Here is a 71,206-nt window from a genome sequence, read left to right as displayed (position 1 = left end):
GGCAGGAGCCAGGCGCTTCTCCCAGTCTCCCATGGGGTGCAGGGCCCAAGCACTTGGGCCATCCTCCACTGCACTCCCGGGCCAAGGCCGAGAGCTGGACAGGAAGAGGAGCAACTGGGACAGAATCCAGCGCCCTGACTGGGACTAGAACCTGGTGTGCCAGCGCCGCAGGCGGAGTATTAGCCTATTGAGCCGTGGTGCCGGCCCCACAATTAACTTTTGCTCCTGTTGGAGTACACCTAGATATTAAAGTAGATTTTAGGGTCAATACATCATGATTGAGTCTGCTGTGGGTGAGATAATTCACTGTAAGAACTCCAAACATCTTACAACCATATTAAAATTTAAAACTCAGCAGCAGTTATCAAATAGTCTTCACCTGTACGATTGCTATCAGCAGTTATATTACCAGAGCATACTTTGAGATTCACTGGACATTCTTTATTACTGCTAAAGACATTGGAAGAAATATTACACTTTTATAGGAATCTTTAAATCAAGTATCTACATATGGAGGGGAAATAATGGAGAATAAAATGTTGTAAATAAAGCAAACAAAAATGAATACTTCCCTGCTTTGCCAAGGCTGTTCTTTCAGAGGGCATTGTGAAACACGCAGAGGAGAATAAAACACTGGCAGGTAACTTTGTATCTTCTCACCAGAAGGGCTAAAATAAAGAGATTGTATCAATGGCAGGAAAAAGAACCAGTGTTTAGATTGCCAAACACTTCATAGAGATTATGTCACTTAGTCACCACTAAACCACTTTATATGTGAAGAGCACTTGTCAATAGGTATGTAAAATGTATTCAGATTATCTTTCATTGACTTAAGCAAATTCACACTCATGTTGACTTGAAATGTTTCAGAGTAATTTCACAAACAGATAAATCACAATGAGAAACAAAAAAATTGAGACGGGTGGAAACAGTAGGAAGCAAAAATGATGACTCAAAACTAAGGGGCAAAACGGGCTAATACAGAGTGCTTTCCAGTTCCCAGGTTCTTTAAGATGATCAAGTATGTTGAACAAAGGGCAAGACTGATCTGTACTGATACAAAGCTCATTGCCACAAGCAGCCCTACACATTCCACTCCCACACTCTCCAAAGTTCACTGTGACCCCTGATGACAATGACAAGAGTAAGTTGTGAGGGTCAGGGACTCTAAGCCTTCAATGCTTAGTAGTAGGTTTTATATTCTTGTTTCAATGATCCCTCCTCTGTCTGCAGCCCTGCCATCCCTCCACTTTGACTTCGGCTACCATCTGCTCTATTAGCAACTACTATCTCTCTTCCACCACCACTGATTCCAGCTTGCCTCATTATAATTGTATTTCAGAAAGAGTTGTTTTGCTTTTTACATTTTTATAGCTTGAAAATCTGTCTTCAGATTATATGAAATATGGTGAGAGAGGCTGTTCAAATGATATTATTTGTTGTGATGCCATTTACACAACCTCAAAAGTCAATGATGAGATAATCTATGGATCCATCAATGAAATATGAGGGATCTTCACAAAATTCATGGGAAATATATATTATGAAAAAGCTATGCATGGATCTCAACATTTTTTCCACCAAAATTTTTTTGCCATAAAACTTATACTACCTCGTTGTAACAGAACTGAGCAGGATCTAGTTTGAGGCATTAAGAATATTAAGATACCAGTTTGTAAAGATGGTAATTTTCTGGCAGCCTTTCCTGGATGAATAAACCATTCCTGATAATCAAGGCAGGGGCTTAACTAGGCTGACATCTTATTCAAAATCTTCCTTCACTCTAATTCAGTTTGACTAGAAATAAAAGACAAGTTTCTATAGCCAGGGTACACACAACTGATAACATAGCAGAGTTGGTTGTTTCATTTCTAAAAGTTCCAGAACCCTCATGGAAATTATCTAACCTAGGGCAATCGCGATTGTTAAAAGAAAATCTTCAAGTCCTTCCTGTCAATGTCACTTGAAGACAGAGAAAAGTGCCCACTTTTTCAAACTGAATAAAATGGCTAACTTGGAATCCAAATCAGTAGGCAAGGAAGAATTCCATGACTAGCCAGAGAAACCTCCTCATTCAGCAGTATTACCACAGATAATATTCCACAAAGAAAGTTGAATAGCAGCCATCTACCTGAGTGTGGGCATTTCTGTGTCCGCTCGCAGCAGCCTTTTATGAACCTCTAGTGGAGTTGAACTTACATGTTTTTGGCAACTTGGAAATCTTGGTAAATATGGCATTTTGACACCTTCTTTGAACTCTTGTAGACCAAATGCTGTGGTGTATTCTAGTTGAAATATTATCATATTGTCTTGGTTAAATGAATGCTTTTTCTACTACATGCTAAAATGTATAATAAAACATACTACATCAGTCATCAAGAAAATTAGTGAACTATAATTCTTCTAGCATCCTTCCTAGGAGAATGCCTTCCGGTTCCTACCACAGGGACTGTAGGCAGGAGCTGACTCAGAATAAGGACAAAGCGCAGCTCCACAGATCTTCCACAGCCATCACCACCCTCTGCCTCCATTATTTAATTTAATCAGAATTGCCATGGTATTAGATGCATTCACACTGAAATAAAAATCACTTTCAAGAATTTTATCTACTATTTTGAGTCTTTCTACCATCTTATTTTTATGTAAATAGTCATGAAATATGAATACATAATCATTTGAGCTGACAACATGATACAAAAAGTTCTACTTCAGGCATTGATTTTCATTTTTTCTCCACAAAATTCCATATCAAATTAATAAATAGCAAAATTGAAGCATCAAGATTGCTTCTTCTACAGACCTCACATATCATTAGACAAAAGGATTGCTGAAATGTAATGCACACAGAGACACACACACACTCAATGTCCAGTGTTGTGACACAGCAGGTTAAACCTTGGAACCACATTTTGCATCCTGTTTGCTCCACTTCTGATCCAGCTCCATGCTAATATGCCTGGGAAAGGACCAAAAGATGGCCCAGGTGCTTGGGCCCCCGCTACCCACTTGGGAGACGTGGGTGGAGTTCCAGGCTCCTGGCTTCCACCTGGTCCAGCCCAAGCTGTTGTGGCAATTTGGGGAGTGAACCAGGGAGCAAAAGTTATCTTCCTTTCTCTGTCACTCTGCCTTTCTTTTCTTTTTAATGATTTATTTATTTATTTGAAGGACAGAGCTACAGAAAGAGAGGGAGAGAGAGACAAAGAAAGATTTTCCATCTGCTGGTTCACTCCCCAAATAGCCACAATGGCCAGGGCTGGGCCAGACAGAAGCCAGGAGCCAGAAGTTTCATCCAGGTCTCCCAAGCGGGTGGCAGGGGCCCAAGCACTTGGGCCATTTTCTGCTGTTTTTCTCAGGCCAATAGCAGGGAGCTGGATGGGAAGTTGAGGAGCCAGGACACAAAACAGGCATCCACAGTTGATGCTGGTGTCACAGGCAGAGGCTTAACCCACTACGTCACAGTGCTGGCCACAGTCACTCTGCCTTTCAAATAAATGAAACACATCTTATTCAAAATGAAAACATGAAATGGAAAATAGTAGATAAAGAGGTTAAAGGTTTGGTGGTATTTAAACTAAATATAGTTTTTTTTTTAAGCTTGCTCTACTAAGCAATCTAGCACAGCAATAAAATAGAATTTAGTAGGACTAGCATTACAGTAAATTTTCAAAATGCTATTTTGCAACAAGTGATTTTTCCTCTTTTGAAAAAAAAGAAGTCTCTCTTGATCAAAAACTATGGAGATTCTCTTTTCAACAACTAGATTTGGTGGGCAGGGCAGTGGGTAAATGAGTATCTTCTGAGTATCTGGAATGGAATGAGTAGAATTTGTCACCCCAAAACTCAAGCAGCTGTTTAAATCCATGTCTTAATGCTAAAGGTTGATTGATTAAGGGTGGAAACGTGATCTGATGCTGGTGTCTGAGAGTGGAGCCTGTGTGAAGTCTGAGTCACTGGGGCATGAGGGTGGTTCTCAGGAGAGAAAACTCAAGCTCAGCCTAGGCTCTCTCCGATGTGATGCTGCCTCCACCAAATGCCAGGCTGTGGGACTGCCTGACCCTCTAACATTCAACTCAGAGCTGAAAGAGACCTGTTCTTTCCTAAGGAACCTCCTCTTGGGCATTTTGGTTAAAGTAATGGAAACATCACTGGTACAGTAATTTTACTGAGAACCTGGTAAGAGAGTTGAAACAAATCATAAAGCAACACATTCAAAATCAGGAAGGATGACACTGTTGAGTAGTTTGAATTTTTGAAGTTCTAGAGTTATATCTTCCTCAATAAAGTTGAAGGCAGAATTCAGAATGAACAAGGAACATAATTATAAATTAAAAGGGAGAAAGCTTTTAATATATATATCAAAGGTTCTCAAATCAGTCTGTATTGAACAATCATGGGATTTAAGATACTCTCCAAGTAAGTCACACAAAAGAAAAGTTTGGGTCCAAATTAACTTAGTGGGGCCGGAGCTGCAGCACAGCAGGTTAAAGCCCTGGCCTGAAGCGCCAGCATCCCATATGGGCTCAGGTTCTAGTCCCAACTGCTCCTTTTCCAATCCAGCTCTCTGCTATGGCCTGGGAAAGCAGTAGAAGATGGCCCAAGTCCTTGGGCCCCTGAACCCGCTTGGGAGACCCAGAAGAAGCTCCTGGCTCCTGACTTTAGATTGGTTTGGCTTCGGGTGTTGCAGCCATCTAGGGAGTGAACCAGTGATGAAAGACCTCTTTCTCTGTCCTTACCTCTCTCTGTAAATCTGTCTTTCAAAATAAATTAGAAATTTAAAAATTGTTAAAAAATTAATGTTGTACACCATGGTATTAGTAAAGACTGAGTGTCTTCAAATACAAAATCACCTTGAGGTATTTAAAAGGAAACACTATGGAAAGGAGTGTGTTCCAACAGACAATACTGCACTTTACATTAAAAGATGTGGTTCTAGAAAATTTGTTTATATCATGAGTCACAGAATTATATTAATTGTAACTGACTTCCTTTTTTTTTTTTTTTTTTTTTTTTTTTTTGGACAGGCAGAGTGGACAGTGAGAGAAACAGAGAGAAAGGTCTTCCTTTTTGCCGTTGGTTCACCAATGGCCGCCACGGCTGGCGCGCTGTGGCCGGCGCACCACGCTCATCTGAAGGCAGGAGCCAGGTGCTTCTCCTGGTCTCCCATGCGGGTGCAGGGCCCAAGGACTTGGGCCATCCTCCACTGCACTCCCTGGCCACAGCAGAGAGCTGGCCTGGAAGAGGGGCAACTGGGACAGAATCCGGTGCCCCGGCCGGGACTAGAACCCGGTGTGCCGGTGCCGCAAGGCGGAGGATTAGCCTAGTGAGCCACGGTGCTGGCCTTCCATTTTTCTTTTCTATAAACTTAAAATATTATCATATATAAATGCCACAGAAGTTATTTCTTGACTGCTTTTTTAAAAAATCATGTCAATTCAAGACATTATTTCTTTGTTTCCTTTAGCAAAATAAAAATAGAAATGCAGTTACCTTTCCTTATCTTTTGTGTTTCTAAAGCTGCTTTCCTCCAACTACTCTCAAAAATAAAACAACTGTCAAGGGAACCTCTGATGACTTTAGAAGCATTGAATTTGATTTCAGGAGATAGCACGGACATTTTTTTGTCTTCTTTCAACGTTGTTGATGAAACTGAGATGCTACTCCAGGTAAAGAACATAAAATACAAAGGAAACAAGATATTGCAGAGGTGAGTATTTTTTCTAAGTTGGTCTCCATCACGTAGATTCAATATTCACAGAGATTTAAATGAAAAGTTAAAGCAAGACATATTTAGGGATAAAGCAAAAATATGTAGCTGGAATTGTCTTCTTTTAAATTTTAAATATCTTAATGAATTCTTTCAAATTCCACATTACAAATATTTGGCGGTATAAATATGTATATTCCAATAGCAACTCATCATCTACAAGATCAGAAAATACTTAAGATTATCCCCAAAATATTACTATTATAAAATACATATGCACCTAAAAAAACTCTATGCCCCAAGAATAATAGACATTTTCTCAACATAGTCATTACTTTTATTCTAAACACAGACACAGAATAACCAATCAGTTATTCCACTTATTTAATATAGTAAACATATATTCAATTCAGTCATGTATATGAAGTGCTTATTATGTGCAAGGCATTACTGAGGTCCAAACACAGTATAACCATGAGCAAGACACCGGCCCCTACCCTCATGAGTCCCAGGGGAATAGTGAAGCATGACACCCACCACTAGAGTTATAACTTACTCAGTCCATGTTGTTCCAGGCTCCTTGCTAGGAATTCTATCTCCATTTTATCCAATTTTCTCAATAAAAGGATCAGATATGGCCAGATTCAACTATGTTCATTCATTTGTACAAAATAAATAAATCACACACACACATCTACCAATGGCTGATTCTATGCCAAGACCTGCACAAGGCACTGGAGAAACATGATAAACAAAACAGTCCCTGCCCTTAAGAAGCTTATAGCTCAGTAAAGGAATTACAAAGAAATGGGCGACACGGTGCAGTAAGTATATGATGGGTATACATTGGAGGGAACCCTAACCCAGCCATGGGCACTTGGGAAGCCTTTATGAAAGCAGCTAACAAAGCAAAGGCATGGATGATTCCTATAGAAGATGGTTCCTGTCGCATGTAAAAAGACCTTGTGATGAGAGACAACACAGTTCAAGAGTATAGTTTATGCAATGAGATATCACTCCAATCCCATGAGACTGCTTATTCTCAAAAACACACAAAAGGCAGGCGCTGCGGCTCAGTAGGCTAATCCTCCGCCTATGGTGCTGGCACCCCGGGTTCTAGTCCAGGTTGGGGTGCTGGATTCTGTCCCAGTTGCTTCTCTTCCATTCTAGCTCTCTGCTGTGGCCCGGGAAGGCAGTGGAGGATGGCCCAGGTGCTTGGGCCCTGCACCCACATGGAGACCAGGAGAAACCACCTTGGCTCCTGGCTTCAGATTGGCACAGCGCGCCAGCCGGCGCAGCCATTTTGGGGGTGAAGCAACGGAAAAAGGAAGACCTTTCTCTCTGTCTCTCTCTCACTAAGTCTACCTGTCAAAACACACACACACACACACACAATAACAAATGTTGGGGCCAGTGCTGCAGCACAGTGGGTTAAGCTTGCTGCCTGCAATGCTGCTCCACTTCCAATCCAGCTTCCTGCTAGTACACCTGGAAAGCAGTGAAAGATGGCCCAAATTCTTGGACCCCTGCCCGTCACGAGACCCAGATGAAGCTACCAGACCCTGGCTTCAGCCAGACCCAGCCCCTCCCATGTAGCCATCTGGGGAGTGAACCAGCAAATGGAAGAGCTCCCTCTCTGTCTCTCCTTCTTTCTCTCTGTAACTCTTTCAAATTAATTAATTAATTTTTAATTTAAAAAAAGCATTGATGAAGATATGAAGAAAAGGGAACATTTGCACCTATTGGTGGGAATGTAAATTAGTGAGCCATTCAGAAAAACTGTATGTAAGTTCCTCATAAAACTAAGAATATGAGACCAGCATTGTGGCCTAATGGGCTAAGCTACTGCCTACAATGCCGGCAGTCCATATGGGCACCAGTTGGAGTCCCAGCTGCTCCACTTCTGATCCAGCTCTCTGCTGATGTGCCTGGGAAAGCAGCAGAAGATGGCCTTAGGGAACAGGAAGAAGTTTCTGGCTCCTGGCTTTGGCCCCAGTCAATGTGGCCATTTGGGAAGTGAGCCAGTGGATAGAAGACCTCTCTCTTCCTGTCTCTACTCTCAGTGTAACTCTGCCTTTCAAATGAACAAAATAAATTATTTTAAAAAATGTTCTGGCGTTCTGTTGCATAGAAGGAAGACTACCGATAATGTCTATGTACTATATTATCTACTTTTTTAAAAACAGCAGAGAGGATTTTGGATTTTTTCACCATAAAGAAATGCAAAATATATGAGGAGATAGATACAGTTTCTCTGATTGGACATTACACAATGTATACATGTATCAAAACATCACAGAGGGGCTGGCTTTGTGGTAGAGCAGGTAGAGCGGGTAAAGCGGCCGCTTGCAATGCTGCCATCCTATATGGGTACTGGTTTGATTCCTAACTGCTGCACTTCCAATCCAACTGCCTGCTAATGGCCTGGGAAAGCATCAGAGGATAAGCCAAGTGCTTGAATCTGCAAATGGAAGATCTCTCTCTCTCTCTCTCTCTCTCTCTCTCTGTAACTCTTTCAAATAAATAAATAAATATTTAAAAGTCATAATACAGTTTTTTCCAAGATTTATATATTTATTCATTTGAAAGTCAGAATTAGAGAGAGAGAGAGAGAGAGAGAGAGATCTTCCATCTGCTAGTTCACTCCCCAGATGCCTACAACAGCCAAGGCTGGGCTGGGCCAAAGCCAGGAGCCAAGAGCTTCAATCAGATCTCCCATGACAGTGGCAGGGACCTAAGCACTTGGGCCATCTTCTGCTGCTTTTTCCCAGGTCATTAGCAGGGAGCTGGATGGGAAGTGGAGTGGCTGAAACACAGACCAGCACCCATAGGAGATGTCAGCATCGCAGGTGACAGCTTTACTCACTACAACACAACACTGGCTCCCATACCACTTCTTTTTTAAAGAATGTTCAGTAGAACTGGAGAGAGGAGAAAACAAGAGAAGAGATAGGGAAGAAGGAGCGAAAGGGGAAAAGGAGGACAAGGGGAAGGAGGAGGGAGAGGGAAGATGAAAGGAGGGAGAGTGGTGAGGAGTCATCTCCAAGGAAAGATACTTCTGAAGACCCAGCTGCATCTAATGCTGGAGAGGTTAGTTACTGAGACAGGAGAAAATGAGCTAAAAGGGAGTTCAAACGTTCCCAACACAAAGAAATGCTAATTATTGTGATTTGATCATTACATGTTATTTATATGTATCCATGTATCACATTGTACCCCATAAATATGGGCAATTGTTATGTGTCAACTGAACGTGTTAAATAAATACATAAATGAAGAGAAGTCTGGATCTGCTGATGAGATCTTTGTTCTGCTCCACATGGAAGGGTTGGAAGTTAGAGGCGAGGGTGGAGACCAGGCGGTAATGGGCTACAGAGTGTGGGTGAAGTGCAGCAGGAAACACAGTCAGGGATGACCCCTGGGAAGGGGAGACTCCAAAATCAGCAGGGTACCAAGGACCCGTGCGGATTCTCCGCCCTGACCGGCCTCACCCTCTGGCCCTGGCCCGCGCTGCCTCGCCTGCAGCAAGTGTCAGAAGCTTATTCTCGAATGCTGCCACTGCCCTCTCTCCTCTTGGAGCTGATCTTCCTTCCCAGCAACAAAGGAAGAGAGGCTCAGCCTTTCTTTGATGTTCTTGAGGACGGGCTCTTAAGCTCTTCTGATTTCATAGAATTTGTTGCGAAAGAGTTGAGAAAACAAACAAGACAATCAAAAGGGCGACAACAATCACGAAAATGACTTCAAAACGAAGCTAAAATATGGAATAAATTATAATTTCCAGTCTTAAAGGACTCTTAGAATCATGAGCCAGACTCCATGCTAAGCACCTCTCTCTCTCTCTCTTTATTTGATGAGCAATTTTCTTTCAGCGTCCAGGCAGCTTCTCCATCTTAGAAACCCCTCTTCCGTGACAGAACAAGGGCTAACAGCAAATGCCTCCTACCCTTCCGGCGACACTTGCATTTCTGAACATTCCCAGACAGGTTTTGTAGAAAAAAAAAAAAAAATAGTCTTCTTGAGGTATTTTGTCCTGCCAGCTCAAAAGCAAGCCTTCTTAATACTGGAGGCTTTGTGTGTGTGTTGTTGTTGTTGTTGTTAGAAAGTTCACAGGAAAAAACACTTGAGGATTCAATATACTGTTATCTCTATGCTTTTATGTGTGTTTGGAGTGTTCCATAATAAAAAGGCTTTCCTTAAAAAAAAAAAAGCCCACATCTGCAAAACTGCATAACTTAAGGAATGTGCTGAAATAATGAAAAACCAAATATTTTTTATCTGATGTTTCCCGTAAACATGGTCACTACCTATTACTAAGGGAAAGAGAAAAGTTAAGGATACTTTATAGGAATAATAAAAAGACTATTAAAAAAAAACATATGTAGGAAGAGATAATAAAAAGAACAAAGTACATATTTTCTAGGGCAGGCAATAAAGAACTCAAAATACTTTCTCAAATTAACAGTAAAGAGAATCAGAGTTGAGATAAAATAATTGCTGAAAATTAATAGATGTGAAATAATTGCTACATTTTCAAGGCATCCCCAAATATAGGTGTATTTAAACATTTTTTTGTTTTGAAAATATACCAATTGTTCTTAAAGTAAGATTTTCATTTTATTACCTAGTTCAGAACTAGAAGGATATGTTAAATATTCATTGATTCATTATTCATCCATCCACCGTACATTCATTCATTTATTTTAAAGATTTATTTATTTGAAAGGCAGAGTTACAGAGAGGCAAAGGCAAAGAGAGAGAGAAAGAGAGAGAGAGAGAGAGAGAGAGAGGTCTTCCATCCGCTGGTTCACTCTCCAGATGGCCACAAAGGCCAGAGCTATGCTGATCCGAAGCCAGGAGCCAGGAGCTTCCTCTGGGTCTCCCACAAGGATGGAGGGGCCCAAGCACTTGGGCCACCTTCTACTGCTTTCCGAGGCCATAGCAGAGAGCTGGATTGGAAGTGGAGCAGCCAGGACTCAAACCGCTGCCCATATGGGATGCCAGCACCGCAGATGGCAGCTGCACCCACTATACCACAGTGCCAGCCCAAATACATTCATTCATTTAACAAAAACATTGAATGTCAATCATGTCAGGGCACTGAGGATACAATAATAAACCAAATTAGATAAGGTTCCAGGTCTTCTGACATTTACTTGAGGGACTCAGAAAATATGTAAACAAATCAATGAAAAAATCTTATTTCATATAACACACAATAAAAGTAAAGTTAATTCTTATTATTGGTGATAGTTATGGTCTATGAAGTAGTTGTGAAAACTGAACTAGTGAATACTGAACCATGATCCCTAAGGAAAATACAGGGTTAGGTTCCTATGCACCCCTGGTCACAACATTCACAACATCAATACAGAACCTTGTTTTATGTGTGTTTCTGCTTAAAGACCCCATATTTGGGGCTGGTGCTGTGGCAGGTAAAGCTGCCACAGGCAGCGCCAGCATCCCATATGGGCACAGGTTCAAGTCCCAGCTGCTCCAATCCAGCTCCCTGCTAATATGCCTGGGAAATTAGCAGAAGATGGCCCAAGTCCTTGGGTCCCTGCCCAGATGAAGCTCCTGGCTTTGGATCGGCTCAGCTCCAGCCATTGCAGCCATCTGGGAAGTAAACCAGCAGTTGGAAGACTCTTTCTCTCTCTCTCCTCTCTCCTCTGCCACTCCTTCTCTGTAATTCAAATAAAATTAATCTTTAAAAAAAAAACCACTTCCTATTTAGTAGACATTATTGATCATTGACTTTGCTTGTGATGCTGCACAATAGTTGTACATTGGTGGCCACAGATGAGATCTCAGTGGTGGTATGGACTTGACTGAGCTCTGCAACTGTGCACAGCAAGAGCCCTGGAAGAGGATAACCAGATCCCGGCGTAAGGGCGGGGGAGGCAGAGACATCAAAGCCCAGGAAGGAAGGGCTAAGAGTGTAGGATAGTTTAAAAAAAAATAAGAAGAAGAGTGTAGCTTCTTGCTCCCTCTTTTTTAGGAATTCAGGCCCCTAGCACTGTGTTGAATCTGCTCTGCTGCTGACAGACCAAAGGCTGAGGAGATAGTTGGCTGTGAGTGGCCAGTTTCTAGCAAGCTTGGTCAGACATCCTCCATCACATGAGAGTAATTATTTGACTCTCTCCCCACTATTTCTTGTTCCATTTCCCATGAGAGGTGAGAATGGCAAAGACCTTTCTCTTCTAACTCCTCTTGAGGGCTTGAGGCGCCCCCAGGAGAAGGAGGGGTGTGTGTGTGATGTCTCCTGTAACACTTTACATCCCGCAGGCAGGCAAGGACTAAGAATGAGGATTACACAAATACACTAATGGAAGAGCTCTAAACCAGGATTAACTAGCATAGCTGGGACAAGATTACCTGGAATCTGGGGCCCTGGCAGTGAACGCTGGAACTGCTGGGAGCTCACTGAGTGAGATTCAAGTTGAGGATGTAGGGGGAGGGAGATAACAGACTCCCAAAACAGGCAGCTTTCCATGAGAACTAGAGGAGGAGATGAGGACCAAGATGCCTGGCTCCCTGGAGGGAGGAGAGTGAGTTTTGGGAGGAGGCGTGAGAGCCTGAGGGAACCCAGGAACTCTGGTCAGAATTGCAGGACCCAGGTCCGCCTTCCTCTTCCTTTTCCCTCTATCGGTAGAAAGGCAAGGAGGAGGAGGCTGGAGAAGGAACGAAACCATGGGCGTAGTCTCCAAGTAACCCGGGTATGCTTTCAGGCCCAGACAATCAGGATTGAGGAATTTAGCACAGGATTGAGGAATTTAGTGCTGCATCGCCTGGAGGGGGTCTGGAGGGTCTGGGGCAGGGGGTGCAGCCGGTCCTGTACACAGACCCTGTCTACGGCGCAAAGGCCCACAGCCCTCCTCCTCTCGCTGCGGAGCTCTTGCCACAGGTCCCTCACGAGCGCCCAGCGCCCCCTGTGGTGGTGGACCACGGGGCCACTTGTCCATTTCACCTTTTCCTCCCGCTTCTGTTTCCGAGGTTTGGGGTGGGACGCGGGTTCCGGCTCGGTAGTCACGGTAACGGTCGCCTCAGCGACCCCTGCCTGCTGCACAGCGGAGACTGAGGGGAGGCAGGAGCGAGGGGACCGAGGCGTCGGTCCCTTTTGCTGTGTCTTCAGACTAAGAGTCACTGGGGGACTCAGAATGGATTCTGCCTTCTCCCTTCTCCGGGGTCTCCACTTCCCCAGCCCTGGGGATAACTTGTCCAACCGCCTGATTCATTAACATTGAACTTCCAGCCTTCACTGAATGAAGCTGATCTAACCCATGCACTGGCTTCACAAGGTCCACCGCTTAGAACACGGGACAGCCAAAGGAGCCAGAGACCGCTGGGTAGACGGCATGCTTTGAAAGACAACAGTGTATACAAAGGCCCCCAACCCAGAAGGGGGTGGGCGTGTGCTGAGGCAAAAAGATCTGTCAACAGCTGTGGCACCCAGTGTGGCAGCCACTGGCCCTATGTGGTTGCTATGCACTTGACATGTGCTAGTTAGAACGGAGATGCCGCTGTCAGTGTAAAATACCCACATTCCAGAAACTTCGTGTGGGAGAAAAAGGAATGGGAAAAAAAAAAATCTCAATTTCTATATTGTTTTCATGTTGACTTGATACAGATTCGGATCTGTTAAATTGAAATGGATTTAAAATCACTTCAAGGGCTGACGCTGGGGTGCAGCGGGTTAAGGCCCTGGCCTGAAGCGCTGGCATCCCATATGGATGCAGGTTCATGTCCTGCCTGATCCTCTTCCGATCCAGCTCTCTGCTGTGGCCTGGGAAAGCAGTAGAAGATGGCCCAAGTCCTTGGGCCTCTGCAACTGCGTGGGAGACCCAGAGGAAGCTCCTGGCTCCTGGCTTTGCAGCGCAGCTCCAGCCATTGCAGCCAACTGGGGAGTGAACAATCGGATGAAAGACCTCTTTCTCTCTGCTTCTCTTCTCTCTGTGTAATTCTGACTTTCAAATAAATAAAATAAATCTTAAAAAAAAAATACACTTCACCCTTTTCTTTTTAATTTGCTAGTGTGACTTCTAAGGAATTTAAGATTACATATGTGGCTTGTGAAAGCAAGAGAAGAGTATGAAGATAAGGTTCAGGGCCAGTGCTGTGGCATAGCGGGTAAAACCACCATCTGCATTGCCGGCATCCCATTTGGACATAGGTTCTAGTCCTGGCTGCTCCACTTCCAATCCAGCTCTCCGCAATGGCCTGTGAAAGCAGTAGAAGATGGCCCAAGTCCTTGGGCCTCTGCACCCGCATGGAGGACCTAGAAGAAGCTCCAGGCTCCTCGGCACAGCATCCAGCCAAAGGAGACAATTAGGGAGTGAACCAGCAGATGGAAGACCTCTCTCTCTCTCTCTCTCTCTCTCTCTCTCTCTCTGCGTGTAACTCTGACTTTCAAATAAATAAATAAATCTTTTTTAAAAAAAAAAAAAGAAGATAATGTTGGAAGGATAGCTAGTATCAGATATTTTGGAGCTTTATAAGCCATAATAGTTTGGATTTTATTCTAAACACATCAAAAATCCATCAGAAGGTTTTTAGTAAGAGGAAACATATTATAGTTGGTTTAAAGATAAATCACAAGTAAGAAGTTGCATAAAGGGTACTGTGGAAGAAGAAAGGTGTGGTTAATTCCCAGGAAAGACTGAATTCAAGAAGATGACATCCTTCAGCCCAACCAGCCTGCCTTTCAAAAACTTATCAGCAGGTCTCACTATTACACCAGCCTACTTCTTTATTTTTTATTTTTTATTTTTTTGACAGGCAGAGTTAGACAGTGAGAGAGAGTGACAGAGAGAAAGGTCTTCCTTCCGTTGGTTCACCCCTCAAATGGCCGCTACAGCCGAAGCTGATGCGTGCCGATCCGAAGTCAGGAGCCAGGTGCTTCCTCCTGGTCTCCCATGCGGGTGCAGGGACCCAAGCACTTGGGCCATCCTCCACTGCCTTCCCGGGACACAGCATAGAGCTAGAGTGCAAGAGGAGCAACCGGGACAGAATCCAGCGCCCCAACCGGGGCTAGAACCCAGGGTGCTGGCGCCACAGGCGGAGGATTAGCCAAGTGAGCCGCGGCGCTGGCCCAGCCTACTTCTTAAGTTCCCTCCCCCTCTCCCTCCCCTTCCCCTCCCCTCTCTCTCTCTCTTTCTGAAACACACACATACACACATTTCCTCTTGGCCCTGTCTAGAGAACTCTGATACTACAATGACCATCACTGGCAGCTCAGAACACAAAAGGAGAGGAGACATGATGTGTTGACAGAACACCTCTACTACAGAGGATTCCAGCCAAGATAAAATCAGTCCTGACTCAGATCAAGCCTTTAGATCTAACTCCTGATTTAGAGGAAATATGGGGGACAGAGCAGCACACTAAACAGTACCATGGAGATGCAATCAGCAAAATCAGGCTAGAGTTTTGACCTAGGAAAAATAACCTGGTTGTTTTAACAAATCAATTGACTCAGTCAGTCATCTCATCTTGGGGGAAGGGATCATCTTCAGATTATAAGAGATTTAAGAGACATAACAAACACTTGTGATGTATAGATTTTGGGGGAATAAATTGTAAAAAAAAAAAAAGCAGATATTTCATGAGATAATCAGGGAAATTTGAGCAATGACAACATTAGGGAATTATGATTAATGTTTTAGGATGTCATAGTGGCTTGCATTTTTAAAAGAGTCTTATCTTGGAAATATTTATAAATAAAATGACATAGTGCTTGACACACCCTTCAAGATAATGGCCCTGGGAGGAAGAGGTGTTGGTGAGAGTCCAGATAAAACAAGATCATCCATGACTTGATGATGGTTGCAACTGGGGGACTGATACACTGAATTACACAATTCTTTTAACTTTGGGATGTGTTGAGAATTTTTCCAGTTAAAAAACAAAGCAAAACTCTTGTAGTTCCAGACTACAGCAAGAAGAAAGAGAGGGGAGAGGCCCTCTCTTTCCAGTGCGGGTCACTTCCCAGCAGACAGTTCTACTCACCTTCTACTTGCTATCATTTAGCCACATGGCCACATTAAGCTGCAAAAGAAGGTGGAAAATACATGTAGTCTGTATTCAGGGCATCACCTACTCAGCTAGAAATCAATTCTTTCACTAAGAAAGATGAGGGAACAGCCACCATGAAGAAACTTTAGTAATCCTTACTACACTGGCTAGGACAAAATACCTATTAAAAACCTAGTCCGAACACTCCATCCCCTTTCTCCATGTCTGACAATACAACACAGAACATACTTCATAATGATCCTGTATAATTGGAACAAAAGGGATTAAGTCTTACAGATTTACAGTTGTTAGATCTCGATTCTCCCTAAAAATCTGGCAACAAGTATTGCTCTCCTTAAATTTTATGGCAAGAGGGAAACCTCTCAGTTAACAACTGAATAGGTCAATTACCAGTAAAAAAAAAAAAAAAAAATCGCACTGCAACAATAATCTGTGATATGCACTGATGGTAAGAAGCTGAGGCAAGTGCATTGCCTTCCACTAACTTGGGCCACTTACCCTTATAGGATCCCTGGGCTGCCAGATAATAAATCCAGCCAGCCAGCAAATCCTCAGAGCCCTTAACATGCACAAACAGGTGTAAATAATCATCTGAACAGCACTCTTGCAGACTGTAAGCTCAGATATGGCTATCAGCCTTTTCCAAAGTTACACTCACAACAACCCAACTCTTTAAGGGGATCACATGACATAATCACTTAATTCAATACCTGGAACAAAGCTTTATCTTTGAGGCAGGCACATGGCTTAGGAGTTGAGCTCCTGCTTGGGACATCTGCATTCCCTATCAAAGTATCTGGGTTTGAATCCTGACTCCGTTCGAAATTCCATCTTCCTAATGTACTCCTATGGTGATGGCTCAATGAGTTGGGTCCCTGTCACAGATGCGGGAGACCTAGATTGCATTCCAAACTCCCAACTTTAGCTTGGCCCAACTTTGCTGTCACAGGCAATTCAGGGAGGGAAAGAGTAACTGAGAGATTTTTCTGTGTCTCAAAAAAATTTAAAATAAAAACTTTTTTAAAAGATTTATTTATTGGCCGGCGCCGCGGCTCACTAGGCTAATCCACCGCCTTGCAGCGCCGGCACACCGGGTTCTAGTCCCGGTCGGGGCACCGATCCTGTCCCGGTTGCCCCTCTTCCAGGCCAGCTCTCTGCTGTGGCCAGGGAGTGCAGTGGAGGATGGCCCAAGTGCTTGGGCGCTGCACCCCATGGGAGACCAGGAGAAGCACCTGGCTCCTGCCATCAGATCAGCGCGGTGCGCCGGCTGCAGCGCGCCAGCCGCGGCAGCCATTGGAGGGTGAACCAACAGCAAAAGGAAGACCTTTCTCTCTGTCTCTCTCTCACTGTCCACACTGCCTGTCAAAAAAAAAAAAAAAAAAAGATTTATTTATTTGAAAGGCGGAGTTACAAAGAGACAGAGGCAGAGATAGAAGTCTTCCATCTGCTAGTTCACTCCCCAGATGGCTGCAATGGCTGGAGCTGAGCCAATCCAAAGCCAGAAGCCAGGAGCTTCTTCTAGGTCTCTTACATGGGTGCAGGGGCCCAAGCACGTGGGCCATCCTCTATTGTTTCCCAGGCTATAGCAGAGAGCTGTATCAAAAGTGAAGTGGCCAGGACTCAAACTGGTGCCCAGATGGGATGCCAGCACTGCAGGCAGCAGCTTTACCCACTATGCCACTAAAATAAAAAATTCTTAAAAGCCTTAATTGTTGTTTTAAAAATTAGCAGTATTTAGCTTTTGAAGCATACTGCTTTAAAAACAGAATGCTTAGTTTTCGAAATGAGTAAAAGGTGACTTCAAAATAGATATTTGGTTAGATCTATCTGTATTTCTGGAGGTATTAAGGTAAGTGGTGCCTGTTTACAAGAGATTAAATTCACTGAAGAGCCCAAGTAAGTTAATGGAAAGTTGTTTAGATTAATACAAGAATCTTCTTTAGAAACTTGTGGGAGTTATATGCTGCACCATGGTGTTACAGTCAGTCATGGATAGCAAATAGGACAGAGTCCCATAAGATTATAATGGAACTAAATATTCCTATCTCCTAGCAACATCCTAGTCATCCTAACATAGCAGAGCAATGCATTGCTCACGCATTCGTGGCAATGCTGGTATAAGCAGACCTATTGTGCTGTCAGTTGTGTCAAAGTATAGCACATGTAATCAGGCTCTGCACATCATACTTGACAATGACCACTAAAAACTGCAGTACTCATTTATGTATTTACTATACATTTTATTGCTATTTTGGAGTATTTAATTTTATTTTAAAAGCACTAGGTAGGTCCTTCAGGAAGTGTCCAGAAGACAAGATTATCATAGGAGATGACAGCTCCACACATGTTACTATCCCTGAAGACCTTACAGTAGACAATATCTGGTGATGGGAGTCAGTGATATTGATAGACCTGACCCTGTGTATGCCTAGACTGTTGTGTCTGTGTCTCAGTTTTTAACAAAAAGTATAAAAAATTCTAAAAAGTAAATTTTAAGATAGGCTATATCATATAGCTTGGGTGAGTAGTAGCCATTTAGGGAGTGAACCAGCTGATGGAAGACCTCCCTCTGTCTCTCTGTAATCCTGCCTTTCAATAATAAATAAATCTTTAAAAAATACTGCTGTCTGAATTGAAGCACTTCCTTGAGAATTAAATGAATGGCTCAAGAGAAATTGATGTAATTTTTAGACCTGTAAGAGACTTAATCCTTTAATTTTTAAATTAAACAAACTGAAGTTTGGGGGTAATTAAATGGTTTGCCTCAATGCAATAGGCAGCAAAAGAATAACTACCATTTTGATCAAACTGTGTTTTTTAAGGGGAGGGAAGATCAGCAAAGAAACAAAGAAGAAAGATTAAGATGAAGACGTGACAAAATTCACAAAAGATGCATGCAGAACATTAGGAAAAGCAATTTAAAATTGTTTTTCATTTATTTAAGATGCAGAGAGACAGAACTCTCATCTGCCGATGCATTCCTCAAAGGCCTGCAACTGCCAAGGCTTGGCTGGAGCTGAAGCTGGGAGGCAGGAATGCAATCCAGGTCTCCCACGTGGGTGGCAAGAAACCCAATCATTTGAACCATCACTGCTGTCTTGAGGATCTTCACTAGCAGGAAGCTGGAGCCAGGAGCTGGAGCTGGGGATCAAACCCAGATACTCTGGCCAGAGAGAGTTGGGTATACTAACTAGTGTCTTAACTACAAAACTAAACACCTACCATGGGAAAAAAAAAAAAAAAGTAATGTTAAAAAACATATAAGCAGGGCCGGCGCCGCGGCTCACTAGGCTAATCCTCCGCCTTGCAGCGCCGGCACACCGGGTTCTAGTCCCGGTCGGGGCACCGATCCTGTCCCGGTTGCCCCTCTTCCAGGCCAGCTCTCTGCTGTGGCCAGGGAGTGCAGTGGAGGATGGCCCAAGTCCTTGGGCCCTGCACCCCATGGGAGACCAGGAAAAGCACCTGGCTCCTGCCATCGGATCGGCGCGGTGTGCCGGCCGCAGCGCGCCTACCGCGGCGGCCATTGGAGGGTGAACCAACGGCAAAAAGGAAGACCTTTCTCTCTCTCTCTCACTGTCCACTCTGCCTGTCAAAAAATAAAAAAAAAAACAACAAAAAAAAAAACATATAAGCAGCTACTTTGTTCGAGAATCAACTAATGGCTGTGGTAAGGGAGGTAAAGCTGGACTCCTCCTCTCCTCTTTCCTTTCCTTTCAGATGAAGGTGCAAATCCTCTCTTTTTTGTCCCCCCCCCCCCTTTTTTTTTTTTTTTTTTTTTTTGACAGGCAGAGTTAGACAGTGAGAGAGAGAGACAGAGAGAAAGGTCTTCCTTCCGTTGGTTCACCCCCCAAATGGCCGCTGCGGCCGGCGCACTGAGCCAATCCGAAGCCAGGAGCCAGGCGCTTCCTCCTGGTCTCCCAAGCAGGTGCAGGGCCCAAGCACTTGGGCCATCCTCCACTGCCTTCCCGGGACACAGCAGAGAGCTGGACTGGAAGAGGAGCAACCGGGACAGAATCCGGCGCCCCAACCAGGGCTAGAACCCAGTGTGCTGGCGCCACAGGCAGAGGATTAACCTAGTGAGCCACGGCACCAGCCTGTTCTCTCCTTTTACCCGTTGATACCTCATTTGATGAAACTTCCTGAGAAAAGGGGACACAGTAATTTTTTTTCTAAGAACAGGTGTCGGCAAACTGTTTACATTTTACCTTCATACTTAATGATAACTTGAGATGGGAATAGAATCTCACATTAGAGATAATTTGTCCAAAAATTTTGAAAGGGCTGTTCTATCATCTACATTACCAGTGTCACTGTTGAGAAGTATGGCACCATTCTGATTCCAGCTTCCAAAATTTTGTTGAGATTGTCTCCTCTATCACTTTGAGGCCCCTATGAACTTATGCCATTATAATTTTCTGAATCTTTTTCCTATCATTTCCATCAGTTTTAGAAGGGAAGGAGTTAATTAATGTAGTCACTGACTTTAACCAGGTGTTATCTATCTATCTACAATCCCTCTTACTTTACTCTATGGGATATCTCAAGCCCTACTGGCATTTAGGCAAGACAATTCCTTGTTTTGTCAAACTGTCCCAAGTATTATAGGACATCTTGCCAACTCCCCAATTTTTTTTGACTCCTGTTTTCTTTCACCTTATGTTTTCCATTCCTTCATTTCTTTAATATTAAACTAGAATTTTTTGACCATGCCATTCTATTGGTTTCAGTTTGGGGGTACACATCTTCCATTTGCTACATCTGCCAAGTCTCTTTCCTTGCATTTATTCCCTTACATCATCTGTAATCTTTGTGAATTCATCCTTGGAGAAATTGTTCTCTACACGTCAGGTGTTCCTAGAGTTATGGACATTTTGCTAGAGAGAGAGGCTTTCCACCGGTCTCTCTCTGGCCCTGAATTTCAGGGGTATCAGACCAGTTAACATGACAAGTTCTTGGACTGTGGTCCCTGATCATGGAGTAATGTGCACTCTGATCTCGGATTTGAACTGCAAAAGGATATCAGCCTCTACTCTCTAGCAGCTGACTCTTCCTACTATGGCTTGGATAGATGGCAAGCATCCTTATAGTCTCTTCAGGCCAATGGTGGATATTTTTGGAGTTATCATCTCAGGGTCAAGATCCTTAGGACAGATTGTACTTTTCAAAGATGGATGCACTCATATACATCCAAACCCACATGCTCTTCCTCCAATGTGATGTCAACACTTTTCCATCAGGAGATGAGATCTGTGTCCATTCTCTGAAACTGATTTCCTCACTCAAAAAGGTACAGTGGAAGTCATACTGTGATTTCCAAGGTTAGGTCATAAGAAAGTGATATGTCTTCCATGTGACCAGCCACCATTTTGTGAGGAAACCAGAGGGCATGAGAGGCCACAAACAAAGTTTCCAGCTGACATCTACAGTTAAGGTCTCTGTCAACAGCCAGCATCAATCACCAGATATATGAGTGAATAAGCCTTCAGGTGATTTCAGCCCAGAGTCTTCAAATCTTCCATTTGAGGCCCTAGACATAATGAAACAGAGCCAAGCTATCCCTGCTGTGCCCTGTCCAAATTCCTGACCCACAGAGTCCATGAGCACAACGAATAGTTGTTTTGTACCACTACGTTTTGGAGAAACTTATTATGCAGTCATGGTAAGTGGACAGTGTTCCTTTGTGACTCCAAAATTTCAGCAGATGGCTCAACGGTGGCTTTCCATGTGGCATTCCTTCATTCCAGGCACCTGGTGACTTCTTCCTTTTGGTGCTTAGCTCAGTCACATACTCATAAATTACCTTATTGTATTTAACTCAGCTCTTCATACATATTGAAACAGAATGGAAGTTCTTCCATGTCAGCTCACTCCACCATACTTGCACAGAAGTTTCCAGAGTAACTTTTCAAATGATGACATAAGGAACTGAAGAATTTGATTTTGATGCAAAGATCATAAAATCAAAAAGAAAAAGAATCCTAAAGGGAGGGACTTTTTTCTTTAACACCAATCAAAATGTAAAATGGGATTCTAGGAAATAGGTTCTTTCACAAGGTCCCAGTGTATGCATGTATTCATATTTCCAGAGGGCAAACTTATCAACATGTATGTCTTCTTGTTAAGATTTTTATTTATTTCAAAGGCAAAGTGGCAGAGACAGAGAGAGAAAGCAATCTTCCATCCACTAGTTTACTTGCCAAACAGCCGAACACTGGGGCTGAGCCAGAAACCCTGCTCCATCTGGATCTCCCATGTGAGAGGTGAGGGCCCAAGCACTTGAGCCATCTTCTGCTACTTTCCAGGTACATTAGCAGGCAGCTGAACCAGGAGTGAGCAGCTGGAACTTGAACTAGGACTCCAATATGGAATGTTGGTGTTGCAAGTGGCAGCTTAAACCACTGAGCCACAACACTACCCCAAATATATAAGTCTTTATGATTTTATATACTTTTTTTTTTGACAGGCAGAGTTAGACAGTGAGAGAGAGACAGAGAGAAAGGTCTTTCTTTTGTTCACCCCACAAATGGCCGCTGCAGCCGGCGCGCTGCGCTGATCCAAAGCCAGGAGCCAGGTGCCTCCTCCTGGTCTCCCATGCGGGTGCAGGGCCCAAGCACTTGGGCCATCCTCCACTGCCTTCCTGGGCCACAGCAGAGAGCTGGAGTGGAATAGGAGCAACCAGGACAGAATCTGGTGCCCCAACTGGGACTAGAACCCGGGGTGCTGGCTCCGCAGGTGGAGGATTAGCCAAGTGAGCCGCAGCACCGGCCTGATTCTATATACTTTTGATCCAGAATTCTACTTCCATGAATTTATTCTAAAGAAAATATCATTAACACATATAAATACTTGAAGGATGCAAATTTCTGTATTTTATTATAATAGCAAAGAGGCTGAAAATAACCCAGCTATCAAATAGCAGATGGTCAATTCATCCTTATTTTTAACTTTGTGTGAACCAAAATAATTATCAAGTGAACAAAAAGACAAGATACAGATTCACTGAGAAAGCTATTTATTTATTCATAATGCCAGGCATTGTGGTAGGAGTTGAAATACATGAGTGATGAGGATACAAAGGCATACAGTCTATTGGGGGAATAAACCAAACAATGAGAGTTCATCATGACAAATTCTAATAAGAAAGCTAGGCTCACATCCTTCAGTACAATGGAGCCTTGGCTGACCTAATGAGAATGTGGAAGCAGGGTTTTGGCTTTGCTTTTTGAGTGATATACAAGTTGTGAACGCTGCTCATTGGAAATGGTTGCCTCTCTGTGATTGGAATATGAGGGTGTGCTAACCTTTTTGTAAGAATCTTCAACAAAGATCTGCTTCCTCCATACTTTCTCCTTTCCCTTTCATTGAATTTTTTTTGAATGTATTGTGCTTATTTAAGGTATATAACATAATGTTGTAAGACACATGTATGGAGTAAAAAGGGTGATATGTTGACTGTATTCAGATCAAAAGTGGAGCACAAGTGAATGGCAGAGCCTGCGTCCTTCTACCAAGCAGAAGAAAGCTACTGGCTGACCAGAAACATTTACCTTGGAGTTGTTATCACGTGATCAAGAAGTAATTTCTACATGTTAAATCACTGAAATGTTGTTGTTTGCTTGTCACTATAGTCAGCAATATGCTAGCTACAACATTATTTCTTTATTTCCGAGTAATACATTAGCTAACTTACTCAAATATACTTAGTAAACCTGTTCTATGTACAAATAAATGCACCATGTGACAAATACAAAGATAAATGTTCTGCCTTGATTTAATTTCCAATGCAGAATGAAAAACAGTAGCCTTATGATATAGAACATATGAAAGTAATGGAGATGTTATTTTCAGGTAGAGGTTCAGAAAGACTTGGAAACACTAGAAAATGACATTTAAATAGGATTCAAACAAACAGAAATGTGGATAGAGGCTTTCTAGGGAAAGAGATAGGAAAGATGTCATGGAAAATGAAATACAAGTGGAGAAAGAGGATTGGACCAGGGTATTTCCAAGAATTAACAAAATAAGATTGGAGATTACAGACAAATCTGAATGCTGGGCAAAGTGGTTTGTATTTTTAACTTTGTGCAATGGGTAGCCACTGAAGGTTTTTGAAGAGATGTGTGGCACATACTCATAGCTACACTTCAGGAAGATTAATCCGGTAGGGACTGGAGACAAGGAGAGGAATTAAAGGGCTAATATAATAGTCCAGGGGTTTTAAATTAGAGTAGCAGCAGTGAGAATGCAAGACTGATGATTGAATTTGGAAGGTTTGACAATGGAAAACAAGTCAAAGATAGCTGAGATTATGAACTGGGATGACTAAGGGAATTACAGAACATAAATTACAATTCAAAGAGAACAGGCTAGTCTGGGGCTGGAGGGCAAGGAGGAGCCTTGTTTTGAATAAAATGAGTAGAGGACATCAATGAGATACTTAACCTGGACCCAAGGAGCAGAAATTAAGGGCTACAAATGTGGTCTGGAGACAAAAGTGTGGGGCGTTATCTATCTACAGGGAGAATGAAGGCCGGAGGCTGCTTTCCAGACGGTAAAGAAGATCTGAGAGAGTGAAGAAAGCCAGAGATCTTACAGCAGGAAGACAGGGAAAGGGGGTGACTTGGAAGGCAGATGGTCCAGAGGAACAAGCATCATGGTAAGGTTGGACCATGTCCAGTTCCACAGGAGTCAGTAGAGAAAGGAATTAACACCTGTAATACCAAATATATGATCTCACTTAATTCCCAGACGATCCAGTGAAACACAGCTCCTGGTCAGTGACTAAGCACACAAAGAACACAGAACACCGAGCCTGCATTCTGACCTTGACTCTGCCCTTCATCCTTCAATAGCACTGCATAACCAGAGCATCCTGAAGAAAATAGTGCCTCTGACTCTCATGGGGTTTGTGGGGGTTAAATTTTAAAATGCATGTAAACTGTTCAGTATAGCACTTAGTATGTGATACTCAGGAAGAGGAAGCTATTGTTTAAATAATAATGAAGTTTTTTCTCACCATAGCCTACTGATGAAAAGGTTAATCAGGAAAAATCATCAAACTGTTTAAATTGACATACATCTAATTTAGCAATTCTCCCTCAGAACTGTACCCATGTGCAAGAACGTTCATTGTTGGGGCCAACGCTGTGGAGTAGTAGGCTAAGCCTCTGCCTGTGGCACCAGCATCCCATATGGGTGCCAGTTTGTGTTCTGGATGCTCTTTTTCTGATTCAGTTCTCTGCTATGGCCTGAGAAAGCAGTAGTGCTTGGGCCCCTGCACTCTCATGGGAGACCCAAAGAAGCTCTTGGCTCCTGATCAGCCCAGCTCCGGCCATTGTAGCCGTTTGAGGAGTGAACCAGCAGATGGAAGATCTTTCTGTCTCTCCCTTTCTCTAACGCTACTTCTCAAAAAAATCTTTAAAAAATGTTCATAGTTATAGTGTTCATAAAAACTGGAACCAATCTCAATGAAACTATTATATTTGTACAATGAAATACTCAGTGTAGACCTAAGTAAACTGATTCAAAAGTGTTTTGTATCTTAGTTTTAAGAAACAATTTCTTAAAACAATCAATGTATGATTCTATTCATGACCAAAAAAGTAAAGGAAAACAGGATGAGTACTAAACAGGGTTAAAAAGGGTTGGGGCTGGTGCTGTGGCATAGTGGGTAAAACTGCTACCTGTGACACCAGCATCCCATATGGGCATCGGTTTTTGTCCTGGCTACTCCACTTCCTACCCAGCTCCCTGCTAATGGCCTGGGAAAAGCAGCAAAAGATGGCCCAAGTATTTGAGCACTGCCACCCATGTGGGAGACTCAGATGAAGCTCCTGGCCCAGCCCTGGCTGTTGCAGCCATCTGAAGAACGAACCGGTGGATGAAAGATCTCTGTCTCTCCCTCTCTCTGACTTTTAAATAAACAAGTCAATCTTTAAAAAAAAAAAAAAAAATTTTCAGAGCTGTATATATATATATATATATATAAAATAAGAAATAAACTCAATATACTGCTGTGCTGTTTCATGAGAAGTACTAATGCATTATAATGTAATTTCAAAAAGGAATAACTTATAGGGGAATGTTAAATATTTTTGAAGAAACACCATTGTAACAGGAAATTTTAGCAACATTACATAAAAAGCCAGTAAAGATGTGGAGCAAGGATTCTTGTGCTTCCTACAATTGCCTGCAAAATTGTTTTGCATTTCTCTAGAGAAAGGCTCTAGTTTTCTAGAATCCCCATTCCATAGAACACACCATCCCACTGGCCTTATGTACATATTTTCTAGTAGTTTCAACCCCTAGTGAGAAAAGTTAACACAAAATCCAGGTGAATCAGAAATGGCACACAGCAAAACTGGTGATGAAGACAGGATTAAAACAATCCAATTAATAGGTTGGCCTCCCAGGTCCTGTCCATCCGGCTGGGCACAAATGCGGAAGAAAGGAGGAGAGTCAACACAAACACACCCCTTTCAAGGTTAAGTCTGGGGAGGGTTAGAGCGGCCGCCTGCGAGGGGGGTGTCCGTCCATCCGTCCACTTGAGGGATGGATGTGTGTGGTTGCAGGAGGCAGAACCCAAGCAGTGTGCAGAGAAAACCCACATCCGGCAGGCAGGCCTCCTCCCCTGGGGTTCAGCTGCATCACCTCCGTCACTAGACCCCGCACATGACGGCCTTGCTCTGGTCCTCATGCCAGGCCTTGGTGCCAGCTCCCCTTACCAGGTGTGTCCAGAGAATCCTTGGAGTCACCCACCTGCCTCTCCAGGCCTCCGTTTCCCCTTCTTGGGAGAAGGCCCCACCTCCCTCCCAGCCCTGCCTGGGCAAGGTCCCCAGCCTGCCCAAGCCTGTGACGACTCCGGCTGGCCAGCCGGCCACCCTCACTCACTGTCCCCGCAGTTCCAACGAGGAGAGGATGGGCTTCTTCGTGTGGCTGGCCTGCGGCAGCAAAATCCACGGCTCTGGCAGCTTTGGCAGAGGGAGCAGTGGGGGCAGCGGGCAGCGCGGGAGCCAGCGGCGACCCAGCGTCAACCCGAGCCCCTGCCCCAGCCTGGCCACGTCGCGGTGTTGGCCGCGACAGCGAGCATGCTCCGCGGCCGGCAGCCCGGCCCGGCCCCGCGGCTCCGGCCGCTGTGGCCCCGCGCGTCCGCCCGTTGCTAGGTGCCAGAGCGGGGCCAAGCCAGCGGCCACAGAGCAGTGGGGAAGGGACCCCGTTCTGGGTGCGGGCAGGGCCGGGAAGCCCTCGTCTGTACTGTGGAGTTGCTGTCGACCCATGGTGACCAGGCAAGGGGGAGCCCTAAGGTACAAAGCGCCTGTGGTAGGTACAGTGTGGGCAGTGGGGCAAAGTCGGTGTACTTGTTTTCTGTCTCGTGTGCGCATCAGCTTGTATCAAGGACTCCTTTTCAAAGCAACCAGGCTTTTCAGAGTAACAAAGTCTGGACCATTCAACACCAGGCAACACCCGACCGACACAGTTTTAGCGACAAGACCGAATTCTTGTCCCAGTTCCACGTTCTGACTCCTTTGTTTCGGTCCGTTTGTTAAGTTTGGGTGTGTCCCCTCCGCGGCTTGGATGGGATCTTAGCGCCAGCACTTAATCATCGCCATATATTTCAAAGGCAGCGCCAGAGACCCTTCCATCTGCTGGTTCAGTTCCTGAATGTCCACAAGGGGGAGGAGCTAGGAACTAGGAACTGCATCAGGGCCTTCCATAAGGGTGGCAGGGGACCAAGCACTTTAGCCATCATCACCTCCCAGAGTGCACCAGCAGCTGAATAGTGAGTTGGGGTGGGGAGCAAGAGGACTAGAACTGGCACTCATGAGATGTATGCCCAAGCAGTAGCTCAACCCACTGGCACCATTTTACTGATCCCTTAGTGACAGTTCTCATCACATTACTGTTTTTTCTTTCAAAGACATGTCTCCCATCTACTGGTTCACTCCCCAAATTCCTGCAACCTAGTTAGACCAGGCAGGAAGCTGGGAACTTAATCTGGGTCTCCTAGGTGATGGCAGTCACCATCTGTTGCCTCGAAGGGTGCACATGAGCAGGAAGCTGGAAAAGGTGGGGCAGCTGGGACTTGGGACTTCAACAGAGGCACTGACATGGGACACGTGTCCCAAGCATGGCTTAACCACTGTTAGAGGCAAACATCTGCTCCTATCATATTATGTTCTAAAATGTCACCTCTGGATGCCCATTGCAGTTGCAAGCTTAGCTCTGGTAAGATTCAGATCCCACAAAAAAAAAAAAAAATCTCAAACAGTTCAACACACTTTTCCAGATTTTCATTAAGATAATATTAACTCTTCCAAGCTGCTCTGGTTAAGAAAACCAACTCAAATTAGATCTGGTATTTAATACTGGCTCACTTTTTGTTGTGATCCTGGAGTAGGGAGAGCCAGCCTCTCATTGAATAAAAATCGGGAACAGTGAGACACAACAGGTAAAGGTTGTGCATTAAAAAAAAGAAAGGAAAAAAAAAAAAAAAAAACTTGGAAGTGTTGAGTCTAGGGCCCATGCAAAACCAATTATAAATTCAATTCTGGGGTTGCAGTCAAAATATACAACTCAATTTGAAGTCTTCCAAAATCCTATGTGTGTACCTCATACATTTACATGTCAGGCCCTATTCTTCCTCTAACCGCACCCCACTACCACAATGCAGGAGACATTACTCCCTAGTGCTACAAGAGACTGAGACTTAAGCAGAATTGCAGAACAAGTTCCAAATAGCAAAAACCGCTATTTTCTAAAAAAACGTTATGTAGAGAGGTGTCAGGGAAAACCTTTTGTCCAAAATGAAAAATCAGCATAGACCTGCAGGCTGTACATTCCACATGTAAGATTACAAGTGATCACAAGTGCGGAGACCTGCACAGAAGCTTGCCACTTTTGAATATAGCCAGAGCCAAAGGTGAAAGATCAAACGGCTTTCCCAAAGATTTGCATGCCCTGGTTTTTTCTTTAAAAAAAAAAATTGAAAGGCAGTCATAGCCAGAGGCAAAGTTCTCCCATCTGGGTTCACTCTCCAAATGCCCATTACTGAGCCAATCCGAAGTCAGGAGCTTCCTCTGGGTCTCCCATGTGGGTGCAGGAGCCCAAGGACTTGGGCCACCTTCCGCTGCTTTCCCAGACCATAACAGAGAGCTGGATTTAAGTGGAGCAGCCAGGACTAGAACCGGTGGCCATATGGGATGCTGGCACTACAGGTGCTAGCTTCACCCACTATACTACAGTACCAGCCCCTCCATGCCCTAATTCTTAAAACCTGTTAACATTACCTTAGGTAACAACTAAAGGGAATCTGTAGGTGAGTTTAAATTAACAATTTTAGAGGGAACACCCAGGTGGCCCAATATAATCTCAAGCATTCATGTTTAAAAGGCAGGAAGATTAGAGTTCAGGATGGAAGCAGAGACTGAGTTTGCAATGAAGTCTGGATTAGTGAAGCTGACTGGGTTTCTGACCTCCAGAATTGTTAAGAAAATACACTTGTCACTTGTTTGTGGTTCTCCTGTTACTGCAGCAGTAGGAAGTACACACTTGTATAAGATATTGAGTAATCCCTATATGCCACGTCCTCAGGGGTGGTTAGTAGGCTTCACCTTAAAAAGTGTATCCAACAGGAAGAACATGTTTTGCTGTTTTGACACAAAATCTGTCACAGAGCACTGGGAACAAAAAGCAGCCAATCCTGTGGATGTAGGTCCCCAAAGACACCCCAAGAGATTTTCACATTCTATACATCTCTACAGCACTCACTTGTCTTTGTGTTGTCTTGCCTACTAGACTGACATAAAAACAGGACATTTTATTGTTTGCTACTATATGCTCACAGTTTAAATTACATTTGAGCCAGGCACTGCTCTAAGCCTTTCATATGACTTTAAACACTTAATCTACATAAGAAGCTGATGTTAGATGTAATGACTTCCTCCATTTTGCTGACAAGGAAATGAAGATTAACTTATTGGCTCAAACTATTAAGTGCATCCTGGACAAGAAACAAAGCAGGTGCTGACACTGTGGTGCAGATCAATAACCCACTACCTGCAATGCACGCACCCCATGCAGCAGCACTGGCTTAGGCCCTGGCCTCTCCACTTCCAATCCCAGCTCCCTACTAATGCTGCCTGGAAAAGCAATGGAATATAGCTTGGACCCCTGCCACTATGTGGGAGACCTAGATGGAATTCTAGGGTCCTGGCTTCAAAACCACAACTCTCACCTGAGGCCAACTACAACTTAAAATTTCAAGATAGACAACACTAACATAGGGCTATTAAAAGATAGAATTTAGAAAGAGTACACATGAAGTAATTATGAGCTAATTATTTTGTAGAAAGAGAACCTATTAAGCACCCAAACTCAAAGGCTGGCTTGGACCTTCCAGTGGTCCCATGCAAGCAATGGGACCTGTGCTGTGGTGTAACAGGTAAAGCTGCTGCCTGCAGTGCCAGCATCCCAGACACCAGTTAGAGTCCCAGCAGCTCCTCTTCTGATCCCACTCTCTGCTATGGCCTGGGAAAGCACAAGATGACCCAAATCCTTGGGCCCTTGTACCTATGTGGGGACCCCAGAAGAGGTTCCTGATCGACTTGGCTCTGGCAGTTGTACCTATTTGGAGAATGAATCAGCAGATGTAAGACCTCTAACTCTGCCTTTCAAATAAAATAAATCAATCTTCAAAAAAAAAGTGGTTTTCTCTGTAAAACACGTTAACCTGCTTTACATTCCTATAGCTATTTCTAATCCGCTGACTCCTGCTCCAACTTCTCCCCAAGAAAACAGACACTATGCTGTTTTCCCCATGGATCACCGCTTCCTGAAAGTGCCTAGGTATCCTAGTTCTCCAGGCCAATCCTGGATCTGTGCACTCTCCCACATTTACTCACTCTCAAGCCCCACTTGGAAGGATTTGCAGTCAATACACTTTGTCCATTTCTTCATCCTAGACAGGCCTACAGAACTGCCTTACCCCTCACCAGCTCAAGAAGTTTTGTTACTTTTGGGTTTCAGCACAGGCTCACCAACTGAACAAATGTACCACAGCAGTGCTGCTGGGAAAGCCAGGGGTCAACAGCAGGTTACTTACACACAGAGTATGCAGGAATCCTCTGTACTCACTACTCCAGTTTGCTGTGAACCTAGAACTGCCTAAAGAAATTATTTTGCTAAATAAATACCCCCACCTGGGTAGACAGGGCCACTTCTATATTGTTTCTATCCCAGTGATATCTTTTAACATTTTATTCATCCAGCCCAACCACAGCTACATAGTTAGCATTATGCCAACTGTGTAACTATTCCACACTAGCTGTTTTTAATTCTGATCTCCCAAAGGCCACTGAAGGCACTCATCATTCCTCTGAAACATGGAAACCAGATTAATACCTCATGAGCTATAAATACCTTTCAGTACATTAAATGTGTAATGACTACTTTCTTTAAAATCTGCAAAGTAAAAAATGGGAAATTTCAAACCTTGAGCTCTTTGGCTCCACTTAAAGAGATCCATGTACTATGTATTTTCTGACCCAACAGCGCAGCCAATAAATTCCTGACAAAACACAGCACTTACAGGCATTTAACACGACTTTACAGAATTCACTGACAAAACACACTAACCCAGAAAACAGCTTCAAAGACCAGGAATAAAGAAATGTAAAGAAATTCCTAAATGTATTTGGCAATTTCCACTCTTCACAGTGCATTTGAGCCACAGCATAATCAACAAAGGATCACAAGAATTCTTTCATTGTATGAACTACCCGTTACACTCAGCACTTCAAAAATTTCAGTTCACTAGTATAGGTGAAATACATAAATAACATGCATGATTGTTACTTATTTACAATATGTAATGGAATTTCTAATAGCTCACCTAAACATGGACAAAAGATGCAAAACAAGAACAAAAATAGAGGGGGCTGGCACCCTAGGTTAATCCTGCGGCACTGGCATCCCATATGGGCGCCGGGTTGTAGTCCCGGTTGTTCCTCTTCAGTCCAGCTCTCTGCTGTGGCCTGGGGAAGCAGTGGAGGATGGCCCCAAATGGGAGACCAGGAAGAAGCACCTGGCTCCTGGCTTCAGTTTGGCACAGCTGCATAGCAGCCATTTGGGGAGTGAACAACAGAAGACCTTTCTATCTATAATTCTGTCAAATAAATTTAAAAACAAACAAAAAAAGGAACGGAAAATAACACACTTATGCAGGCGTTTACAAAGCTACTGTTTCTGTAAATGTTGACTTTTATTACCTTACCTACAAATTATGCACAAATGCCTCTAAGACAAGTTTCCAATCTGACTCACAGCCTAATTCAAAGGTGAAAAATTAAATTTTTTAAATAAGACAAAAAACTCAAGGTTTTCCACACAATACAAAGTGTACCCTGGTTTTGCATGTGAGGGGCTGCTAGTTCAATTCTACAACACACCACGATTTGCCACAATAGTTAAGGGAAGACAAAGGCAAGCTGACAAAGTCACCAATACAACAGTTTATTTCAATTTGACTGTAGTTGCCGTTTATTATCTGACCAGATTACAAAAATACCATAGGAGACACCTGAAAGGGAGAAAAAAAAACACACCTATTAACACCCTAGTAGCTAAGAACGAATACAGAATCGTTAGGCAGTAACAATCTAGCTTATGTTTTTAAATTTACCCACTTTTTTGTGTTAAAGAGATCTTCTCTCCCCCTCCAGAAATGTCCTCAAGGGGAAAAAAGAACTAAACGAACAGTAATCAAAAGATAGCTGATTTCCCCTCCCTCCAACCCCAGCATCCACACATTCCCGTTAATATATAGAATCAAATCAAGACTCCCACTTTTACCCTATTATGTAGGTCATTTCTCTCTGGATGCAGTATCTCACCTTAGTTCATCCTTCTAATAAGTCTGTTGATTTGGTCTTCCCTGTTGCCAGCATCCCCACCCTCTACAAAATGGGTGGTCTTTTTCTTCATCCCACCTCGGGGAGAAGATAACTTGAAGGGCCACAAGAAGTTATTTGCTTCCTTGAAGTGTTTCCCAACAGTATAGATCTCGTGAATCAGATCCTCCATGCAGATGATATTGTATTTACCTGAAATTTTCAAGGTACTCAAGGTTATTCAAGTTTGAAAAGATTTTAAGGCATCCAAAAAACACATTTTTAGGCTGTGAGATAAAAGCTAATCAATAATATTAAAATTAAAATATACAAAAACAGTAAATAAATACATGGCTTTACTCACAAGTCAACAAAATCCTAAATAAAATTTTCTTAGACTTAACTAAGGATTGTAGAGACAACATTTAGATTCCTAATGGTGAGAAATGTAGGTCCACAAGAAAACAGAAAATAAGCACCTTTCTTAATACCAAACTTCCCCCCCAAACACAGAACACCTACCAAGAGAGCGGGCAATCAGAGTGTTATCTGTCAAAGCAATTCGCTTCTTATTGATTTTGCCATAGCCACGTTTGTAAATTAGTTCATTTACTGACTTCAAATTTGGGTACCTGAAGCAGGAAAAGCAGACATAAATGACCCCAGAGTAAGCTCATTGTTAAATCACCTAAAATCCATCTTTCTAAACAGCCAATGGAACAAAGGAAAAGGCAGACCTACCCCCATGCAATATACGGCTCCACAATCCTCAGCATGTTAATCGAGGCCTTGTTGAGCTTAACAAAGGTGCCATTGAAGATCTGGCGAAGGCGAAGAAGCTGCAGCACTTTTCGGACTTTGGGGCTCACACCATTGATACTGCAGTGAAAAGCGCCAACAGATTCACTTGGCTTTTACCAGCAGAGAACCAGAAACCAACCATTATGATTTCAGACAAGTCCCGCCTAGACACTGGCACCTGCATTTACTCTATGAACTACTCTCCAATCTCCCACAAGTGCAGTGTCTGGACACATGCCTTTACCCCTTAGAACTGCCCCTCCCCCTGACATTTTCTGCCACCTCTTTTCTGTATGCTCATTAGAATATTTGCATCATCACACTTCTGAAATTAACGCCATAACACTGAAGCCCTCCTGTGCTCAATCAGGGCTCAGGACCAGCACCAAACCGAAGTAACACCACCCCCTCTTCTTCTAGCCACCCCAACACTTGTGAGTCCAGTGTTTCAGAATCGGCACTCCCAGAAGCAATGTAAGTTATGCTGGAATGGCATAGCCTTTCTTTTAAAACCAGAATTCAGTAAAAACCAAACTTACCCTCTGATCCTGATGACAAATGCCAACTTGGGTTCTGCAGGGACGTAGAAGTTGCCAGCTTTTCTTGCCATCCTCGCCATCCGAATTTCAGTTCTGTACATCTGCCTGTATTCCTTGTGATAGTGCTTCGCTTTCTCATAGATAAGCTTCCTCCTTGCCTTTCGAAGCTGAAAAATCAGACACGTATGACTTTTGGCTCCTAAACACAATCAGCTACACCAGCTTCCGGTGGGGGGGGGGGGGCAATTCTTGCCTTTAGATTTTATTTCTTGCTCACCAAGCAATGACATCCCAAAAAGACAGATACTACCTCCTTTTGGGAGTACCATTCATATTAGGAAGCTAAGCAACTTCTTGATACAGCCGTTAAGGAATCAAGTCTCATTAAGAAGTGGCCAACTCATTCTCAATTCCAAACACCAGGCATCTTGGATGTTGAGTGTTTTCAAAAATTGACTCACCATCTTTTGGGCAAACTTCTTCCTCAGGCGCTTGATCTTCAGCTCTGCGAAGTTCCTCCGCTTTTTCTTGAGGGTTTCTGGCACAGCAGGAACCTTCTTCTTCTCTCTGGTATCATTAGCAAACAGAGATCATCAACAGCTTAAACCCTTCCGGCTCTCCCGTTACCCCGGGACCCCCATCGTACCAAGCACTCTGCTGTGTGACAGAACAATTGTCGCTGGTCACTGCGGAGTGAGGACAGGTTAAGAGTTTGAATTGTCTGCACGCCGCTAACTTTCACTTTTAACACAGCCCACTTCGAGGGCAATTACAAACGTGGCAACGCCTCAAACCCAATTCCAGGCATCTGTCCGTGCCTTCGGAGGGTAGTTTAAAAAAAAAATTAAAAGTCCAGACAAGTAAGCAGACGCGGTGTACTGGAAAACTGCTTAAAAGACAACGACCACGAGACTCTCAGAAGCGGGCCCAGGACTCCCCAGGAATCGCTGAACCACACTTTGGCTCAAGTCTCCATCTCGAGCCCCAGACGCCGAAAGACACGCCACACGGTAGGACCGCCCGGGCCGAGCGCCAGCCAAGGACAAACTCAAAATCCGGAGGTTCTGAACACCCCTCGAAAGCGCTTCCACGGAGGGCTGGCCCTCCACGGCCGGTTCCCCCGCACATTCTGCCTTTACACCTCCTTCCCGGCACCTCCGAAACCTCCGCGCAAGGGCCGCTCGCATCCCACCCCTAGCCTGGGGTCCCCTCTGGTGTCACAGAGCGTCACAAACGGAGTCACAAATGGGCAATGGTAAGAGCTACAGTCACACAGGGGAGAAGCGAGACAAAACGCTTCTGGCTTCGGGGATGGAGAAGGATCCTGCAGAACAGAGAGATGGACTTACTCGGCACCCTCCATGGTTCCAGCCGGAAAAGAGGAAGCAAGCGCATGCGCACTGCCCACTTAAAGACTGCGGGAGTGAAGCCCCAGAATTCATAGCTGTCCTAGTATAAGCCAGAAAAGAACCCAGAACTCAGAACCCACTTTGCAGACGCTAAATTTAGAACTGCCTCAGGCAGCCTCTTTCAGTCAACTTTCGGGTAAATTTTCTATGGCAAAAATATGTGCATTGATTAGACTTTTTAACCCATCCGAGAGCAAACAGTGCTGACACCTTGACTACCGGGGTCCTAATCCCTAGCCTGCGTTGACAGGCTTAGGCTCGTGTTCCCACAATGTACTCAAATCACACGCTTCCGGGCTGCGAACTACAAACCCCAGCATGCATCACTTCATCTTCCACAGGGCGGGGGGGGCGCGCCTGCCGGGGACTGCAGGCAGCCGCCGCTCTGGTGAGTCCAGCCAGGACAAGAGCCTTTGGGGACACGTCCCAAACGGCCAGCTGCGACTCGGAATCCCGTTTGGCCGCCTCCTGGCTCCTGGCAGCCGCAGCCTCCGACAACCGCACCCCCAAGCCGCGCCGCGAGGTCCTTCTCGTCGTTCCGCCAGCCTGCGGGGCTGTCTTCCGCAGCGCCTGATTGCAGGCGGCGACGTCCGGAGTCCCCCCCCCCCAACCCCGGTTGACGAGACCGAGCAAAGCGAAAACTGGACGGCTGGAGGATGGCCGGCACTCTGCCGACCGCTGGGCCGGGGAGGCGGAGGCCAGGGCAGCCCACGGCAGGGGGCGTGAGCCGCGAAGGGAGGCGAGACTGGAGTTGGCGGCTGCGGCCACGGCCATGTGAGAGGGGCTGCCCCGCGCCACTCCGCGGACGGGGGGCTGGGCCGGGGGCGGGGTGCGCCCGGGGGCGGGGAGGGCCGAGCGGAGGGAGGGCCGATGCCGATGCCGCCGCCGGCTCTTCCCGGTCGCGGGTTATATAGCGCGGAGAGTGGATCCCGCTCAGAGGCGGCCGGGAGCGTTCCGACTTGGAGCTGCGCTGCCGAGCCCGGTGCCCGAGTGACAGCCGCGGGGAGTGGAGGGCTGGGGCACACGAGACCGCGGGGGCAGCTGCAAGCCGTTGGGCAGCGCTCGCCTACGCTGAGCGAGTCGCCCCTTCCCGGCTCTCCGCCGCCCCGCACCCCACTCTCCCACCCTCTCTCGCAACTTGCGTCAAGTTGACAACTCCTGCCGCGGCCGGCCGGCCCGTGCGGTCTCCGCCGCGCACCCCTCGCCCGGGCTGAGAGGGGTTCCCTCCGGCGGCGGCGGCGGCGGCGGCGGCGGCTTGGCCATGAGGGCAGCGCGCGTCGCCTAACTCGGCGGCTGTCACCGCCGCTGCAGCGGGACCGGCCGTCCGGGCGCTCCGGGACGGACGGGCGGGCGGCCGCCAGCAGGAGGCGCCGAGCCGGGCGGCTGCGGCGGCGGGCACAGCCCGGGGCCACCGCGCCGATCCCTGGCGGGAGTGGCCCCGCGCAAGCAGGGAGCGGCGCCGCCGCGCGCACTCCGGCCGGGCGGGCACCTCGGGGGTGGGCGCGGGGCGCTCTGACAAGCGCCCCGGGGCGGTGAGCCGGGCTGCCCGGCGCGGGGTGGGTGCGGGCGCGGGCGCTGGACTGGCGCGGGGACCTGGGCGTCGCGATGAACATCGTGGTGGAGTTCTTCGTGGTCACTTTTAAAGTGCTGTGGGCGTTCGTGCTGGCCGCGGCGCGCTGGCTGGTGCGGCCCAAGGAGAAGAGCGTGGCCGGCCAGGTGTGCCTCATCACGGGCGCCGGCAGCGGCCTGGGCCGCCTGTTCGCGCTCGAGTTCGCCCGGCGCCGGGCGCTGCTGGTGCTCTGGGACATCAACACGCAGAGCAACGAGGAGACGGCCGGCATGGTGCGCCACATCTACCGCGACCTGGAGGCGGCGGACGCCGCGGCGCTGCAAGGTAACCCGGACCTGCGCCCGGCATTGTTGGGTCGAACCTCGCCCCGCGCGTGGCGCCCGGATCCGAGGGCCCGGGACCCCGCTGTCACGGTCCGCCCGGCTCTCGAGGAAAGGAACACCCTCCACCGTGCTTGCGGAAGGGAGTGGACTGTGCCCCCTGGGAAAGGAGCACGATCGCCTCCCTGTTAGAGTGCGGGGGGAAGCGTGCCAAAGCCAGTCCGTCAGAGGTCCCGCGTCTTCGGGGGTGGGGGACGACCCTGGAGTCTCCCGGCCCGCCGGGGGCCGGGAAGGCAGAGGGAACTGGGGACGGCAGGTTCGCGTCCTGGAGGAATGGCTCGGTGACCTGCATGGACGCGATGGGAAACTCGAGCGGCTTCGGGAAGTTGCTTCCAGGCTCGTCGGACGTGTGCGTGTGCGTGTGTGTCCGTGTCCGAAGCGCGGAGACTCGGACGATGTTGCGGATTTCACCCTAACTTGGGCCGCGGGGGCGGGGAATAATTACATTGTTTCACCAGCAATAAGTGCTTTAGTGCCCTTACCCTGAGCTTGATTGAAAGATGCCCTGCCTCTGAAGAGAAGGTGCTTTTAAGGATTTATAAGCCACATGGTAAATTTTTGCCATGTTTTTTGGTCACCCCAGCCTGCTTTAACTAGCCTGAATCTAAAAAAAAAAAAAGATAAAGCGGAGAATAACCCATCATGAATAATGCTTCAGGAAATTTGATAATGGCTCTTGGTTTTTGACAAATTTTCATTTTCAAGGCAAACACTGGACTTTAGGGGAGAAGATTGATTTGAGTAGTACGCCTCCCCTAAATTGATCTTCTGTCACCCCACTTACTGGCACCGGCCTTTTTGGCCTAAGGTTGAACATGTTAAGATTTTCAATTGGGTGGCAGATACGCTTTTGTGCTCTCTGCCAAAACCGGAAAGATAAGGGTATTCCGTTTCCAGGGAAGAGATTTTGGTTTTTGAAATGTTTGAGTTCTTGTGCGGTAAGATTGCATATTTCCCTGTAAACTTGATTTGTGAGGGTCCTGTTTAGGAGCGTCAGCTTCCCTCTCTAAGGACAAAACAGTGTCCTCTACTTTTTTTATGAGAGACTTTTTAGTTTCTTGGCTTTGGATGAATTCAGATTCTTATAATTTTGATTCGGTGAGCCTTGAGGTTAGTTTCCATTTGGAGGGTACTCATACTAAAATCAAGAACTATTTCTCAAAAGAGCGAGGGAAAGTGAGAGAGGAAGGAAGACGAGTGTGCAGTGTGTGTGTGTTATTCTCTGGGCTGAGATCAGCTCTTTGCAGGTGTCTTTAGCTCCAGCAGGCTGATCCCATGTGGTCCACTTGTATTGGGCTTGTCACAATTACATGACTTTCCCCGAAGCAGAGCTATCCAGTAAATTGCTGTAATTCCCAGAGACTTTGGAGGGACGAAGGCAGCTGGAAGTTCAGTCATTGGCAAGCGTTACGGTGTTAGAAATTTGAAGCTCACTGTAGTGTTTTTGTTGTGTGTGATCTGTGTCCTGCGGGTTACCATATAACTCACTTTCTGCACCCCCTTTCTCTATTCTTTCTTCTGAGGACAGCTGGGAACGGCGAGGAAGAAATTCTGCCCCACTGTAACTTACAGGTTTTTACCTACACCTGTGACGTGGGGAAGAGGGAGAACGTCTACCTGACGGCCGAAAGGGTCCGCAAGGAGGTTGGCGAGGTCTCAGTGCTGGTCAACAATGCCGGTGTGGTCTCTGGGCATCACCTGCTGGAGTGTCCTGATGAGCTCATTGAGAGAACCATGATGGTCAACTGCCACGCCCACTTCTGGGTAAATAGAACCGTCCTTTTTATTGCTGGGCCCTCCTCGGTGAGAAGGAGTGAGGCTTCAGTGCCAGCCTAAGAGCCACCTGCACTGTTTCAACACAGAGTTTCCTTCTAATTAGCTATTCCCCATGGTGAATTACCGTGTACAGCGGTTATTATTAAGTAGTTGTTTTCTACATCCCCCCTCCTCAATTCCGTTTTCTTGCGAGGGTTGAAGACTGAACATTTTGAACTTGTTTGAAAGATTGCCATAAAAATAACAAGAGGGAGTATAAAACCCTGGGTTTGTTTATTTTACTTTCTGTTGAGTTTATAAAACATTTGGTTGTTCTTATGAATTCCTAAAGTCGAGGTTTAGACTTCCAAATTACTGCTCAGCCACATTTTAGAAAGTGCCAGAGATTCTGAGATCAGCATCTGTGGCCTGCTGGGAGTGGTCAGGCCACCCTGGCAGACACTGAGCATCCATTGACCATCTCCAAGGTTCCACCGCATTGTCTGGATCAGAGGTTGTCTCAAGACTGGCTTATCATGGAAGATGTCTCTCAAATGAGAACAGCATCTTCCTGACAGGGCTATGGGGCCGGCAGCAGGGGGGCGGGTGGATCCCGGGAGTGAGGGATTGAGGCAATGTCAGCTGGTCCTCAGAGCTAACACAGCCTCCAGGGATGGGGGGCAGGGCAGAAGTGAACCCAGTTTTGCAGCTGAACTTAACCTTCACTAAGGGTCAGTATGAAAGTCTCCCATCTAACTGTACAGCATTGTCCACCGTATGCTTTTCTTGCTCGTTGTATTTCCCCTTTACTTTTCATGCGCAGGTAGGAACCAGTAATGAAGGGGTAAGGAGATAGGGTTCTTTTTCCCCCATAGGCAGATTAGCCTTGTAATAGAACACAACAAAGAACTGTTTCTCCTAAATAGGTCACATTAAACCTCATTAATTTTTTAGCAACTGCTTAAAAACTTAATCTGGCTTTAGAAGTACTTATTCCAGTGTTGCTCTTTGACCATGAAACCTTTTCTCTGATCCTGGAAGAAGCTTATTTTATTGTTTTATTTCAAAACATGAGCTTTATGTAATTTCCAAATCTCTAGAAATGAACATATAAATGACCTGAGCTAACTCATATCTGTTTGAAATGAATGGGGGGGGGGTGACCACATCCACTTTGAGAGAACATAAATATGTGTGTGCACATGCATGTAAGTGCATGTTGGCTACATGCACTGGGAGTAGGAAACTGAATTAAAACTTTGGCAGCTCCTGGGTCCACAGGAACGGCAGCAAATAGCACAGAGGTCGGCTAGGTGAGCAGAGGCCAGGCCCACTGAATAAACTTGGCAGTACAATTCATCAGGAGTCTTGTATGTTTGTGGTTCTGAGTAGAACAAACAACTACCATTTGAAATAAAAGGCAAACTGCAGGGGGAGTACAGAAGACTAGTAAAGATGAAGCTGCCATAGAAATTCCAGGTGATTTACTTGACTCGACAGCCTTAACCAGATACACTGCTGTCAGTAGTGCATTGGTTATGCACCATACACCAGGATTTTGTTTTTTTCCAGTAACCTTTGACTGAGATTTTGCAACCTTGCCTAACCATAAACTTTTACCTGCATCAAATTCTCTGGAGTTTAGTAATCTTGCCTGCTTTCTCCTGTGATTATTTTGCTGAATTAAAAAATCTCAAATGTAACTAGATCTTTAAAGAAACCCCATACAATCTGTGATTGAATATAACAAGAAAGCAGCCTATCTTCCCTAGCTATTATAAAGTAAATGCCTCAGCTTTGAAAGTGTACTTGAATTAATATGCTATACTTCTAACAATTGGATACTTTCTAAAACAAGGGGAAATTGAATCAGATCTCTAGGAGAAAAATTGTTCTGCAACTCAATCTGTATACCAAGGAAGAACATACACCTTCCTAGAGCCCTCACTGTGCTACGAGATGTTGCTTAACACACAATTTAGGGAGTTCTTGGAAGCCTTGACAGTAATGACGTCACTTCATATTAAAATATGGGAGGCTCCTGAATTCTCCAGCTGTTTTTCCCCTAAGCATCTAAACTTAAGAATTTATTTTCAATATTGAGTCAGAAAATTCATTTTGGGGTTGGAATTTCTGACTTTTTGCCGAGACTTACAAATCTTTTGAGAAGTTGAGATCTAGCCACTGAAGCTTAAAAGAAGGCATACCACATAGTGCTGCTCAGAGACCCCTGAATTCCATTTCCTTTCCAGTAGCCCTCGAGGTGAAAATGTTGGTGGTATCTGCGCTGCTTTCCTTCTAGAAAAAAATAGAGTGTGTCTTTTGACTGTTTCTGGGTAGGGAAGAGAACTTGCCCCATACATTCAAAACAGTAAATCAGCTGAGCACAGATTTGTCCAGTTTGAACAGATCATCTGAAGCAAAACTGTAAAGTAGCAGTTAATGTCTTTTTATAAAATAACAGTATGTTGATCCTGACTCAGAATTAAAGTCATTTACAGTGAAATAGAAAACCATGTAGACTCTCATTGAAAAGCTGTGGGTGTTCCCACTTCCAAACCATTCTTCGTGCTACTGCCTGGAACACCCTCTTCCTTCATTCCGTAGGTCTATTTATTTATTTGAAAGACAGAGACAGGGCGCTCACATTCACATTGACTCCCCACAAATTTACAATGGCTGTTCAGGGCCTCAATCCAGGTCTTCCACAGCTGTGGCAGGAACCCAACTACTTGAGTCATCACCTCTGCCTTCAGAGTCCATGTTGTCAGGAAGCTGGAGTCAGGAGCCTGAGCTGGAACTGGAATCAGCAGTCAAACCCAGGCATTTGAGTGTGGGATATGGGCATCCCAAGAGGTGCTTAACTGTTAGGCAGATGGAGAGGTGGACTATTAGCCTTTTTTTTTTTTTTTTTTTTTTTTTTGACAGGCAGAGAGAAAGGTCTTCCTTTTTGCCGTTAGTTCACCCTCCAATGGCCGCCGCGGCCGGTGCATCGCCCTGATCCAAAGCTAGGAGGCAGGTGCTTCTCCTGGTCTCCCATGCGGGTGCAGGGCCCAAACACTTGGGCCATCCTCCTCTGCCTTCCCAGGCCATAGCAGAGCGCTGGCCTGGAAGAGGGGCAACCAGGATAGAATCCGGCGCCCCAACCGGGACTAGAACCCAGTGTGCCGGTGCCACAAGGCGGAGGATTAGCCTGTTAAGCCACGGCGCCAGCCTCCATCTGCCTTTAAGGCATAGTTCAAGTTCTCAATTTAACCTTTCCTCCCTACTCCAGCCATCCTGGCATTTTTTGGGTATCAGAATAGAAGAATCCTAGAGACCATCTTGTCCAGCTCCTTGTTTTCCAGCAAATCTGCAGTTAAATGATGTGGTTATGGCTTCTCTTTTTCTTTCCATTAATTTCTGGCAACATTTGAAGTCATCCCCATCCTTTGGTGCCTAATGTGTACTCTTTGGTGTTACTTTGTGTATATTGCGTCCTGCATCCCAGAGTAAATAGAAACAGTCAAGGCAGTCTGTATACTTCTGTTTGTGCCTGGAACAGAACTCTATTCTTAATTCACTTGATAATTTTTTCAAAAAATTGTATTTGAAAGTCAGAGTTAGAGAACAGGAGAGAGGGAGATATGCTATGCACTGGTTCACTCCCCAGTTGGCCCCAATAGCCATGGCTGGGTCAGGCAGGAGCCAAGAGCTTCTTCCAGATCTCCCAAGTGGGTAACAGAGCCAAGCACTTGGGCCATCTTCCGCTGCTCTTCTCAGGCCATTAGCAAGGAGCTAGATCAGAAGTGGAGTAGCCAGCGCATGAACTGGTACTCATATGGGATGCTGGCATTGCAGGCAGTGACTTTACTTGCTATGTCACCACGCTGGCATCTCAATAAATATTTGATAATATGTAATAGGCTCCTGCTTAAGTATTTAGGAGATAACCTATTCAGAGACCACTCACGTGGCGGGTCCATGTTGCAGCATTTCAAAAGGTAAGCATTATATTGGAATAACTCAAGTTGTGTAAATTTTAAAATGGAGCTGTCTCATATTCATTATTGTTTGTAATCTTTAGTTTCCTATGCAACTTTTCCATTCTTTCTGCCCCACCAGTATGCTCATTTTTACTGTAGAGTATTAATTCTGCTCATTGATGACTGTGGCTAGCAACTTTGAGAAGTCTAACATTGATATGCCAGTTTGAATCAAGCTCAAATTGAAAGTGTGGAAACCATTCATATTTCTCAATGCCCAGGCCTCAAAGAGAGGATCCTTACATCAGTCCTTTGGTTCACAGCCATGTGCCATTTCTATACACTTTGGAAATGTTTATGACCCCTGGCATTATTCTATTCCGCAAGCCTTCCAGTGCACTATGACACTTCACCTCCCAAGTCTCAGCAGCAACCATCCCAGGAACTTTCTTGTGGTTACCAGTCTAAAAGTGATAGACTTGGGTAGGTTCTAATCAGCATACTGTGCAATGAAACAGGACAGACTATGAACCGTGGGTGCTGTATCATGTGCTTTAGCATCTAGGAAGCAGTCACGTAGGCTTTCTTCATATCTTGTTGAGATGTGTTGAAAATTTGAAAATATCTCTCCACTTTGAAATATGGAAAGTTGGCCTCCATTGAGAAAGTGTACTTGTACCCCCCCCCCCCAAAGAATAGAAGATACTAAGATTGCTTCAGTTGTTGTTTTTTGAGAGGGAGTAGAATCCTAGCTTGCCATTTGGAAAAAAAACTGAAGTTTATCTGTAGATCCTTTTTGACCAGAGTTGCATGTGGCCTTTATACGTGAGTAGCAAATTGATCCCTGATTAGCCAAAAGGGGGAAGCAAAAGCATTTAACTGCAAGCCTTTTATGTTCTGAAGAAATTTTGTGTGGCAGAGGACTAAATCTGTCAAACAGCTAGTCAGTAATTTACTTCTATTGATATGGTAGTCAGACAAGATAATTGGTAGTTAATTAATAGACCACTTAACTTAAAAGGTTTCACAGTTTTAAAATACTAATTACTGAATTAGGCATTTATCTATATCCAAATGTCTAAAGTCTATTTAGTTAAAATCCATCCAGGAAAAGTAAAAGCCCACCAGCTAGATCTGAGTAATGTAGCACTTAAAGACATTAGTGCCACGGTTGTACCTAATATCTCATGAATGGTCCCTAATCATTAATGTTTAAGATCCTATGTGATTTACTGGTTTTTAATCTCACTTACTGTATTCCTCTGTTCTCTGGTTAGAGAATCTAGTTTTGCTCAAGTCCTCTTAGGTTCACAATTTTTTGAAAATCATTTATAAGCTATTATTCATATAAAACTGTCTAATACTTGGTCTTCTATGCCATAGTATTAAGAATTGTAAGGCTAAATATTTTGTAGTGTAATGCTTCCCCAGCTCACAGAATAGCTATTAAAAACAGAATATGTGGCCTATTTGCAAGTTTTAAAAATAAAGACTTCTTATGTCTTACAAGGAGTTGTAAGTTGACATGAGGTAAACATACTGTCTCTTACTAACTTTCATGGTTATGGTTGAAAACTGGGGGAGAACATCTGTTGATAGCAACTGCTTGGATATTGGGGACTGTGTTCCAATGTGCACTAAATAGGGTCACATGTTCTTTGAACTCCGAGTTTCTGTGTTTGATATATCACATGCTGAGCCCAAATCTACTGTGACTAGAAATGAAAATGTATAGCATGATAAAATGTCATGTCACATTACAGTTGTTAGCAGAGAACCAGATGCTATAGCATATGAAAAAGATGTTGGGAACATCTTTGCTATATGTCCCAATCTGTGTCAGATTATCTTGCTTGTTCAGAAAATACTGCTAAGTTAATAATGGCATAATTTCTAAACTATATGAGAAAATAGCTGTGTTTCCCTCACTGCCAAATCCAGTTTGCAGCTTGATCTTTCTGCAGAACTTGACCCTCTTGACCCTCTCCTTGAAACTCAAGTGGTGATAAACCACCCTTCTGCTGTTCTTCCTGTGTTCCCAATCCCTCCAGCCTCTCCAACGTTGAAATGTCATAACTCTTTAGTCTTGAGTGCTCATACCTCTTACTGCGTACCTACATCAGGCTGGGTAACCTGTTTCAATGATTTCAACTATGATTTCTAGGACAGTTCCCAGTTCACACAATAGTCTTGGCTCCCCACACATTACCCAAAGTCAGCATATCTCAAGACTGAACTGACTCCCCTTTTTGCATTCCGTGCTGTAGCCAGTCAGCAGACTGGGAAATATCAGCCTTATCTTCAATTCTCTATCCTGCACACTTTTGTGGGTCACCAAATCCTAAGCATTATTTTGCCAACATGTACTTTGACCCCCTCCTGTCCATTCCCACCTTCTTATATGCACCTACATCACCTCTTGCCTGGACTCAAAGAGCTTCTGGGTTTCTTTGTTCTCCAGCCCAGGATTATCTAAGCAGACTTGAGTTTGTTGTATGCCTGCTTAAACCCTTGCATGACCATATTGCTCACTGTGTGAAGTCCAGGCTCATTAGCATGGCATCTTGGGCCATCCACAGCTTATTTCCACCTGCCTTCCCAGCACAGCACTTAGGATGTCCCCTGGGTACTTTCAACTCCTGTGTCCTGAGAAAGCCCTGAGTGCCCATGCTTCATACAAGAACCTCTGCTTTTTCTGCCATTCCAGTCCTGTTTTACTGGAGACAACAGAAGTTTAATACACAAGAAAGTGTGTGTTGCTACTCCTGAGAAAAGAAAAACACCAATTGAGGATATTTTCCTGTTGACTTAATAGTATCTTTATATGTTAAGGTGACAGCCCCTGTGGATTAGTCACCAAATCACTGCTTCAGGGAATGGCCCTTTCTTGTTTGATCATGGACCAAGTTATGCTATTTATCTCAGTTCCTGAAAGCAGAGTTGGTATTTGTTCTTTTCTTCCTCATTATTTCTACATCCAGGGCTTTATCCGTTATCTGCCCAAGTAGAAATTAATCTATAGGACATGTCAGAGTGGAAGCATTCTTTAGCTTGTGCTAATGCTAACACTGATTGAATAGGTTTTTCAGAAAGACTGAATGGAAAGTGCCCTGGCAGAGTCCTTAGCCATTCATTGCAGGATTGGGTCACTGGGCCTTGAGAAGGGATACAAACCCCGTGTTTAAATACATAACTGCTCACATTCTCTTGGTTCCTTCCTTTCCCTTAAGTTTGTTTTTACTCTAATCATTTTTCAGATTTTCTAGATCTTTGGGAAATTCCAGTGAATTGATTTATTGGAAAAAATGCCCCTCAAGCAATTTAATAATTTCATTTGAGAGAAAGACTTTAAGTAGGAAACTTTTTTTTTAAAGGTTTTTCTTGAGTTAAGGAATATTAACAGATTAAAACATTTCTGCTTTAATTCTTTAAGAAATGAAGATCAGGCCTCTTTTAATTATAATAAGTTGCCCTTTTGCCTCTGTCTAAACCATATAGCTGCCTATCCAGACACATGTATGGATGACATCCTTTGTTTATTTGCTTGCTTTTGGTATGCTCAGTAGTAAGTAGGAGGTACGTGACTGTGGGGCGCTTACAACCCTCAAGCCTGTGTAAGTCATGAATATAGATTGAGCACCTCAATCTGAAAATCTGAAACCCTCCTAAGTCTGAAGTGTTTTTTTTTTTTTTTTTGAGCACTAACGTGATGCCACAAGTGGAAAATTCCTGACTGACTTTATGTGATGGATTACAGTCAAAACATAGCAACATTAAAAATACTAAATAAAATTACCCTCAAGCTATGTTTATAAGGTGTTTGTGTGTGTATGTGTGTATGAAACAGAAATAAATTTCATGTTTATACTAGAGTCCTATTCCAAAGATACCAGAATACCTCATCATGTATTTGCAAGTACTCCAAAATCTGAGAAAATCCAAAATCCTAAACACTGTGGTGCCAAACATTTCACATAAGGAATACTCTACCTGTACCCAGGATGTTTTTGGACCCCCAAAGTGTAGTATACTGAAGTTCCACTAGGGGGTGTACTGGCAGGGTGGATTTATATCCTGTTTCCTAAACACACCACCAGTGTTTTCCTAAGAGAAAGGGCCTTTTGTAACTAATCTTTGGGGTATGACAAAATTTAATAGTCCTTAAGAAATAAGGAATTATTCTCTGCTTCAGTTCAATGAGTTAAATCCAATGTTTTGAGCCTGTAACTCCAGGGATCAGATTAAAATGTGTTAATCTCTTTTGGTTTAATTAGTGATTTCTTATCTTAGAGGTTAATATAGTGGTTAGTTATTCCAAGGAACTGTCCCCTTCAAGTTTCCATCAACCAACCTAGAGGCTCCTGCCCGTGTGATCAGAAAGTAAGCCAAAGGACAGAGGCGTTTCATTTTTTTCTTTGAAAATGTTTAACAAGTAGGTGAAACACAGCTGGCCCTTGTGATAGGGAAGCCTTAGAAAACTTCTTGAATTATGATTTAACACTTCCTTGAGGTACTGCTGTTCAGAAATATGGGTTGGCAGAATATGGCCTCAGAATTTAATCAGGTTTACCTTGCTTTGCCTGGTCAGCCAGTTGCAGTCACCTGCATCCCTGGTTTCTGCACTGCTGCGGATGCCAGATGCCTACATCTTTTACTTGATGAGCTTACCCAGCGTGGCCCATTCTTGAATCCCTTTTTCTTTTTCACTTTGTCATTTCCCTTAAAACTCAAGTTCACACCTGTCAGAGACCATTTTCCCTAAATGCTCTAAAACTAAAATTAAGTGAACCACGGGAAGGGAGAAGAAAAAAAATTTAAAAATAAAATAAAAAAAAGAACATCCTCTCATAATGATCATAAAACTTTCAACACGCAGCAAATGCTGCTAGAATATTTAACAAGTAAGGGCAATTATTGCTGAAAAAAACGTTGAGTGCTGTCAAATTAGCCCCTTACAATGACAAGCCACTTACAATGAATTCACATTTGGAAACAAAACATTACTTGGTCTGTGAAGCTTCCAAAGATCACACAAAGATGTGGGAGAGGTGGCAGTGGAGTTAACATTGTGTTTTTTGGTTTGTGGAAACCATAAGTGCTTCTCTCTTACTTGCTACTTGTATAAAATGTGAATTTCTTGCCTATGAATAGCTGAATATTGGAATTTTTGAATATTAACATGGTTTAGCTTCTTAGTGTTATTCCCAACAATGAAGCTCAAAATAACACTTCCTCAATCAGGGTAGCTGGGAAAATATTTGTAGTGTAAGTTATGTAAACACGTGGGTATTTTGAGGACAAGTGGAACTTAAAATTCAAAGCCTGAATTTTCCCACCTACAAATTGTAATTAACATACTGCCCCCTACTGATTTCTCTAGGATTTTTTTTTTTTTTTTTTTTTTTTTGTCTTTTAAACAGGATAGTTCTACAATCTCTTAGGAAAGAGAAACCTGGGGGTTTAATAAGTTATTTCAAAATAATTCCATCCTAACTTGTAGTATTTTTACTTTCACTGAACTTTTCTTAAAGCAGTGTAATTTATATTCATATTTAAAGCTGTCACTTTCTGCCCTTAATAAAACAGGACTGAAGAAGAGGGTTAGAAGAGAAGTGTTATAGGAAAAGTACTTTTGTGGCTTCCTAGTATCCAGGACTCTGGAGGAAAGGAGATAGGCAGCTGAAGCAACTGCTCAACAATATGTGTGGCAGCTTCTGTTGGACCCTGGGTTTTAATGGGAAGTGCGATTGCCTCAGTGTGGAGGGCAGCAAGGACTGTGATCCATATATAGCAAGAACCAGGAATTAACAGGTACTTGAAGAAACAACATCACCGAAAATAGATAGCATTTATAACCAAAATAGCCTGTAAATATGAGCCTTGTGTGCATTTCCTGTACTTTTATATATAGAACTTAAATTTACAAAGCCTTTTCATAAAACATCTTTTCTCGTTTGAGCCTCCGAGCAACTCTGATTAAGAGCTGTTGCCTCCCTTTGTGTGGATGAAGCAACAGAGAGGTTATGGGCCTTCCCCAAGGTCACCACTGGGAAAGGAAGAATCCCAGATCCATGCCCTCAGCATATGGCTCCAGGTTAGAAACCTGGACAAATCCTTGGCTATGTGTTCAGTAGATTTTCCTATGAGTCACTTATGGTTTGTGCCCTCTTAGTAGAATGTAAGACATAATCTAATGTGTTTTTTTTTTTATATTATTTAGCATGGTAAATTTAGCAATGACCGATTTAACCCTCACTTAATATCCCCAGAAAGTTTGCTCTACAAATTAGGCAAGCACATAAAATTCTAGCCTGCACAACCAATACCACAGAAGAGTTTTATTACCAAAGCCCAATTAATGTTTTTTTTTCTGTGTGTTTTCCATCATTTTTCATGGTCTCTGTCAGAGGTGATGATTTCCTTGAGGATAGTATAGTACAGCCTTGGTCACCTGGCTTCATTTCTTCTCTTTCTGGCTTGCCTGTCAGCATTGATGAACTGGGTGCAAGAAGGTAATGAAGGAAAGGGACCTTCTACCAGCAATGACCGAACAAAGTTCTATAAATAGTTGGTATCAAACTTCCAGGAACAGTGTGGATTTTTTTGTTTTTGTTTTTAAGATTTATTTATTTGGGCCGGCGCCGTGGCTCACTAGGCTAATCCTCCGCCTTGCGGCGCCGGCACACCGGGTTCTAGTCCCGGTCGAGGCACCGATCCTGTCCCGGTTGCCCCTCTTCCAGGCCAGCTCTCTGCTGTGGCCAGGGAGTGCAGTGGAGGATGGCCCAAGTGCTTGGGCCCTGCACCCCATGGGAGACCAGGAGAAGCACCTGGCTCCTGGCTTTGGATTAGCGCGGTGCGCCGGCCGCGGCGCGCCTACCGCGGTGGCCATTGGAGAGTGAACCAACGGCAAAAAGGAAGACCTTTCTCTCTATCTCCCTCTACTGTCCACTCTGCCTGTCAAAAAAAAAAAAAGATTTATTTATTTGAAAGGCAGAGAGAGAAAGAAGTCTTCCATCTGCTGGTTCACTCCCCAAATGGCCACAGTGGCTGGGGCTGGGCCAGACCAAAGCCAGGAGCCTGGAGCTTCTCTCATGTCTCTCACACAGGTGCAGGGGCCCAAGGACTTGGACCATGTTCTACTGCTTTTCCAGGGCACATTAGCAAGGAGCTGGATCAGAAATGGAGCGGCTGGGTCTAGAACTGGCCCCCATATTATATACCAGAGTTGCAGGCAGTGGCTTTACCCGCTAACGCCACAGTGCTGGCCCCAACTGTATGGTTTTACTTTAGTTTGTTTTGTTACCTTATCTTCTGGAAAATGTAAAACCTTTATTCTGTTATGTAATAATCTTATGGGATCAGAATTCCAGATAGCTTCATTAGCTTTGCCTTTGAAATGTTAATCATGGGTTTTCGAAATTGTGCAGCTTGGGCTGGCTGATCACGTGTCTAAACTTACATTCCCAGCATCTGATATGTAAAGGGGTAATATTTTCCTAAGCAGGATTTACTCAGGCTCCCCAGAGCATAAGCGCTGCTATGGTTCACTTGTCCAAGGTAAAGATGGATCGTGAAAGAGGTGACTGCTAACAGGATCTGCATTCCATATCTTGGAAGCAAAGCCTTCAAAGCCTTGGTGGGTGAGGAGGGAAGGGTTTTTGAAGTCTTTTAGGTCTCCTTTTGAGAGCTTTTTCTATTGGGGTTGGGTTGTGGGGGGAGTACTTGCTTGTGCTGAAAGTGGACAAATATGTATACAGTCAGTCCATAAACTCCTTCACCTGGGAACTCTTGATGTGATTTGGTCCAGCCATTACCTGATAAATGGGGGGAGAGGTGGGGACAGAGAGGAGGAAAAGTTGTTTGCCTCCTTTGCTGAAGCTTTAGGAAAAATTGATGTGAAGCCACTTGAGATTTGGAGTGGACAGATTCCCCAGGCTCACTGTACAACCTTGGCCTTGGTTTAGGTCCCAGAGGACTGCAGTGGCACTCCCTGGGGGCCTGTCAGAACCTCCATTTACTTCCCATCCCAGGCAATCCTTGTGCACACCAGAGTTTGAGGAGAAACTGTTCTTCTACACTTGTTTTCCTTCCTGCTTTCTCAAAATATCTGCCCCCAACACACACACCTTTAATTTTCCCTGAGCTAACCAGCCCTTTAGGAATCTTGTAGGCTAGGAAAATATTAGGCCCTGCCTTCTAGGGGGAGGATTCAGGTCTAGTGTCTAAAAGGAAGAGTCTAGGTGCTCTCTAGCTTACTGTTCCTTGCTGCTGTGCCCAGGATCCTGCACTGTGGAGCTGTGAATGACTGGCAGGAGTTAAGATGAGGCGGGAGAACTCCCCACCCAGTGCCTACACATTGTCAACATTCAGTATTGTTGGTTGATTGAAACAATATGTCTCACCTGTATTTGCAACTCTGAAAAGGAGATTTCCTTTTTTGTTCTTGCAATTGAGTACTAACATTTTTGGTGGTTAGCCAGAGTTGCGATTTCTCAGTGATTAGAGTCATCTTCTGTTTTATTTTGATATTATTCTTCTCTGAGGTCCCTAGCCTGTAGCAGACTAGCTAGTAGGCCAGCCCTGTTGTCCTTCAAAGATATTTCTTACCAGTGGAATGGTTGTTTGAGGTATAGAAACTAAAAGTGATGAGGTTGTTGAGCCCCTGTGTAAGTCGTGGGTTTTTTTTTTTTTTTTTTCCAGACAAGAATGTAGACCTAAAATATGTCATTCCAATGTGAGAACTAGAGCTTAGGAGAAAATCACACTGGAATATATGGAATTTACTTTGCTAGTATGCATGTTGCTTCTAGAGAGAGGTTCTCTTGGGGGTGATTTTGCCCCCGGGGACGTTGGCAACATCTGGAGACACTTTTCTTGTCAGACTGGTGGAGCTGCCTCTGGCTTCTTTCGAGTGGAGGAGAGGCCAGGGTTGCTGCCAGACAGCATGCAGCACCCAGGACAGCCCCATGACATAAAACTACCCAGCTGGAAATGTAATGGTGCTGACACTGAGCAACTCTGTTCTAGAACACTGGTTCTCAAACCTGGCTGTATATTAGACACAGCTAGGGCATGTGGCCTCCATATGCCTGATTCTCTCCCATGCAGATTCGGGAATGGTTGGTGTGGGATGTGGCCCGGGCCCAGAGTATAAGCGTCCCAGGTGATTCCAAGAACTACTGACTTACAGAAAAGGCTTCTGTCATCCTTAAGGTTCTTTAAGAGGCTCACAAAGTTTGTTTTTTAACAATTTAATTTAATATGTATTCTTCATAAACCTTTATTGGGTGAGTCCTATGTTGTTGTTGTGTGTGTTTAAGGACAAAGTACATTCTCAAGAGTAACCTCTTGATTATATTGGTCCTTCATTTAGGTAAAAATTTTATTTTATTTTATTTTATTTTTTTACAGGCATAGTGGATAGTGAGAGAGAGAGAGACAGAGAGAAAGGTCTTCCTTTTTGCCGTTGGTTCACCCTCCAATGGCCGCCACGGCTGACGCATTGCGCTGATCTGAAGCCAGGAGCCAGGTGCTTCTCCTGGTCTCCCATGCGGGTGCAGGGCCCAAGCACTTGGGCCATCCTCCACTGCCTTCCCGGGCCATAGCAGAGAGCTGGCCTGGAAGAGGGGCAACCGGGATAGAATTCGGCGCCCCAACCGGGACTAGAACCCAGTGTGCCAGCGCCGCAAGGCGGAGGATTAGCCTGTTAAGCCACGGCGCCGGCCAAAATTTTAATATTTTTAAAGGCCCCACAGATAGCAGAGAAGAACCTGAACTATTTATATTTACGAATCACAAAAGTGATGTGTCAAGGGAATGTTACTAGTCTGTACTGTTGAAACAAGGGCAAAGGAGCCGTGCCACTTGGGGCAGCCTAAGCAGTGGCTACACTTATGCACAGATGAGTCTGCCCCATGGAAGTGGTTCCTGGTACTAGAGCAGAACCAAAACCCCTGCCCTTGGAAGATTTTTTTAGGGCCTATTGATTTAATTTATTTGAAAGGCATAGAGGTGGATTTTTTTAAAAGATTTATTTTATTATTTAAAAGGCAGAGTTACAGAGAGAGGGAGAGACAGAGAGAGATCTTCTATCCACTGATTCACTCCCCAAATGGCTACAATGGCGAGGGCTGGGCCACGCCGAAGCCAGGAGCCAGGAACTTCCTCTGGGTCTCCCACGTGGGTAAAGGGGCCCAAAGACCAGGGCCATCTTCTGCTTTCCCAGGCACATTAGCAGGGAGCTGGATCAGAAGTGGAGCAGCTGGAACTTGAACCAGTGTCCATATGGGATGCTGACACTGCAGACAGTGGCTTAACCCTCTGTGCCACAACACTGGCCCCCAGAGATGGATCTTTCATCCACGGGTTCATTCCCAGATGCCATCAACAGCCAAGCCAAGCCAAAGCCAGGAGCCAGGAACTCCATCCAGGTCTCTTATGTGAATATCAGGAACCCAGGTAACTTTAGCCATCATCTGCTTCCTACCAGGCACATTAGCCGGAAGCTGGAATGTGAAACAAAGGAAAGACTGGATTCAGGCACCCCTATATGGAATGCAGGCAGTCCCCAAATGATAGCTTATCTGTCTTTATAATAATTTCTGAGCTGTGATTTGAATTTGCAACAGAGCAAAGGGATTAATGACAGCCTGTTGTTTGGCAGGAACTTTGCACTGTTGTAGGTTATTTTCATTATTCCATGAAAGTTATTAAATAGAGGGAAGGGCTCGAGCTGAAGGGAAGTCATTGAACACTCTTTTGATCACGTAGGGCCTCGTCAGGGCACGGGTCAGGGAAGATGGCATTTCACAAACAATGCTCAGCGTTCAATGTTTGATGCCTTGAGCTTCCACGGATCCTACTAAAGCCAAAAAACAGCAATTATTTTTTACAGATAAGAAGCATGGATTCAAGTTATAGTATGTTAAAAGGCACATCTGTAACATCATATGAATACTTAATGAGTAGATATTTTTACTGATCACCAGATGCTGCAACTCACTAATGGAGTTGGTACCTTGCTCAGTCATTTATGAGAGTCTTAGGCAAGTAATTACCTCAGTGTTATGACTTGTATTTTGAATGCAAAGTAAGAATAGAAGAAAAGAATTACTGAATATAAATCTTAACATTTTGACCTAAAAGACCCTGGACACCCCTTCTTTTTGTCTCATTCTTTTTAAATGAGTTAAATCAAGAGTCGAGAGGTCAAGTAACAAAAGGAAGGTTAAGTAATTGGCAGTCAGGACCACATGGATTTCTAGATTCCAAAGCCCAGTGTACTTTCCAGGCAGATTAAGTTTTAAGTCACCTCATTTCTGGTATTTCTGTATTTTGAGTCCTAAAATGCAAGAAAATGTTGTTATCTGAGTGGCCGCCTTGGGGTACATTCACTACAAGCTTTCACAGTGGGAAGACAAGTTAATGAAGCATTTATTTTTGCTGAATAACTGATGGTGTCATCATCTAGGTGTCCATTTGAAAGGCCTGGACCTTTTATTAGCTTCTTGGTTGCAGGGCAACCGTAGGAGTATTCCTGTGCGTGTGTGTTAAGTATTAACTGCTGGTGCCATTCAAATGTTAAACTAATGCCAGTAACCTCACAGTAATTTGTGTTTTCTTAAAGGATTCTAAATATAACATTTGTACAAATTTGACTACTTAGACTTTTTTTTTAGTCTGTTCTTTATCAAAAGAGAATGTCTTTTCTCAGTCTGATAGAAATTAAGATGAACATTTTGTTAAGTCTGAGAGAGTAGTTCCAGGCTTTAAATGGGGCTCTCTTGCACAATAGGCCAGGGGCCTTTCTGTCTACAAACATACCCACACAGCAAAAGGGAAGAAAGGCTGTCATTCTATCATGCAGCTACAAGGATGTTAGAATTTCTGCTGTCAGCTGCGGCTAAAATCTAAGTCAAAAAATTACTAGCAAGTATTGGTTTAAGCTTTGTCTCCTAATTAAAGATAATTTGGTAATAAAGATGGTTCTTTTCAAATAATACTTTCTATGGTCAAATTAAAACTTTTAAAGTCCAATATATTTATATCTGCTACAAATAGAGTATTTAGCCACATGTTCCTTACCCCAGTTAGCTGGTGGCACGTCACGGCACCATCTTTAATCTTTGAACACATAAATGATTTATCCTTTTAGCCTTTTTAACACAGTTCACTGTAATTCAGCACCTTCAAAAGTTTGTCCTGTTGAATCATAGTTTTCCAGGAGCCATGACTGAGCTCTCAGAGAAGGCCACCAGATGTCATTTTAAATGTATAAATAAGCATAAAAGTGTTCCTTTGTGATTCTGGTAAAGATAAGTTACTCTGGTAGCAACACTGACAGAAGGAACAAAATACCAAAGGAATGTTGTATAAGCATTTGGAAGGGTACTCTACACATTTCCAGCTAGAGGTGCTTTGTCCTGTACTATCTTGACTAGAATCCTTTTTTTTCAGATTGTATAGATGATGTTATTTGGAGATGCTAAAAACCATCAAACTTACACCAGAAAGATGTATCTTGTATGTGTCAGTGGTGTTAATCCTTTCCCTGGCATAATTTATGGTCCTTTTTGGAAACAAATGTCTTCTTTGTTTCTTGGACATTGAAACAAGAGATAAACACTTAGGAACGATTTTCATAAAAGATACTTTTTCTTGAATTGATCACAGGAAAGTTGTGCAAATGCACATAAAATACAGTATGAAATATTTTCCTACTAGGAGAAATTAACTTTGCTTCTCCCTTAGTGTCTGTGAACCTGGGATTGCTTACAAATACTGAATGTTTATGTACACCTTTAAGATTCCATCCATCTAAAAATTTCCAGTCAGACTTTGCCTGATACCACATCTCTTCACATTCTCTTTTGTTTAACTTTAGGCTAATTTGTCCTGACACTGCAGCTGCAGGCTGCACACAGGCCAGTCTGTCATTAAGAGCACCAAGAATGATCTGGAAGTCGGAACTGTTGGAAGTTAATCTGGCGTAAACCTAACTTTCAAAGATTTCTCGAGCTGTGACATGTCACGTCTATGTGCAGTCACTTACACTTCTGTTTAAGAAATTCTTGCTGATACTATAAATGTGACCTTTACAGTTATCTTTCAAAGTGCCCGGTGCTTTGAAGAGGAACCCTGAGGAGCTGTGGAGGTATTCAACTGGTTAAACATGTTTCCTAGGAATGTCAGTGTCCATTTGAATGTCCTCCTTTTATTTTCTTAATCACATAGCAACCAGGCAGCTGGTGGCCAATTATAGTATTGGAACTTGTGATAAAATTAATCACAAATAATCAGAGGTCTAGCTCAATACTTTATACTTAGTAATTAAGAGGGTATTTTTTTATTTTGAAAATAAGAAAATGTCTTTTTTAAAAAGATTATTTATTTATTTATTTGAAAGGCAGTGTTCAGAGAGAGGGGAAGAGATGGGGAGAGAGATCGTCATCCATTTTCACTCCCCAAATGGCTACAACTTTTGAGCCAGGCCAAAGACAGGAACTTCATCTGTGTCTCCCACATGGGTGGCAGGGAGCTGCTGTTTTCTTAGGCACATTAGCAGGTAGATGGATTGGAAATAGAGCAGCCAGGACTCAAACCAGCACCCATATATGCTGCTGGCATCACAGGCAGCGGCTTAACCTGCTTTGCCACAAGGCAAACCCCGAGAAAATCTCTTGGTCCCTTCCAATTCTAAATTCTCTGAAGTCTCCTGGTTCAAGTGTATTATGAGTCACCCATATTTTCATAAAGACAAACTAGATTTCTGTCTTTGTTTCCTAAATGTTCAAATGAGAGAACGTAGCAATGGATTGCAATTTCCTAGCCTAGCAAACCTTCTAGCAACATCTAGCAAACCTTGCCAACCACCATGGGCACCAACTAACTCTGGAGGCTGATTTAATGTACTGCCTGTAGAGATCCATTAACTAGTTGGTAACTCCTAACCTAGATTATCCATCCTTAAAGTTGACATAATACAACAGTCCTGTTGATTGATGGGTTTTCTGAGTTACCCTCTCAAATCCCCCCATGAAAGCACATGCATGAATTTATACTTAAGCCTTCTGGGTATGCATTTCAAATTTGCCCTTAGTGTTCGTCTAATGATTCTCTGAGACAAAGATCATGAACCTTAGCATGAACTGACTGGTGTCATGGCAACTAGCACTTCACCTTTTGCTGGTCCCCACCTCATACATGCTACAATATTTGTGCACATTAATAATTCATTGCAACGTGCCAGATTTCTTTGTGCTGTCAAGCTATGTCAAGGACAGAATATGCTGTGCTATCTCAGATGTCATCTACCAGACTATTGAGGGCAAGACTAATTAGAAAGGAAAACTAGTCAGGTTACTTTGGAAAATCCCTGAAAATGTGATGCTTTCTAGTTACCCATTTATAGCATTTTTTCTTGCAAAGTTAGGAACAGAATTAGGGTTGATCAAAGTTTGTTTAATAATGCACTGTAGACCTCAGGCAGCCATTTGCTTGTGAAAATGTCATATGAGCAGTCTTGCTTGCGTCCATTCAGGCAGCAAAGAAAATGATTAACAGCCTTAGTCACATGCACAAGGCTCCGACGGGAACCCTGAGCACAGGCTGCAGAGAGACCTCTGTGGTGCTCATGCAGGTGTGCTCATCCCAGGCTTGCCTTTGCCCCTGGACAGAATCGGGCCCAGGAAGTATTTGAAGTGAGCCTTGGAAAACAAGTGGTCTGGGTTCAAAGACTGATAGGTACACCTTGCAGTACCTTCAACAGCTTGTGTGTTGTTGACATCATCATCGTAATTGCAGCATTAACCTTTCCAAATAAAGAATATGGGCCTTTGTCTTGATGTAGAACATGCACAGCCACACTGGCTTGCATGTGTACAAAAAGCCACATGTGTCCCTGATTAGGCACACAAATGACACAGTCTTAAAGTGAACACTGATCCACCATTACTTTAAAAATAAACTGAAACAAACACCTCCTCTCAAAAGAAACCAACCGACCAACCTGTGTCACACTTTACTAGCTACTTCAAGTTGAAACATATTTCCCTGAAAAATATGTGTATAAACTGCAATTAGAAAAGACTTTAGTCCCATAGCCATATTTGGGTTTTTCCTTTTTTCACCCCATTTTCTCTCTTCCTTTGAATATAAAACCGGTAGCTTAGCCGGCGCCGCGGCTCAATAGGCTAATCCTCCGCTTAGCGGCGCCGGCACACCGGGTTCTAGTCCCGGTCGGGGCACCGTATTCTGTCCCGGTTGCCCCTCTTCCAGGCCAGCTCTCTCTGTGGCCAGGGAGTGCAGTGGAGGATGGCCCAAGTGCTTGGGTCCTGCACCCCACGGGAGACCAGGATAAGCACCTGCCTCCTGCCATTGGATCAGCGCAATGCGCCAGCCATTGGAGGGTGAACCAACGGCAAAGGAAGACCTTTCTCTCGTCTCTCTCTCTCTCTCTCTCTCACTGTCCACTCTGCCTGTCAGGAAAAAAAAAAAAAAAAAAAAAAAAAACGGTAGCTTAACTGCCCTCTAAACACAGGGTAAAGCAGCCCCAAATCACATTTTGGAATTGCAACTACAGTACGCTGCTTATGTGACAGATGCATTGCCATACATTTGATGCACTGGCTTGACCCAGTTAGCTCCAGGTGAGTGTGAAAGCTGTTCAGAGACAGGAATGGGACCAGCTCCTGTGGTACTCCTTATGCACCAGTAACCTAGATGTAATGAATGTTCAAGAATTATTTGTTGAATGGATAAGGGGAGGAGAATGGGGACATTAATCAGTTTCAAAAATTGCAACAATTTAACTTAAAAACATTTACAGACTTGTTAACCTATCACCTACCTTTATATGGTGCTAGGGATCTAGGTTAGTTATTTAATACCGGGGGGGGGGGGGGGGGGTGCGGTGGAGACCAAAGTGCCTGAATACTGAGAAATCCACTGAGCTGCAACCCAGTGGGATGTCTGTGTTTCTGGTCAGAGCCAGCCACCAGTTAGAATTAGAGTAGACACTGGCCACAGAAACAAGCGTGGGTCAGAGATGCAGATTTGTCAGGAGGCCAAATAGCAAACTCTTACTAGTATTTTAGGTTGTACGCAGTTTCTTAGAGTTTCATCTTGAGTCCTTGTACTTACCTATATTGAGAACTTTTATGATAAATAGGATCCTTCATGTTGAGTTTACTCTCATCGTCCAAGACACAGTAAGCTTTTTTTTTTTTTTTAAGATTCATTTATTTATTTGAAATGCAGAGTTACAGAGAGGCAGAGGCAGAGAGAGAGAGAAAGGTCTTCCATCTGCTGGTTCACTCCCCAATTGGCTGCAACGGCTGAAGCTGTGCCAATTTGAAACCAGGAACCAGGAGCTTCATCCAGGTCTCCTATGCAGGTGCAGGGGCCCAAGGACTTGGGCCATCTTCTGCTGCTTTCCCAGGCCATACCAGAGAGCTGGATTGGAAGTAGAGCAGCTGGGACTCAACCAGAGCCCATATCGGATGCCAGCACTGCAGGTGGTGGCTTTACCCACTACGTCCAGTACCAGCCCCAGCTTATAATATTTTAACTTAAATCAACTGTAAGTTGAAGAGCATCTGTATTTAGAAATGAACTCTGGTTAGCATCAAGTATAAATATTACAGATGTTAGCTAATCTGGAAATAATTAGACTTGATTACTTAAGGATACATTTTCTGGTTTAGTTTGGAATATATAAGCTTTTTTGTGTTATTAACTTTACTTCAGTTCTGTGATTTAAAGTAAGTTATGGAACCTAAAGTCGAATCTATAATGAACTTAAGTACCAGTTCTTTCTGGTACTTTCTGAGTATCAGGTAGACCAAGATAATAGCTTCTCACAGTTACCACCCCTGTTTACTCTTACAAAGAAATAAAATCAAGCGGACATGAGTGCCTCTTTTCGGTCAGCATTGTGCCGAGACCGTGCAGCAATGAGAAGTGGGTTCACTTGCTTTCCTCCTCAGTGCCTACTTCAGTACTCGGAAGACTGATCTGTCTTCCAGCTTTAGCTATAAGACAGCCAAAATCAAAGCATCATAAAACATAGTTACATGATATAGAAAAGGTCAGATTGGTCCAGAATAATATTAGGTAAAGGCTTAATTCTCAAAGAATTATTGGGAGACTAGTGATTATAATTACTATAAAACACTTGAAAGGTTTTTATTAAACCATATTAATACATGATTAATATTGCACTTTGATTTGAGAAGTGCTGGAGGATGGACTGTCAGAGTTCCTGGGTAAAAATGCACAGGTGGAAATAAGCATGATATGAGCTACTGATAAGAGACTCGGACAGGGTATGAGTTAGGGGTGGGGGTCACGTGAGGACCTAGGAGACAGGCCAGGAAAAATGTGAGGCATTCCCAGAGACTCATCAGGCAAAAAACTGCATCCTGGACCAGAGCAGGGAGAAACTTCAAAATTAATAGAATCCCTGTTTCTGGTCTTGTATGTGTAGAAGTCATCGTAACAAATTGGATATTCATGCAAAAACTCAGGGATGCCTTTATAAAGCCCGGAAATCCTCTGGGAAGGGAACGCAACTCTTCTTTATGTCTGCTGTGTCGTGTTTTGTTTTCTTTTTTAACTTCATAAATCATGGGAAGCTGTGTTGGCAGCAGGCTATAACTCAGCTGTAGACAGATTGCTCTTTGCTGCTTTCTTTTAAGAAGCAGGTTATAAAACTGTTGGGAGCCTGGTAGAGAAGTTAATAGATCATCTTAAGCAATTTGAAGTAATTTTTTTATACAGTCTTGCATTTTGAAGGCAGGATAGCTAGAGGGAGGAAAGGGAGTTTAGTGAATAAAATAATCAGTGCTGCCTCTGGGTTCGCCACCTAGAACTTACTTCTACATGTTCTGTACTCCAAGTGGCTGGTCACCTGCCTCCGTGGGAGACCCTGTGGTGAGTCCCACAGTGGAGCGGGAGCCTGCAGAATGCTACAAGCTCTTGTCAGTGCAGAGTTGGCATTGTGACACATTTTTCATTAACATAGCTCTGTACTTTTGCTGTTTCTTGGCATCTTAAAATACTTCACTTCCTGCTAATGCACTTTGGCAGTAAGCCTTTGGATGCTGGAGCATGATGCTGGACTATCCCTTCATTCATGGGCCTGTTACCATTTAGACATTACCAGAGGTAACATTAACGCCAGGCACCTGTTCCTGGGCAGGCGGGAGGCCTCTCACAGACAAGGAGATCGCCACACCGAAGTCACCAGCATGTGAATAGATCTGACCTGGGAGTAGTTTAGCAGATAACTCACGTGAAAGGTCTGCTTTTCATCTCTGGACTTTGTCTCCAAAAACTTGTGTTATAGTCTTGTTGGTCAAGGCTTACAATAGGCCTGACATGCCAAAGATACGGTGCTAAGCTAATCAGCTACTTAAAAAGAATCTTCTCTTTTGGGTTAATGTAATATATTTTAAACGAATTGGGAAACGTAACATTGTGTGGGTAATAAAAGTCAATTTTATGATCTTGGACTGAGTTTTAAATGAAACCCAAGCTATTGGTTCTAAAGCTTAAACTCTTTTTTTTAATTTTTTTCAGACCACTAAAGCCTTTCTTCCTACAATGCTGGAGATTAATCATGGTCATATTGTGACAGTTGCAAGTTCCTTGGGATTATTCAGTACTGCTGGAGTTGAGGTTTGTCAGATCGAAAGCATTTCCTTCATTCAGGCAGTTTATCTTGTGATGAACACACCAGAATCCTAAGGAGCGTACCTGCTGCCTGTGCATTCCTAAGAGCACTCTGCCTGTGTGTAGGATGCTCCCCAGTAACCCAGGGCCAGCTGTTGAAATGGAATTTCACCTTTACTGCCATAAAAGCACTTAAACTAGTTTTAACAAAGCAGCAATAGCAGGAGAAGTAGATGGCACAGTCCTCGGTAAGCCCCATTTTCACTAGCAGCTCCATCTGGTGACAGTGGGAGGCACAGGGTCAAGAATAGGACCGGGGGGGGGGGGGGGGGCATGGCAATGCTGTGGGGAGCAGATAAATGAGGCCAAAGGTTCACATTCTGTTTTGGTCAACTTGCCAAGAGTGAGCTATCTCCTATTAGCTCATCAGATGAGGTAGTTATAGCCCATGTCAGGTGTCCTACAGTGGAGGATTGTAGAACTGGATTTCATCAATCCCTGTTCTTCACCATTTTTGGATTATATAGCTTGTGTGCAGGATATGTTCTGTGCTGTTTGTCCTATGGGTGTCTGTAAAATGAAAAACATCACTCCTTGCAAGTATGCATGGGGACGTGGAATAGATAGCTTCTACACCCAGAGGATTTGTATTTCCATTCCCAATCTGAAAATGGGTCATGGACAAGAGCTTTCTGTCTGGTTAAGTTCTAGTTTAAGTTTGCAAGGTGTAGTTACATTTGATTTCACCCTAAAAAAGAAAGATCATAAATTATAAGTAAACTAGACTTGCCTTTGTTCTTCTTGCATTAATTTAGCCAAACTGGTTTTGCAGTCTCCTCTGCTGAACAAGAGACCATTTGTAAATTTTCCAGACACTTCAAAGTGAACCTCTCTCCGTTTTTAACTTCAGCTTGTTAGCTCTCACAGAATCCTTTGTGTTGGCTTCCCAGAGTAATACGATACTCAGTTGATGTGGCAAAAAGTGTTCATCTGTTTCTGCTGTTGCTCTGAAAATATTATTTCTGCACTGAACCACATCAGATACCTGTCTTTTAAAATGATTTCCCTTTCTCTCCTTAGTCACCTGTAACCTTTTGTTTCATACATCTCACCATAGTAGTAACGGGACCAGGGAAGCTGCAAGTTGGTCACAGGCGGTGCGTCTCTTAGTATTTCTATTCTCTGTCCTCCAACCAGGATTATTGTGCCAGTAAATTTGGAGTTGTGGGTTTTCATGAATCCCTGAGCCACGAACTAAAGGCTGCTGAAAAGGATGGAATTAAAACCACCTTGGTTTGCCCTTACCTTGTAGACACTGGCATGTTCAGAGGCTGCCGAATCAGGTCAGTGTGAACCTATCTTATTACTGATAAAAAAAAAAAAAGAATAAATAATACTAGGAGAATATGTGGAATTGGATCTTCAAACATAGTCAGCTTTGTCATTTGTCCATTAGCCTTTAGTTTTCACTGGTCAGGGTGGGAAAGGTTTGTCTAATGGGTGTATGAGATCGACAAGTGTGGGACTGCTGCCACACTGATACTATCTTGCAGAAATTAGTCCAGACTCATGAGACAGAAGTGTCTTCTCTACTCCTTGAAGGAGAAAACATAAATACCTAGAGGGCCTTAGAAACTATATCTTTAGGAGCTTATTTTGTTGATTTGGTACTAGTGTTGGTAAACAAAGGCTCCAGAAGAAAATTTCTTGATGTGGCTTTGGTTTGGTTACGCAACTGTGTCACCGTCAGAACTAACATGCCTTTCTTGCAAAAAGACCTTCAAATATTACACTCCAGATTTGGAGACATCCTTTTAGTGACAAGTGTAGATTCCCTCTGACAGAGTGAAGAAACCGTTAAGATTTAGTGAAAATGAAATAAAATACTCACATGCTTAGAAAGGAGAGGGGAATATAAATGTCAAGTTACAACTGACTGGAGCTCAGCAGAATAAACAAAACCATGAATCATTAAGAAGACACTTGTGAAGACATGCTTACTTTGAGATCTTTGCATGGGTGAATTTGAAAGGCAAAAGCAGATGACCAAACCAGTTCCCTGTTGGTCAGGAGCCATTCTTAACACGCACTGAGCTGAACAGGCAGCCGAGGAGGAGGAGGGCGGTGATTTGAGTCACTCCTGTCTCAGGCTGGCCTCAGTCTGGACTGCAAGATGAACTCCAGCTCTGCTTCCCATCCGCACAGGTGCATGCATGTGCTGGTTTGGTTTTCCCCCTCTTGTGTCCCTGAGTACCAGTTGCTGAGGGACTTGAGGAGCTCTGTGTCCTATTTAACTTAGCAACAGGTGCAGGAGTCCAGAGCTTTGGTGTGGGACAAGGAAGGGTAAAAGGAATATATTGCATTATTGCATCATTTTTGACATGTAACTTCAGTGAATGAAACTGAAGGTAGGATGTCTATATGTTCTTCATGTAGAGAATATATCTTAGCATCCCCTAGTCACACATCTTGGAAAGTGTACAGCTGACTTCCTCAAAGAGGCTGTGCCAGTATTTATGTACCCATTTTAACCACACCTCACACTAAAAGCTTAGCATCCAGTCTGGGTTTAGTGTTGGCTGTGCCAAACACCCTCTCTTTTTTATACTGAAAGCAAAACATAGAAAAACAATATGAAATATACTTTAAGAACGTGACTTTCTTGACTCTGTGGGAAAGTAGGGAAGTTTTGCTTTTTCTTTCCTAACTTATTGTCCAGACTGCACAAATAGATTGTGTTCTTAGTAGGAGAATATGGAAAAACAAGACTACAAAGAAAACAAGGTGCACCCCAAATCTCACTGGCTCAGTTGATAGCACAGTCAATGTTTTGATGTGTATTTCCAGTGTCTTCCCTATTCTGTTAATTCTTCATTTCATTTTTTGCATCTGGAACTTTCAGGAAAGAAATAGAGCCTTTTCTGCCCCCTCTGAAGCCCGACTACTGTGTGAAGCAGGCCATGAAGGCCATTCTCACAGACCAGCCCATGATCTGCACCCCCCGCCTCATGTACATCGTGACCTTCATGAAGAGGTAAACGTGACAGTTTCCTCGTGGATCGGGTCTTCCCCTACCTGCCCCAATATCGTAAGCAATGCAGGACTCCAAGTTTACTAACAAAGGTGCCTTTCCTTTCCAGCATCCTTCCTTTTGAAGCAGTTGTGTGCATGTATCGGTTCCTAGGAGCGGACAAGTGTATGTACCCCTTTATTGCTCAGAGAAAACAAGCCACAAACAATAATGAAGCAAAAAATGGAATCTAAGAATCTTTTTGTATGGAATATCATTTCTATTAGAAGACGATCAAGATGTTTCAGTCCAGTGCACATCAGCATTACTGACATTCTCTGGATTCTAATCCTGTGTTGACTTTTTTTTAATCAACTTTTTAAAAAAAAATAAAGTGTAAATTAACTGACTAGAGTACTCGGAAAATGTGATCAGTAAAAGTGAGCTTAGGTTATTGCCAGTTAGGGTCCTTTTAGACAGGACCCTAAAACGAGTCCAATCTTTACACAAGCGCTGTGTGACATCTTTGGACTATCATTCTTTTTTAATGAACAGAAATTCTAGAAGTGATAACTACAGTGTGTTTCACTTGAGTGATTTTTAAAATTTCCATAGAGTCTCTTCATTTTTGTTAAACTCTAGCCAGCTGACATCCTTGGGACTTCAAGGACTGGTAGTGCTGTACTTTCTTCTGTTTTCTAAGTTTCAGTTTTGCAAAGCCTATGTGGCTTTTTCCGGTGTTTGTATGTTCAGCTGTTTTAAAAAGGAATTCTGAAATCTCCATCCATTTGGAGTAAATGGTGTCCGAGTGTTACAGTGAAGGTGATCATGTCTCTCTTAAAAGTCGAGTGACTGAAGGATTAGCTAAATTTTAAATTTTCTCTCCGAAATGCTTCATGAAGTATCTGGAGACCTAGGTATCCGAGAAAATCATACATTTTCTACCTATGAATTTTGCTGCATACTGAAAGTGCCCTTTCCTCAGGAAGCTGGCTGTGTTTCCTTTCTTTGAATGGACTCTTACCTAGAGTACATAGCAGCTCTGCAGAGAAGCGGTTTCTAAAACTGGGAACTTTGATGGTGAAAAGTCCCCATTTCTGTGCCAACTATGATTAGCGAGGGGAAAGTCTCATCCTGTGGAGTATGTATGGAAGGGTGTAAAGATTCTTTTGAAATGTTTATTCACATTGTAGAACAGCAAATGACATTTTTACAGTATTTTTTTGTAAAGCAAACTATTTTGTGCCTTGAATTTGGTATATGTGTATTAGTGAAACATTGTAAAAGTGAACTTCTACCTCTGTATCTAAATGTATACCATCCACCTGTAAATTACTATAAACTATTATGTGATTACTTTTTTTTTTTAGAATGTCTTGTTTAAATAGTGACCAATGTTTAAGGCTATTAAAATAAGCCAACTTTTACTAATTGGGAAGTTTTATAAAGGACTGATTAAATTTAAAGAATTAACTTACAAGCCGCTGACTGAGTGATTATTAGCAACGTTATATGGAAAATCATTGTGCTGTCTTTTTTGTGCCCTCTCCTGCCTTGTGTAAAGGAAAAAAAGTTTAACTAGGACAGACGTTAACAATGTAGGGTGCCATGCACTCAAAGTTCCAACGTGACACTCACCTGCATGAGGGGCTTTATCCAGGGCTTGGCTTGCTTATACCGAGAGCAGGAAAGCAGGAAGACTCCATTACCTGTGCATTCAGCTGGCTGCACCACAGATCACATCTGCACTGCATCCACACACAGGAAGGTCCCGGCTCACTGCTCACACTCATCTTAAGGACCAGTTATTAATGATAACCAAACCTTGAGGCTATGGTAACAAGTGAGGCATTGCCTGCCTCTTAAGTTTCAATCATAGATGTAAATAAGTACTTTGAAGTAGTCTTCTAACAATGTGGGGTGGGAACAGACATTCTCAGAGGTTACCCAGGTCTGCCTCCCAGCTGGCCTGGAGCACATGCAAACCATCCTGGAGAAATTGGTCTAATTTAACAACCCATTTCTCAACACAAAACTCTTTCATTTTATTCTCATGCATTGTCATTTCTACTTCTACATTTTTGTCACTACCCTTATAAGGTTATCCATCTCCAAGTTCAATAAGCCTAATTCATTTAACTTTTTTTTTTTTCATTGCCACATTCTGGCTCAGTTTAATTATTTCTGTGGCTTTCCCTTGTATGTGGTCTAAATTATCTTTCCCATCCGGAGCTGTGGAGTTTGGGAAGGGGTACTGTTGATGCCAGTTTAGAATTATGGGATTTCTATTATGGTATCATGTCCTCAGTATAATGCTGCAGTGCTCAGGGGTGTGTGTGGTGTTGCTGTTCCTACATGAAATCTTCCAGTCCAGCCTGCACACTTAGGTTGAGAAACTCATGTAATCGCCAAGGTTACTTTTCTGGCTGGTTCGTCTACACACACACCCCACCCCCACCTCAACATTAATGCTGACTTTAAATCTGTTCTCTTTTCTGTCATCTGGCCGTTCATGTGAGTGTTCAGGGCCACTGGGCTCCAGGCTGACCCCCTCGGGAGCACGGTTGCTATCCCCCTCCCTCCCCTACCACTACAGGCTCTGTCCTTCTCTCTAACCTTTCAATTAGTTTAATGATAATCATATTGAGTGGGACCCAGGAATCAAAAGTTTTCGAAGCCAGCAAAGATAAGTTCCAACTATTGTTTTCCCCCTTGATCTACCAGGTCTGCCGCTGTCACAAAAGATTAGATTAGCCTGACAGGACTGAGCCACATAAAGCCAGGCTGCTTTTTTGTGGTGTGTGTGTGTGTGTGTGTTAAGTATCCTATTTCCTTGAAAGGCTATAGCTTTCAATCTTTTTTTCCCAAGTTAAATGTCTTTTTCAAAGTTTTCTTTTACAACTGGCAGAAATATTTCTAAATTGATGTTGACCTGAATCTTGGAAATTTGCTTTTTCCTCCAACAAAAAATAAAATCAGCAGGATTCAGGGAGGAGGGTAGTTCTTTCCATGCCAAATGTATTGCTTGTGTCTGATTAAAAAAAAAAAAAAAAAAAAAAAGGAGTGGGGAAATGAAGGCTGTAATGGGCCAGAAATGGCCGGGACACTGGGCCAGGGAGCACATAGTCGGCATTCATGCACATGGGTATCTGCTGGGCCCAAGGGCCTATACCAGGGACTCACAAGGACCAAGCATCTACCCCTGGGTGCACATACCACAGGCAAACCTCAGAGGGCATGAGGTCTCTGCAAGGCAAGGAGGAGGCAGGTGGCACTTGAGAGGAGCCTGGCGGGCTGATGATGCAGCCAGTGGAGTTAGGAACAGGAGTTTAGGCATCCCAGGGAACCGATCCTCAGGATAGCCCTAGAGGTCAGTAAAGGAAGATTTATACACACTGTGGCTACAATCTAGAACAGGGAAGAGGATGGCATCTGTGAATGGCCTTCACTTGGGGATGAGGAGTGGGGTCTTCAGTCGATAAAGAAGACGATGCTACAGAAGTTGTTCCAGCAGAAAAGCACCATGCACAGAGTTGTGAGGTAATGGGGCCAATTAAGCTGGGGCAAAGAGAATTTCCAGACACAGGAGGGAGACCAGTGAGGAAGGAGGTTCTGCAGCAGTGGTGCTGAGAGGTGACAAGGGCCTGCAAGAGGGGGAGCAGGAGACTCGGGCTGAACAGCTGCTTGCACAGAGAGTTATCCACCCCTCAGCTGGCTCATGCCTCATCTCCCAAGATAAGCCTAGTTGTCCTAAGTGGGAAGAGCCAAAGCCGCAAGCAGTGAGGTGCCGGGTGACAGTAACTGGCAGACAGGTGGACATCAGCTCTGGTATGCAGCAAAGAAGTTGCTGCTAGGATTCTGGAGCCATCACCAAGAAGCCTGAGGAGAACAAACATGGTGGGGGGAGGGGCAAGCACAGACCGCACAGAGATCCAGGGACCGACTCAGGGCACACAAGGGAGCAGCAGCAGAAGAAATCATAAAAGGTAACAGAGTACAGTCAGGAGGGGAACTTCCTCCTCCCTCTGAGAAACCAGACTAGAAACAATTATCTCCCCCGCCTGGACCCAATCCCCAGGCTGAGTCACACTGTAGAAACCTCAGGAAGGCCCAAGGAAAAGAGTCTGTGTGGCCAGCCCTGGGGCAGAGGCCCACAAGGTGAAGGGCAGTGTTAACAGATAGCACATGGAGTCTTGAACCCCACTCAGGTTTCTAGTAACTGAATCCATTGTTAAAACGACCAAAGGAAACTTTCTTCCCAAGTGAAACCTGGAAACTGTTGTTCTTCGGCAATTTTGTCCGCCTGGCCCCAGAAGCACGGGTTGCTTAAATGCACAAGCAGTGTATCGTGAGAACCTTGGGGGAAAAAAACCAAAAGGCATTTCTAGTATCACCAAATGGATACAGATTCAGTCAAATGAGCTGTTTTGAAGTATCAAAGAGACCAGACAGGACCAGCTTCTATCAGTCTGCTCAAAGAGATGGGCCGCCGTCTGCTCCCTGAAGCACTGAACTCAGGCCAGCCGAGACCTGCTCCGGGCAGGTCGAGGTCAAGGTGGACATGCCCTGTGCTTCCCAGCACGAGCTGCCATATATTAGGACACTTCATGGGGCCTGCACGCGTCTCCCGGTTCAGCTCTCTGGGGTGAAAGCCCTGGAAACGTGCACCCTCATAGACCAGGGGCTTCTGCTCACAGAGTAATTATTTTGCATTCCGTTTGGCTCAGTGTCTGGGCAGAATTCACACATTGTCTTTCAGGAGCTCCCAATAACCTCTGTAGCGGTGACTGCTGAAACCTTTGTGACCATGAGGCAAAAGCAAGGGAATTAATTGATTAGCAAGAAAAATAAAGCATCTTCAGCCCAGATTCTGAGTTTGAGCTTTTCTTGTCAAGGTGATTGAAACCATGCTGCAGGGAGAGATGCCTGTACATAGCAGCCATGAAAAATGCCCCGTGCCTTCCCGCACATCCTGGGTGGTCCACCTGGACACCACTCCGCAGACCTCCCCTCCCCTCGGGGGAAGCTGAGCCTGGCTCCTCTGTCCTGGCTCTCCCGCCTGCACGTGCACCGTCTCTCTGCCCAGCTCAGCTCATCCGAGTGGTCCCTGAGCCTAATGGCCCTGACAGGCACACACTCATGTGTATTTGAGTATGGCACCAAGATGAGATCCTGTTAGAGACAGCCCCAGATGCAATCACTTGGTGTCCGTATGAGAAGAGACACAGAAACACACAGGAGGTTGGTGGCACGTAACAACAGAGGCAGAGACTGGAACTGTACCAAGGGCCAGAAGCTAAGACAACAGGCAGGGGCCAGATTGTCCCTCAAAGCCTCCACAAGGGAACAGATCCTGCAGACCCCTGCATTTCAGAGTTCCAGCTTGTGACTGTTGAAACCTGGGAACTATTGTGAAGCATGGTGTGCCATGACTTCCAGCCACTCAGTTGGTGCTCCTTTGCTACGGCCGCCTTAGCACGCTCACACTCTCCGGCTCAGCTGTGAGACAGCCTGAGCTCCAATCCGGCGGGGCACCCTAATGAGCCATACGTGCTGGGCCCTGGTCGTCACCTGCAAGTCTGCGTCTCCTCGTGCATCAGCTGGGAATGACAGCAGTGCCTCTCTCAGGAGTTCCAGGAGGACCAAGAGAGGATACACACAGAGCACTTAGCATGCGCCTCCCACACCTCGTAAGTGTTCAGGAGATTGCATTAGGTTGAATCATGAAATTGCTGTTACTCAACTGTTTTGACCTAGGGAAAAAAAGCAATGTCATGTGCTTCAGCCTAAGAGGGATGATGGGGAGTGGGGGTGGTGACAGTGAATGGCTCTGTTTTGTGTTTCTGACAACGCTATGAACCAGGCCAATTCGGACACTCCTCGGAGTCAGCATAGGCCCTACAGGTCAAGGGCCCAATCCCATAGGACTGCCCTCACTTTAAATGCCCACCCACAGATGGGGTCTTCTGGCCCCCGGAACATCTGGCTGACTACAAACTCGGGGATTCCCACAACCCCCCACTCAGATTCAGTAATTTGCTAGAATGACTCAGAACCCAGAAAAACACTGTCCTGAGCATTACAGTTTGTCATAAGAGAATACAGATGAGCAACCAGGTGGAGACAATGCACAGGGCAAGGTGCATGGGAAAGGCCTGGAGTTCTGGGCCCTCCTGGCACCTCACTGTCCTCACCAACATAAGCTCTGTAGACCGCTTCCTAACGAGCGTGTTTTGTTTTCTATTTTTATTTATTTATTTGAAAGGCAGGGAGAAAGAGAACAAGAGATCTTCCATCTGCTGGTTCACCAGCAACAGCCCGGGCTGGGCCAGGCTGAAGCTAGGGACTTTATCTGGGTCTCCCATGTGGATGACAGGCCCAAGCACATGAGCCATCAACTGCTGCCTCCCAGAGTGTGCATTAGCAGGAAGCAAGTATCAGAAGCAGAGCCAGGACTGAACTCTAGGCCCTCCAATACGAGATGCG

The 71,206-nt window shown here is 44.2% G+C and overlaps 3 protein-coding genes across 3 annotated transcripts in view; 1 reads left to right on the top strand and 2 right to left on the bottom strand.

Annotated features, from left to right (window-relative positions):
* C4H8orf89 (chromosome 4 C8orf89 homolog) overlaps positions 1-5,614 on the bottom strand; it is an 18,003-nt gene extending 12,389 nt beyond the window's left edge. The window contains exons 1-2 of the mRNA XM_062189544.1: positions 5,488-5,614; positions 2,132-2,273 (exon numbers count right to left, since the gene is read on the bottom strand). Of these exons, the coding sequence (XP_062045528.1) occupies positions 2,132-2,273; positions 5,488-5,614 (269 nt within the window). The remainder of the gene's footprint in view (positions 1-2,131; positions 2,274-5,487) is intronic.
* A 26,604-nt stretch (positions 5,615-32,218) lies between these two features.
* On the bottom strand, positions 32,219-35,407 carry RPL7 (ribosomal protein L7). The gene is made up of 7 exons (XM_062188362.1): positions 35,309-35,407; positions 34,421-34,526; positions 33,960-34,126; positions 33,361-33,498; positions 33,142-33,251; positions 32,623-32,832; positions 32,219-32,309 (listed from the first exon to the last, which is right to left on the bottom strand). Exons 1-6 carry the CDS (start codon positions 35,320-35,322, stop codon positions 32,624-32,626), a joined length of 744 nt encoding a protein of 247 aa, XP_062044346.1. The 5' UTR covers positions 35,323-35,407; the 3' UTR covers positions 32,219-32,309; position 32,623.
* A 1,479-nt stretch (positions 35,408-36,886) lies between these two features.
* On the top strand, positions 36,887-66,193 carry RDH10 (retinol dehydrogenase 10). The gene is made up of 6 exons (XM_062188361.1): positions 36,887-37,262; positions 38,847-39,082; positions 61,618-61,716; positions 62,908-63,053; positions 64,613-64,744; positions 64,851-66,193. Exons 1-6 carry the CDS (start codon positions 36,974-36,976, stop codon positions 64,972-64,974), a joined length of 1,026 nt encoding a protein of 341 aa, XP_062044345.1. The 5' UTR covers positions 36,887-36,973; the 3' UTR covers positions 64,975-66,193.
* Positions 66,194-71,206: the final 5,013 nt, after the last annotated feature.

The sequence above is a fragment of the Lepus europaeus genome, chromosome 4 (assembly GCF_033115175.1).
Source record: "Lepus europaeus isolate LE1 chromosome 4, mLepTim1.pri, whole genome shotgun sequence".
In the NCBI taxonomy this organism is placed as follows: Eukaryota; Metazoa; Chordata; class Mammalia; order Lagomorpha; family Leporidae; genus Lepus; species Lepus europaeus.
This window is presented reverse-complemented; position numbering and strand designations above follow the sequence as displayed.

Excerpts from the sequence above, each read along its gene's own strand:
- RDH10 (XM_062188361.1), top strand. The coding sequence starts at position 36,974 with ATGAACATCGTGGTGGAGTTCTTCGTGGTCACTTTTAAAGTGCTGTGG. Across the intron at positions 37,263-38,846 it reads GGACGCCGCGGCGCTGCAAG|CTGGGAACGGCGAGGAAGAA; the intron begins GTAACCCGGACC and ends TTCTGAGGACAG. Across the intron at positions 63,054-64,612 it reads TTCAGAGGCTGCCGAATCAG|GAAAGAAATAGAGCCTTTTC; the intron begins GTCAGTGTGAAC and ends TGGAACTTTCAG.
- RPL7 (XM_062188362.1), bottom strand. Across the intron at positions 33,499-33,959 it reads TTTGTCATCAGGATCAGAGG|TATCAATGGTGTGAGCCCCA; the intron begins GTAAGTTTGGTT and ends TTTTCACTGCAG. Across the intron at positions 32,833-33,141 it reads TCTGATTGCCCGCTCTCTTG|GTAAATACAATATCATCTGC; the intron begins GTAGGTGTTCTG and ends TGAAAATTTCAG.